A 72,089-nucleotide genomic window follows, 5' to 3' on the forward strand; every position below is an offset into this window, starting at 1 on the left:
AGTCACGAGAGTGTGACTCCCCATAGTATGTTGTACCTCGTTTCCCTCCTTCAGGGAACAGTAGTTATAGTCATAATGTTACATTCTCTTTCTCTCCCATGCACTCATCTCTCCTCATTTCTCTCCTCAAGGCTCTTTCAACCCACAGTTTTTCTTGCTAAGAATACACTGATCTCTGTGTGTGTGCGTGTCTGTGTGTGTGTGTGTGTACCGCGGGAAGTGTTAAGTGCTTAAAGAGAAAACAGCAACTCCTTTTCATCCTGCATCCGTCATCACCACTGAAAGACCACTTTGATACAGCATCCTCAGATCAACATAAAATACAGAAAAGAGTACAAATAAACAGCACAAAAGACCCATTAATTTCCTAGACTGCAGATGACTTGAGTAGGGTTTTCATGTGGAGCAACCATCAAGGTTGATTAATTTCTATTCTTCAAGATGGTTTTATTTTCAAGATCATTAATGCACATTGTGTGTGATAGTGGTGTCAGTCTTTTGCAGATTTCCCCACATATACAGTATGACTCACATTGTGTTTATTCACCTGGCACGATTGTGTTAATATTGTTTTGTATGCACACACACACACACACACACACACACACACACACACACACACACACACACACACACACACACTACATTCTGGAATCTTTACTCCTTCTGCCAGGCTGCCATTTTGGCACTGAAAGTGTCTGTGTCTGTATCCTTCCCAATCAATAATGGGTGGAAGGTTCGTGCTGAAAGACTTCAGCTCTCCAATGTGACCAACTCAGACCAGAGAGAGGCTGATTATTACAGAGCTGGCGGCAAGGAGGGAGAGGGAGAGGTAAAAGAAAGAAAGGGGTGGAAAAGTGGTGGAGAACGAAAAGTCATCTTTAAAATCAGTTCAACTTTCAGGCCACTACAAATTCACATTTCTGACATCTGGATAATTTGTGAAATTACCCATTTTACCCAGCTTCTACCATCATCATAAAAACATAAAAACACAACTTCTGTCCTCAATTTACCCTTCCAAATCTGTGTAGAAAATATAATGTTAATACCAATGCATTCAGAGAGTTTGAACACAATAAGCATGATGTGGTTTCAAACAGAAGCTTTGGAGAGCATTTGGGTCTATCGTGTAGTCCTATAATAATGTACCAACCAATCACGGTGAACTGGGCTCCGCAGCCTTAGGAATGAGCATAAGCATAATGGCTTGGGTGTGAGTGTGTGTGAGGTTGTGGCTTCTCATACTGTAGGCCTACTAATGTAATGTCATTGTAGTGCCATAAGAATAGGAAATGATAATTAGGCCTACCCTCTGACCACCCACCCCACACACACACACACACACACACACACAGGGCTGGCCATAGCCTTTTGGGGGCCCTGAGCAAGATTTGGTTGGGGGCCCTTGTGGGCAAAACATTTTGGTGGCCCGCCTCTTGACTGTGGAGAGAGAAATGTACGTTTTTAAGTTAATGTCCTGCAATTCTACACATTTTGCCATGGGGCAGAGAGAACATTTATCAATGTTATAACAAATGTCATCAGATTCTACTAATTTTGCCATGGGTAGGGAGAAATGTTTTTAAGGTCTACAGTAGCCTCAACAGCACTCTGTAGGGTAGCACCATGGAGTAGCCGGAGGGCAGATAGTTTCCATCCTCCTCTGGGTACATTGACTTCAATACAAAACCTATGAGGCTCGTGGTTCTCACCCACTTCCATAGACTTACACAGTAATTATGGCAACTTCCGGAGGACGTCCTCCAACCGATCAGAGCTCTTGCAGCATGAACATGTTGTCCACCCAATCAAAGGATCAGAGAATGAATCTAGGACTGAAAGCATAAGCTACAGCTAGCTAGCACTGCAGTGCATATAATGTGGTGAGTAGTTGACTCAAAGAGAAAGACAATAGTTGAACAGCTTTTAACAAATTAATTTCTTCAAAAATGAAGGAGAAGCGAGAGAGAGAGAGAGAGCTAGCTATATTTAGTATTTTTTCACATTCCCTTTCACTTACTTAGCTAGCGAATGCAGCTACATTGAGGGAAAAAAGAATTTGATCCCCTGCTGATTTTGTACGTTTGCCCACGGACAAAGAAATGATCAGTCTATAATTTTAATGGTAGGTTTATTTGAACAGTGAGAGACAGAATAACATAAAAAAAAATCCAGAAAAACGCATGTCAGAAATGTTATAAATTGATTTGCATTTTAATGAGGGAAATAAGTATTTGACCCCCTCTCAATCAGAAAGATTTCTGGCTCCCAGGTGTCTTTTATACAGGTAACGAGCTGAGATTAGGAGCACACTCTTAAAGGGAGTGCTCCTAATCTCAGTTTGTTACCTGTATAAAAGACACCTGTCCACAGAAGCAATCAATTAATCAGATTCCAAACTCTCCACCATGGCCAAGACCAAAGAGCTCTCCAAGGATGTCAGGGACAAGATTGTAGACCTGCACAAGGCTGGAATGGGCTACAAGACCATCGCCAAGCAGCTTGGTGAGAAGATGACAACAGTTGGTGTGATTATTCGCAAATGGAAGAAACACAAAATAACTGTCAATCTCCGTCGGCCTGGGGCTCCATGCAAGATCTCACCTCGTGGAGTTGCAATGATCATGTGAACGGTGAGGAATCAGCCCAGAACTACACGGGAGGATCTTGTCAATGATCTCAAGGCAGCTGGGACCATAGTCACCAAGAAAACAATTGGTAACACACTACGCCGTGAAGGACTAAAATCCTGCAGCGCCCGCAAGGTCCCCCTGCTCAAGAAAGTACATATACATGCCCATCTGAAGTTTGCCAATGAACATCTGAATGATTCAGAGGAGAACTGGGTGAAAGTATTGTGGTCAGATGAGACCAAAATGGAGCTCTTTGGCATCAACTCAACTCGCCGTGTTTGGAGGAGGAGGAATGCTGCCTATGACCCCAAGAACACCATCCCCACCATCAAACATGGAGGTGGAAACATTATGGTTTGGGGGTGTTTTTCTGCTAAGGGGACAGGACAACTTCACTGCATCAAAGGGACGATGGACGGGGCCATGTACCGTCAAATCTTGGGTGAGAACCTCCTTCCCTCAGCCAGGGCATTGAAAATGGGTCGTGGATGGGTATTCCAGCATGACAATGACCCAAAACACACGGCCAAGGCAACAAAGGAGTGGCTCAAGAAGAAGAACATTAAGGTCATGGAGTGGCCTAGCCAGTCTCCAGACCTTAATCCCATAGAAAATCTGTGGAGGGAGCTGAAGGTTCGAGTTGCCAAACATCAGCCTCGAAACCTTAATGACTTGGAGAATATCTGCAAAGAGGAGTGGGACAAAATCCCTCCTGAGATGTGTGAAAACTTGGTGGCCAACTACAAGAAACGTCTGACCTCTGTGATTGCCAACAAGGGTTTTGCCACCAAGTACTAAGTCATGTTTTGCAGAGGGGTCAAATACTTATTTCCCTCATTGAAATGCAAATCAATTCATAACATTTTTGACATGCGTTTGTCTGGATTTTTTGGTTGTTATTCTGTCTCTCACTGTTCAAATAAACCTACCATTAAAATTATAGACTGATCATTTCTTTGTCAGTGGGCAAATGTACAAAATCAGCAGGGGATCAAATACTTTTTTCCCTCACTGTAGCTAGTTTAGCCTACTCAAACACCCGGCTCAAACAGAGAGGGATGCTATGTTACCTAGCTGGCTTTGGCTATCCAACACTGGAACTCTTCCAAGTCACCGGGGCCCGCCGGTGTAACTGCTAAACTGCTTGCTAACTGTACATTGTACTGCATGATTGTAGCGGGCTTACTAACGTGTTCGTTCTAGTAGCTGTGTTGTTGACTTGACGTTAGCTAATATGGTAACAATTATGTAGGCTGTGTGAAGCTGTTAGCGGTTATGATATGAAGGTTTGGCTTGGAAAGGTTTTTTCGCCTGGTCACAGACAGCTTATGTGTTGTGCACTGAAGTCCACAAGCGAAGGGAAAAGGTGAGAGGAGGAGAGTGCATAGATGCGAGAAGGAATTATACAATGAACTAAACAGGGATAAACATACCTGCATTCCAATAGAAACTCTCGTTTGCAACTGTTGGACTAATGATTAAACCTTAGATCAGCTAGATCCAGGCAAGATTGTGCAAGGCGGTATTGAATGTGTCAATGTCTGTCACCTTGATTACGAAAATGTATCTCGACCTGTGTACCTGCTTTGTAAACTTTCATTCATAGGCTAGGTTGTAGCAACCTTATGATGGGTATAGGGAACATGTGAGTTCATGTAGTAAATAGCCTAAACCTATCCATGTTACATTAAGCTGAGTGAATGGAATATGAATGATAAATAAATATGCTGTAATAATATGCTGTAATAAATAAATAAATAAATCGTCCTCCCTCATTTTAAACGGCACCGACTACCACAGTATGCCATGTTAATATGATATCTGAGTGAGAGTGACTAACAAAAGCAATGGGGACCCCCTGGAGGTCAGGGCCCATGCATCGCATTTGCGTAGTGGCATGCAGTTGAGCAGAGGTGTTTTTAGGACTTCTACACATGGGGCCATGTTTTTAGCAGGGGGGGATTTTTCGTACTTTTACCCCTCGGGAGAGGGGAAGGTCGAGAGCCATGCGTCCTCCGAAAGACGACCCTGCCAAGCCGCACTGCTTGCTTAACCCGGAAGCCAGCCACACCAATGTGTCGGAGGAAACACCGTTCAGCTGGCAACCAAAGTCAGCTTGCAGGCACCCGGCCCGCCACAAGGAGTTGCTAGAGCACGATGGGACAAGGAAATCCCGGCCGGCCAAACCCTCCTCCAACCCAGATGTCGCTGGGCCAATTGTGCGCCGCCTCATTGGTCTCCCGGTCACGGCGGTGACACAGACTGTGATCAAACCCGGGTCTGTAGTGATGCCTCAAGCACTGCAATGCAGTGCCTTAGACCACTGCGCCACTCGGGAGGCCTAAAATGAGCCTTTTATAAATGCATTTATGCAATTCAATGTAATTTACATGATAGAAGATATTAACAGAATATGTATTTAATACCACACAAATGACCTAAATGAGTGGCTACTCTGACAGTGACAAACTGAGAGCAATACAAACAACCTGGTCTTGAATGCAAACAATAGCCCAGGCTATGAAGAGACATAGATTGTACAATATTAGGAGGAATATACACTGAGTGTACAAAACATTAAGAACACCTTCTCCCTTTTGCCCTCAGAACATCAATTTGTCGGGGCATGGACTCTACAAGGTGTTGAAAGCATTCCACAGGGATGCTGGCACATGTTGACTCCAATGCTTCCCACAGTTGTGTAAAGTTGTCTGGATGTCCTTTGGGTGGTGGACCATTCTTGATACACACGGGAAACTGTTGAGCGTGAAAAGCTCAGCAGCGTTGCAGTTCTTGACACAAACTGGTGTGCCTGGCACCTACTACCATACCCTGTTCAAAGGCACTTAAATATTTTGTCTTGCCCATTCACCTTCTGAATGGCACACATACACAATCAATGTCTCAATTGTCTCAAGGCTTAAACATCCTTCTTTAACCTGTCTCCTCCCCTTCATCTACACTGATTGAAGTGACATCAATAAGGGATCATATAGCTTTCACCTGGATTCACCTGGTCACTCTACGTCATGGAAAGAGCAGGTATTCCTAATGTTTTGTACACTCAGTGTGTATATATACTGAAATAAAATATAAATGCAACATGCAACAATTTCAACGATTTTACTGAAGTAGTTCACATAAGGAAATCAGTTAATTGAAATAAATAAATTAGGCCCTAATCTATGGATTTCACATGATTGGGCAGGGGCGCAGCCATGGGTAGGCCTGGGAGGGCATAGGCCCACCCATTTGGCAGCCATGCCCACCCACTGGGGAGCTAGGCCCAGCCAATCAGAATGAGTTTTTCCCTACAAAAGGCTTTGTTATAGACAGAAATACTCCTCAAATGTCTTCTGTCTGTAATAAAGCCCTTTTGTGTAGAAAAATGTATTCTGATTGGCTGGGCCAGGCTCCCCAGTAGGTGGGCCTATGCCCAGGCCCACATATGGCTGCACCCTTGCCCAGTCATGTGAAATCCATAGAGTAGGGCCTAACTCATTTATTTCAACTGACTGATTTCCTTATATGAATGGTAACTCAGTAAAATCTTAGAAATTGTTGCATGTTGCTTTTATGTTTTTGTTCAGTAATATTTAGGCTACAATTTGAGTGTGTGATATGGTGGTTGGAGACATGTTCATTTCGACATTACAAAGAAAAAAAGAAAAGAAATGGCAACACTGCCATGCTGCACTGAGCCTTGCTGTTGGAAAACCACATCAGTGTACGACTTTCGGCTGTCCCAGATGCACCTCCCCCAACTTCACTCCTCGACTTTCGTCTGCATTCGGTTGCTTCAGCCTTACCACTCAAACAAGCCCATTGATTGTGCTCGTTTGACTGTCACGGGTCGCCCGTAAAAAGTGGCATTAATCGCCCCCCGGTCCCCGCCCATTGCCCCAGTCGCAGCAACGCACTGACACGAGCCTCGGAACACCAGGGGCGGTGTCAAGCAAACTATGCCATGTGTTCTACAAGAACAGCGTGCTTATTGGTCTACAATACGGGGCTCTCGGCCCATCGCCAAGGGATACGCTTCGGATTGGCTGAATTACCTACCCCAGATTCACCCTTGCGCAATTCTCAGATTCTCTACAGTAGTTTATTGGCGTAACCCCGTCTCCACGCGCATCTGCCCATAGAACCAAGCCTCACCATTTACGCAAATAGCGTTACAAAGGTCCGTAGTGACAAAGACAGCGAGCCCGAATACGATGGGGAAGGAATAAAAAAGAATTCCAGAATCGTCGGGTCTGACGGGTCCTTTCCAGAGGAACGAAGTGCACAGGGTTGCCTCAAGACCCGATAGCCTACTGGAAGAACCGGATTTGGACGTCACGGTGTGTGGAGTTGGGACGAGTGTGCAGGGCCGTGGAAATCGTTAATGTAAAGATTGGGCAACTGGCAGATTGTTCCGTTTGAATCGTCCGTAGGGTAGAAGAGCGAGGGAGCCGGCATGGCGGACGGATCGTTGAGTCTCCATTGGAATATGAAGAGGATCTGCATGGTCTTGGATCTATAGGAATATACAGCAACCATTCCCCATTAACGCATTATCTGATTGTTTCACTTGTGTCATTTTGTGCTCAACTGTGACCAAATTAGGGAAATCAAACCAGCAGTGGGTTTATTCGGGGGCCACGGGGCCAGATTCATGACTATTTTAGTCGAAGACGCGTCCCCAAGACCTACCAACTGAAGGAAAAGGATGCTTTGAACGACTATTGGGGGAAGAGAAGTGGTAGATTGATAGGTCAAAATAACGACTGTGAAAGCTCGTGGAGAGGAGTTGATATTGTAAATAATCTAACATTCAGATTAAGGAACTGTCATTCATTGAATGCAAAGGTTTGGAAATAAATCTACCAAGCCACCAAACAAGTTACAGTAACGTAGCATACAGTATTTGATTCGGGGATTGGATCATGTCGGGGCGGCCCAGAACCACCTCCTTCGCGGAGAGCTGCAAACCAGTGCCGCAGCCATCGGCTTTTGGCTCTATGAAAGTCAGCAGTAAGTCTACCATTTTTAATAATCAAACTAATTTGCCTCAATTGCCTGCCTTGCGAATGAAACAAATTTAAACTAGTTGTGTCCTTGTTAAGCACCTTGACTCGACGCCAGGTCTGAAAGCACAGGCAGGCTTGCCATTCTGTGTCACTGGCTGAGATTCTCAGGCGTAGTGTCACCCAGGTTTCTGCGGGGAGGGACCGCTGTGACGTGCGACTCTAGGCTGGTCAGCGGCCAGAGGTAGAGGGCCGCGCCGAGGGGGAGAGAGGGTCAGGGCTGGCAGCCACCCAAACCAGCATCGTGGCAAGTGGCATGATCAGATTTGCCTTATCATTTGCAGATTCTTCTAGGTGTCCATTCCTTTAGATCACAACATTTATTTCAACCGATTACTGCTCTCTAGTCGAATGGAGCGCCTGGTTTAGGGTCATGACTAGGCATACACTGTTATATTATTATTACATGGGGATGTTTTGTATATATTACTTATTTATATGTAATTTTGCATGCTCTGCGAGCAGTTTTCTCAGAAAGTATAAATTTCTTACCAGCCAGATGCAGCAAGTGACAGTATCGGTCTATTACGCAATTATCAATGGGAAGGTGCGCCCATACAGAACGTGACTGGGAGGGCGTGGCCATGGGAATTTGATCTTTCAGAGTAAAGGGGTGCGTTTCAAGTTTGTGTTAGCTGAGTTGTCGTGGAATTTGGGGTGCGTTCAGTTCGCACGAACGTTTGCTACGTTATTGAACAGACTTTGAGATACGTTTGCTCCGTTGGGTGGGTGTGCCAGGGTGTGGCTTGAAGCAATGAGTGACTTATTTAAAGGGCAGCGGTGCATTTTCAACCTACAACCCTCCCCGTTTTTCAGCTGGTCGTTCAGTACAGCACCGTTTTCATTCAATTGAACGTTCCAGAATGTAAAAACGAGCTCCAGCACACAAGCCAGATAAATGTATTGACAGTGGAGTAGGCTATGTGCCACAATGTATCAGACTGAAGTTGCGACAATATTGCCATCCTGAAGGCACTCTGATGGGGCACATGGCTTCACTGCACTGGCCAGGATATATGCTCCTGACAACATTAAAGGTGTTTTAAAACTTTTGTGAAAATTAAAATAATAAAGCCTATGCCTCTGATGCCTCAGCCTATAGTATATAAATAGCATGTAATTGTATTTAGCCTATGCCCATTACACATACACAGGGGCGCAACTTTGGGTTTAGAAGTAGTGGGGGAACATACCTTTTTTTAAAAACATTTTTTAATCCAGCCGGATAAACACTCCAAACAGTCTACCCGACCGCTCTGAGGCGTCCTCATGATCCTAAAGCACACCGTTGCCTTGTTTTGTATCACATTCCAATGATAAAACTGGAGGGGACAGAAATGCAATTTCAGAATGTGGGGGGGACAAGTCCATCCCCAGTGAAAGTTGCACCCCTGCACATACACATGCATCAGACATTTACACACCTGCTCCTCAGTGTTCAGACGTTGCTTTACATACAGTACCATTAGGCCTATCATCTTCTGCATTTCTGTAAGTCTCTGTGTGTGGGCTACAGAGGGAGAGTTGTGGCAGTGGTAATGAATCTCAGATACTCTTTCACAATGCAATTGTCCCTTTCACTGACTGGACCTAAGCATACTGAAATAGACTCTAAACAGTGTATGGAGATTGTATAGTTGAGTGTGTATGTATGTACAGTACCAGTCAAAAGTTTGGACACACCTACTCATTCCAGGGTTTTTCAACATTGTAGAATAATAGTGAAGACATCAAAACTATGAAATAACACATATGGAATCATGTAGTAACCAAAAAAGTGTTAAACAAATCAAAATATATTTCATATTTTAGATTCTTCAAATAGCCACCCTGTGCCTTGATGACAGCTTTGCACACGCTTTGCATTCTCTCAACCAGTTTCACCTGGAATGCTTTTCCAACAGTCTTGAAGGAGTTCCCACATAAGCTGAGCACTTGTTGGCTGCTTTTCCTTCACTCTGCGGTCCAACTCATACCAAACCATCTCAATTGGGTTGAGGTCAGGGGATTGTGGAGGCCAGGTCATCTGATGCAGCATTCCATCACTCTCCTTCTTGGTAAAATAGCCCTTACACAGACTGGAGGTGTGTTGGGTCATTGTCCTGTTGAAAACAAATGATAGTTCCACTAAGCCCAAACCAGATGGGATGGCATATTGCTGCAGAATGTTGTTGTAGCCATGCCGGTTAAGTGTGCCTTGAATTTTTTAATAAATCACAGACAGTGTCACCAGCAAAGCACCCCAACACCATCACACCTCCTCCTCCAAGCTTTACGGTGGGAAATACACATGTGGAGATCATCTGTTCACCCACACTGCATCTCACAAAGACACAGCGGTTGGAACCAAAAATCTCCAATTTGGTCTCCAGACCAAAGGACAAGGTCCATTGCTCTTGTTTCTTGGCCCAAGGAAGTCTCTTCTTTTTATTGGTGTCCTTTAGTAGTGGTTTCTTTGCAGCAATTCAACAATGAAGGCCTGATTCACATAGTGTCCTCTGAACAGTTGATGTTGAGATGTGTCTGTTACTTGAACTCTGTGAAGCATTAATTTGGGCTGCAATTTCTGAGGCTGGTAACTCTAATGAACTTATCCTCTGCAGCAGAGGTCACTCTGGTTCTTCCATTTCTGTGCCGGTCCTCATGAGAGCCAGTTTCATCATAGCGCTTCATGGTTTTTGCGACTGCACTTGAAGAAACGTTAAATGTTTTTGAAATGTTCCGGATTGATTGACCTTCATGTCTTAAACTAATGATGGACTGTCGTTTCTCTTTGCTTATTTGAGCTGTTCTTGCCATAATATGGACTTGGTCTTTTACCAAATAGGGCTATCTTCTGTATACCCCCCTACCGTGTCACAACACAACTGATTGGCTCAAACACATTAAGATGGAAATAAATTCCACAAAATAACTTTTAACAAGGCACACCTGTTAATTGAAATACATTCCAGGTGACTACCTCATGAAGCTGGTTGAGAGAATGGCAAGAGTGTGCAAAGCTGTCATCAAGACAAAGGGTGGCTACTTTGAAGAATCTCAAATATACAATATTTTGATTTGTTTAACACTTTTTTGGGTTACTACATGATTCCGTATGTGTTATTTTGATGTCTTCACTATTATTCTAAAATGTAGAAAATAGTAGTAGGAATGACTAGGTCTGTCCAAACTTTTGACTGGTACTGTATACAGTTGAAGTCGGAAGTTTACACACACTTAGGTTGGAGTCATTAAAACATGTTTTTCAACCACTCCACAAATGTCTTGTTAACGAACTATAGTTTTGGCAAGTCGGTTAGGACATCTACTTTGTGTATGACACAAGTAATTTTTCCAACAATTGTTTACAGACAGATTATTTCACTTATAATTCACTGTATCACAATTCCAGTGGGTCAGAAGTTTACATACACTAAGTTGACTGTGCCTTTAAACAGCTTGGAAAATTCCAGAAAATTATGTCATGGCTTTAGAAGCTTCTGATAGGCTAATTGACATAATTTGAGTCAATTGGAGGTGTACCTGTAGATGTATTTCAAGGCCTACCTTCAAACTCAGTGCCTCTTTGCTTGACATCATGGGAAAATCAAAAGAAATCAGCCAAGACCTCAGAAAAAAAATTGTAGACCTCCACAAATCTGGTTCATCCTTGGGAGCAATTTCCAAATGCCTGAAGGTACCACGTTAATCTGTACAAACAATAGTACGCAAGTATAAATGCCATGGGACCATGCAGCCGTCATACCGCTCAGGAAGGAGACACGTTCTGTCTCCTAGAGATGAACGTACTTTGGTGCGAAAAGTGAAAATCAATCCCAGAACAACAGCAAAGGACCTTGTGAAGATGCTGGAGGAAACGGGTACAAAAGTATCTATATTCACAGTAAAACAAGTCCTATATCGACATAACCTGAAAGGCCGCTCAGCAAGGAAGAAGCCACTACTCCAAAACCGCCATTAAAAAGCCAGACAACGGTTTGCAACTGCACATGGGGACAAAGATCATACTTTTTGGAGAAATGTCCTCTGGTCTGATGAAACAAAAATAGAACTGTTTGGCCATAATAACCATCGTTACGTTAAATTCTATGGATTCTTCAATTACATTGAGCTGATTTCTGACGTGCTGTTACTTCTTTTTCCGTAGTGTACTTCTGTATTATTTTATTGATTCACCATAGTGAAGGCGTAGGCTCAGGTTTTCTGGGTCTCTATGTTTTTGGTTGGATAGGTTTCTCAATTTCTTGCTTAGGTTTTTGCATTCTTCATCAAACTATATGTCATTGTTGTTAATTTTCTTCGGTTTTCTGCTTGAAATGCTTTGATTTGATAGGGAAGCTGAGAGGTCAAATATACTGTTTAGGTTTTCTACTGCCAAGTTTACACCTCCACTCTTACAGTGAAAGGTTTTGTCCAGGAAGTTGTCTAAAAGAGATTGAATTTGTTGTTGCCTTTTTGGTAGATTTCCACACTACTTTCCTTCCATCTATAGCATTTCTTAAAATTATTCAGTTCCTTTGGCTTTGATGCCTCATGATTGAGCATAGCTCTGTTCAAGTAGAGTGTGATTTTGCTGTGATCTGATAGGGGTGTCAGTGGACTGACTGTGAATGCTCTGAGAGTTGGGTTGAGGTCAGTGATTAAAGTAGTCTACAGTACTACTGCCAAGAGATGAGCAATAGGTGTACCTAACGTAGGAGTCCCCTCTACGCTTACCATTGACTATGTACATACCCAGCGTGCGACAGAGCTGCAGAAGTTGTCACTCACTCACAGACACACAGACACACACACACGCAACAGTGTGTGTGACTAACTTGGCCAATGATCTGAAGTGGCTGTAGCCAAAGTGTAGGATCCTATAGTGAACACTGCCCCTCCCACACACACACACACACACACACACACACACGCTCCAGTTTTGTTTTGGGGAGAGGCAGCTGGCCAAGAACAATGAGTGTCTTGTTTAGCATTTCAAAGCTCCCGCTCTCTGTCTTTCTCTCTATTTCCCTCGCTCTCAATGGAGATGGGAACAAAATGAACATATTGAACATGATGTTAAATTTAAATTGCCGCTTTAAGAGTGAAAAAGGATAGAGCGAGCTAAACAAACTGAAGAACAAACAGAAAGAAACAGACAGAGAGAGAGACTGAGGGTCAGAGAAAAACCGAGAAGAAAGAGGGAGAGAGAGAGACGGAGAGAGAAAGAGAGATAGACAGAGAGAGAGACAGAGAGAGAGAGAGAGATGTCAGATATTGGGTCCATGTTATTACTCAGTAATGTGATAGTTATTACCTACACAATGACAACCCTTCTACTCCTCCCATTGATGCCTGTGGTACATTCTCAGAAATGTGTTCTTAAAGGGGTAAAAATGTTTGTCACTGTAGTGGTATCCTGTAAGGTACATCCTTTGTACCTTTTAGTTATGGGCAATTCCATGGTAACAGAGTGACACAGAGACTCTGATTTTTCACTTTAAAATGTATGTCAAACAAAAACCAATGATTGCAAAGTGACAGTACCCAACCCCCCCCCCCCCAAAGGTGCGGACTCCGACCGCGCAACATAAACATAACAGGGTAGGGGCCGGGTGGGCATTCCGCCTCGGAGGCGGATCCGGCTCCGGGCGTGACGACCACTTACTCTCCGCCTCCCTGTTGCGCCCCTGGTCTGGTCTGGACCTCGGCGTGCTGCTTCCCCTCTCCTTCCTCCCATGATACTCCAGGCCCTGTCTGGACCCTGGTGTGGGAGACCCCGAACCTGGAGAGGGGCTGACGTCATGGTCTGGACTGGAGCCGCTGACCGGAGCTGGACCGGGCACCGGTGGAGCGGATCGCTCAGGCTCCGGACCGGACTAGGACTGGTGCGAGGAGCAGGCACGGGCCGGACCGGACTAGGAACACGCACCACTGGCCTGGTGCGAGGAGCAGGAACGGGCCGGGCCGGACTGGAGACACGCACCTCTGGCTTGGTGCGAGGAGCAGGAACGGGCCGGGCCAGACCGGCGACGCGCACCACTGGCTTGGTGCGAGGAGCAGGAACGGGCGGGCCGGCAACGCGTACCACTGGCTTGGTGCGAGGAGCAGGAACGGGCCGGGCCGGCGACGCGCACCACTGGCTTGGTGCGAGGAGCAGGAACGGGCCGGACTGGGAACACGCACCACTAACTTGGTGCAGGGAGCAGGACTGGGTTCCTTTATTAACCCCCGCTCCTTCTGCTGCCTAACCAGCTCCTCTCGCCGTGCCTCTACTTTTTCCTTCTCCCTTTTAGCCTCCTGTAGCGCCTCCCTCTGACCGAATAACTCCTGCTCCCTCTGAGCCAACAGCCCGCGTAACATGGTGGCCTCCTAACCTGCAGATCCGCCCTTTCACGGCCTCCTGCTGCCTCGTCGTCCACACCGTGTGCCCCCCCCCAAATTTTTTTATTGGGGTTGCCTCTCGGGTCTCCGTTGTCGGCACTGTTGGTGCCGTCTCTCCTCTCCTACCCGGGCTTCCTCCTTCATCGCCTTCCGATAACGGACGGCCTCCTCCTCTGTAATTCTCCCCCAACCGAGGAGGACATCTACTAATGTTACCTCCTGTTGAGTCCCAGGCATTTCCTCCTTCTCGGCACGCTGCTTGGTCCTCGTTTGGTGGGATCTTCTGTCACGTTCGTTGAATGACGGGTCAGACCAAGGCGCAGCGTGATATGCGTACATGTTTATTTAACTTAAAACACACGACAAAACAACAAAGGAAATGAAACGTGAAGTCCTAAGGTAGACACACAACTAACCTTACCAGGAACAAGATCCCACAACTCAATAGTGCCAATAGGCTGCCTATGTATGATCCCCAATCAGAGACAACGAGCGACAGCTGCCTCTGATTGGGAACCACACCGGCCAACATAGAAATACCCATCCTAGATAAACCACATAGAAATATACACAAACAAAGAATATACACACCCTGACTCAACATATACGAGTCCCCTGAGTCAGGGCGTGACACTGACTGTGAAGGCTCCATGGATTGATGAGGAATTGAAAAACTGTATGGTTGAAAGAGATGGGGCAAAAGGAGTGGCGAATAAGTCTGGCTGCACATCTGACTGGTTGACTTACTGCAAATTGAGAAATGATGTGACTAAGCTCAACAAAAAGAAGAAGAAACTGTATTATGAAGATCAATGATATAAAGAATGATGGAAGTACTTTTAAGTACTGGCATGCATAGTATTTATATCAGCCCTCTGATTGCAATGAAGAGCAAAATGTGCCACTCTGTTTTGGGCCAGCTGCAGCTTAACTAGGTCTTTCCTTGCAGCACTGGACATGAGCAGCATGTCTTGCTCTTCATTTTAATCAGAGGGCTGATATAAATACTATGCATGCCAGTCTCTCAGCTAAGAGTTGAGGAGAGACTGACTGCATCAATTCTTCTTTTTATAAGAAACTTTAATGTGTTGAAAATCCCAAATTGTTTGCATAGTCAACTTACACACTACTGACACACACACTTACCCCACCAGACATGCCACCAGGGGTCTTTTCACAGTCCCCAAATCCAGAACAAATTCAAGAAAGCGTACAGTATTATATAGAGCCATTATTGCATGGAACTCTGTTCAATCTCATATTGCTCAAATAAACAGAACCTGGTTTCAAAAAACAGATAAAGCAACACCTCACGGCACAACGCCTCTCCCCTATTTGACCTAGATAGTTTGTGTGTATGTATTGATATGTAGGCTACGTGTGTGTATGTAGTTCTGTCCTTGAGCTGTTCTTGTCTATTAATGTTCTGTATTATGTCATGTTTTGTGTGGACTCCAGGAAGAGTAGCTGCTGCTTTTGCAATAGCTAATGGGGATCCTAATAAAATACCAAAATGCACAAGGAATACTTTTTAAAATGTCCACAGAAACTTTTACAAAAACACATTTACTTGAAGAACAGTGCATATGCAAAGTTTGGTAACAGAATGACGGCACAAACAGTACAAACCGTCATTCTGTTACCAAACTTTGCATCTGCACTGTTCTGCCAAGGCAGCAGCTACTCTTCCTGGGGTCCAACAAAATTAAGGCAGTCATATACAAAAAATAAATAAAAATACAATACATTTCACAACAGATTTCACAACACATTAAGTGTGTGCCCTCAGGCCACTACTCTACTACCACATACTGTATCTACAACACAAAATCCATGTGTACGTGTGTGTATAGTGCGTATAGTGCGTATGTTATCCTGTGTGTGTATGCGTGTGTCTGTGCCTGTGTGTGTGTGTCTCTTCACAGTCCCAACTATTCCACAAGGTGTATTTTTATCTGGTTTCTAAATCTGATTTTACTGCTTGCATGAGTTACTTGATGTGGAATAGAGTTTCATGTAGTCATGGCTCTATTTAGTACTGTGCGCCTCCCATAGTCTATTCTGGACTTGGGCACTGTGAAGAGACCTCTGGTGGCATGTCTTGTTGTGTATGCATGGGTGTCTGAGCTGTGTGCCAGTAGTTTAAACAGACAGCTCGGTGCATTCAACATTGATTGACATGCATATTATTAATGTTGGTGTGTAATGAGGAGCAACCAGACACTGCACTTGACGCATTTATGAAATTGCTTATTCCAGTTACTAATAAGCATGCACCCATTAAGGAAATGACTGTTAAAACTGTTAAAGGTGCTACACATTAGGGATTCATATTTTCCTGAAAATCTACCAAGTTTCAGTACCGGGAATAATTCATATTTATCCAGAGATACCATAAAAATGTAAAGCATTTAAAATCACTTTGTCACTATGCCAGGGTTCTCCCAAAATAAGATTGTCGCTGCACCACATTGCCGGCTTGGTTGCGCCACTATCTAGAGATTTCACAGCAAGTGAAACTGATATTTAGTAATGATAGAGTAACTTTGATTGCCAATTACATTGTTGTGAATTGCGAAACAGGCCGTTCATAAATTCTGAGCGTTATCATGTTCCTCAATTAATTCAGTGCATTTCAGCAGTAGGCCTTGGCTATCTCGACACAGAGCTGATGCACAGAGAGCACCCAGAGTAGGCCATAGCGTTGTCGAATCATACAAACTTTGTAACGGCATGTGAAACAAAAGTTAAATGACCAAAGTTGCTAAGTTTGCTAGATAACCTCCAACGAATGACAGAATATCTCCTATTTGACAAAATCTAGTTGATGATTATACAGATAACAGATCAGCTCATGAATAGTTGGAAGATGAAGATAAATTGTTTAAATATCAAGGTATCTCAACGGGGACCAACTCTGTTAATTTTTTTCCCATATTTACTCTCATACCATTTGTTGATCACGCATTCTCTACCGAAGCTCTCATATGGGCAGCAATATGAGACAGCGCAGAAACGGGGGAAATTATATAGCGGTATTTTGACGCATTGGCGAGACGTGCTTTGATAATGCAACCAATGGTTTTACAGTCAATTACCATGAGACCGGCAGTCTTTTGCATGACAATAACCTGCTGACAAAATTTCATGACCGCCACAGCCCTAGTTGAAATGACTAGCACACAGCTCAGACACCCATGCATACCCCACAAGACATGCCACCAGAGGTCTCTTCACAGTCCCTAGTCCAGAACAGCCTATGGGAAACGCATGGTACTGCATAGAGCCATGACTACATGGAACTCTATTCCACATCAAGTAACTCATGCAAGCAGTAAAATCTGATTTAAAAAAACATAAAACTACACCTTATGGACTATGAAGAGACACAGACAAGGGGGGGTTAGAAGGATAACTTTATCCTATCCCAGGTATTCCTTAAAGAGGTGGGGTTTCAAGTGTCTCCGGAAGGTGGTGAGTGACTCCGCTGTCCTGGCGTCGTGAGGGAGCTTGTTCCACCATTGGGGTGCCAGAGCAGCGAACAGTTTTGACTGGGCTGAGCGGGAACTGTGCTTCCGCAGAGGTAGGGGGGCCAGCAGGCCAGAGGTGGATGAACGCAATCGGCCTCCTTTCCAGACCAGTGTGATCACCGCTCTCCCTGTGCTGTGAGTCACGTGGGTCGCGTCAGCCAGGCGGACCAAAATGTACCATTATATTTCATTATCCGCACATGTACCCTAAAAGGTACCGAACAGTACCATGTGAGATTATATGTGTACCTTTGAAGGTACGTTATGTGTATTTTGATATTTTTGTACTCCCGGGAACAATACTGTACCCTAACCACGTTAAGTTAGCTGACTAGCCATTTCAAATAATGACCATATCATATAGCTGACAATGTCTTATCTTTAGCTAATTTGTATTCATTATTACAGGAAAATAAACTCATAACAAGATCATTATTTACAAGTTAATGGTGAGCTAATTACAGAAAATAGCTTGCGGTTGAGAGTGTGATGAAATAAAAGCAGGGAATTCTACCGGGGCCTAACGTTATATCCTAATTTGACTTTGGTGCAGGTAATGTTGTTCTTCACATTACCATCTCTGGTAAACACACTATATCAAATAAAATCTAAGTTTATTTGTCACATGCACAGGATACAGAAGGTGTAAACGGTACAGTGAAATGGTTACTTGCATAATGGAGTCTTTTGTTTAGACATGTAGCTAGCTAGCTAGCTAATCAACAATGAACCATAATCCCAACTCATAACGTTACTACCCTGCATGAATCTGTAGGTAGCTAAAGCTAACCAACTAACTTAGGTTCAATGTTAGCTAGCTAGCTAACATTAGTCTATAACTAGCAATGCAAACAACTTTCTGACAAAATTAGAAAACGTATAGTATCTGAAAATGTAACTCGCTAGACTCTTACCCGTATACATGGATGAATGAGTCTCCCTCTCTCTCATGGATGCCATGGTTGCCCTTAGTTAAAAATGTAATCCGGAGACAGGTGTTTTATAAAACAGCCTTCTTTCTGTGTGTTCTCTTTTCGACTTCCTCAGCATATTTGCAATCAAACACCAGCATTTTCTCCATCTCTTTAGCTATCATACTCTGCTTCCACCAGGCATTACACTGATTTCAAAACTCAGTCCTCCAGAAAGTGGAGAGCATTAGCAACACTTTTTCAGTTCTTTGTGATTTCTTTAAAAAAAAACTGTGTTAGAAAGGATTACCTACACATACTGAGCAGCTCATGTTATAGACAGAAGCGTGCAACATGTCAAACCAATCCGAACTCATCTCTCGGCATGTCCAGCCCATCCAAGGTTCCTGTCTTTTTCTGTGGCTAAACCAACTAGGCTCGTAATTTAATAATTGTATTCATATTTACAGATGGCATACAAGTTTGTTATTAAGGCACATGAAAGTTCACATGTTCCAGAAGGCATTTCTGCCAAAAGAAACTCATTTTGATACAAAATAAATGTTTACTTTCAAATGCCTCTCCTGTGAAGTAGTGATGTGCGACGTACGCCTAGTTTCCTGAAACAAGTCACATTTAGAGACTGGGTCAACAATGGAATAATGAAAGAAATACCCAAATACCATTTTTGGGTGGAGTTTTCCTTTACTGTATTACAAAAATAATATTGAATTGTGCTTGACAATGCAAACAAATATCAACATTTAAAGGAGATGATAGTTCTATCTGTGCCACCGGCTTAATCCCGTTCTTACATTTTTTTTTTGCTGTTGAGTTGGAGACGTGAATCCCAAAAATAATTTGTTAACTTTTCGACAAGTTAAAAGGCTGGCTTTAATTCCAGTTTGTCTACAAATTCTTAATTGATATGTTGGATTCACGTCTCCATCTCAACCAAAAATCGAAGTAATTTTTTTTTGACTAAATCAAATTAAACTTTAAATGCACTATAAATAAAGTTTGATTTGATTTAGTTCCATTGTTTAATTTAGATGTTTATTTGATATGGAGATGTGAATCCTACATCCATTTTTATTTAGTAGACAAACTAGAATTAAAGCCAGGCTAAGTCAGTGGCACAGATGGAACTATCCAAGCAGAAGATGCATCTCCTTCAAATGTTGATATTTGGTTGCATTGACAATTCAATACACTAAATAGCATTCAATTTGAAATCAACCAGAGCTTGAAACCCTAAGCCTATTGTATTGTGCCTATTTTTTGTTGAATTGAAACAATAGATGTTGATGACTTTGCAAACGCTATATACAGTGGGGAGAACAAGTATTTGATACACTGCCGATTTTGCAGGTTTTCCTACTTACAAAGCATGTAGAGATCTGTAATTTTTATCATAGGTACACTTCAACTGTGAGAGACGGAACATTGTATGATTTTTAAGTAATTAATTTGCATTTTATTGGATGACATAAGTATTTGATCACCTACCAACCAGTAAGAATTCCGGCTCTCACAGAACTGTTAGTTTTTCTTTAAGAAGCAATCCTGTTCTCCACTCATTACCTGTATTAACTGCACCTGTTTAAACTCGTTACCTGTATAAAAGACACCTGTCCACACACTCAATCAAACAGACTCCAACCTCTCCACAATGGCCAAGACCAGAGAGCTGTGTAAGGACATCAGGGATAAAATTGTAGACCTGCACAAGGCTGGGATGGGCTACAGGACAATAGGCAAGCAGCTTGGTGAGAAGGCAACAACTGTTGGCGCAATTATTAGAAAATGGAAGAAGTTCAAGATGACGGTCAATCACCCTCGGTTTGGGGCTCCATGCAAGATCTCACCTCGTGGGGCATCAATGATCATGAGGAAGGTGAGGGATCAGCCCAGAACTACACGGCAGGACCTGGTCAATGACCTGAAGAGAGCTGGGACCACAGTCTCAAAGAAAACCATTAGTAACACACTACGCCGTCATGGATTAAAATCCTGCAGCGCACGCAAGGTCCCCCTGCTCAAGCCAGCGCATGTCCAGGCCCGTCTGAAGTTTGCCAATGACCATCTGGATGATCCAGAGGAGGAATGGGAGAAGGTCATGTGGTCTGATGAGACAAAATAGAGCTTTTTGGTCTAAACTCCACTCGCCGTGTTTGGAGGAAGAAGAAGGATGAGTACAACCCCAAGAACACCATCCCAACCGTGAAGCATGGAGGTGGGAACATCATTCTTTGGGGATGCTTTTCTGCAAAGGGGACAGGACAACTGCACCGTATTGAGGGGAGGATGGATGGGGCCATGTATCGCGAGATCTTGGCCAACAACCTCCTTCCCTCAGTAAGAGCATTGAAGATGGGTCGTGGCTGGGTCTTCCAGCATGACAACATCCCGAAACACACAGCCAGGGCAACTAAGGAGTGGCTCCGTAAGAAGCATCTCAATGTCCTGGAGTGGCCTAGCCAGTCTCCCGACCTGAACCCAATAGAAAATCTTTGGAGGGAGCTGAAAGTTCGTATTGCCCAGCGACAGCCCCGAAACCTGAAGGATCTGGAGAAGGTCTGTATGGAGGAGTGGGCCAAAATCCCTGCTGCAGTGTGTGCAAACCTGGTCAAGACCTACAGGAAACGTATGATCTCTGTAATTGCAAACAAAGGTTTTTGTACCAAATATTAAGTTCTGCTTTTCTGATGTATCAAATACTTATGTCATGCAATAAAATGCAAATTAATTACTTAAATATCATACAATGTGATTTTCTGGATTTTTGATTCCGTCTCTCACAGTTGAAGTGTACCTATGATAAAAATTACAGACCTCTACATGCTTTGTAAGTAGGAAAACCTGCAAAATCGGCAGTGTATCAAATACTTGTTCTCCCCACTGTAGGCCTAAATAGTATAATTGATGATAAATGACTTACAGTTGAAGTCGGAAGTTTACATACACCTTAGCCAAATTCCTGACATTTAATCCTAGTAAAAATTCCCTGTTTTAGGTCAGTTAGGATCACCACTTTATTTTAAGAATGTGAAATGTCAGAATAATAGTAGAGAGAATTATTTATTTCAGCTTTTATTTCTTTCATCACATTCCCTGTGGGTCAGACGTTTACATACACTCAATTGGTATTTTGTAGCATTGCCTTTAAATTGTTTAACTTGGGTCAAACGTTTCGGGTAGCCTTCCACAAGCTTCCCACAATAAGTTGCGTAAATTTTGGCCCATTCCTCCTGACAAAGCTGGTGTAACTGAGTCAGGTTTGTAGGCCTCCTTGCTTGCGCACACTTTTTCAGTTCTTCCCACACATTTCTATAGGATTGAGGAAGTATGGTCACATTGCATCAGTTTTGGAAAAAGCACCCAATTACCTTAATAGATAATGTCAGACAGTAAGTCAGACAGTAAAATACTACTTGAGTAAAAGTCTAAAAGTATTTGGTTTTAAATATACTTAAGTATCAAAAGTAAATGTAATTGGAAAAATATACTTAAATATCAAAAGGAAAAGTATACATCATTTCACATTCCTTATATTAAGCAAACCGGACGGCACAATTTTCTTATTTTTTTACGGATAGCCAGGGGCACACTCCAACACTCAGACATAATTTACAAACTAAGCATTTGTGTTTAGGGAGTCCGCCAGATCAGAGGCAGTAGGGATGACCAGGGATGTTCTCTTGATAAGCGTGTGAATTGGACCATTTTCCTGTCCTGCTAAGCATTCGACATTTTTTGGGTGTCAGGGAAAATGTATGGAGTAAAAAGTACATTATTTTCATTAGGAATGTAGTGGAGTAAAAGTAAATGTAGTCAAAAATATAAATAGTAAAGTAAAGTACAGAGACCCCCAAAAAACCACTTAAGTAGTACTTTAAAGTATTTTTACTTAAGTAATTGACACCACTGCATTTAATTTGCTCTGTTAAGCCTACCCTTTGGAATGACTTCAATAGCAACAATGAATCTATTTAGTTTTTAAGTAGAGATCTCTCAACAATCATTCTCACGATAGCACATTGGTAATAGTCAGTGACAAATATCATAGCTAAGAAAAGGGTGGCTGTAGATAGATAATTTCTCCAGTAGGAGGTGCTGCCCAAACTTTCTTTTCTGATAGTGGATACAATGTTGAAGATCTGACATTATTTTAAAGGTACAAACTCAACGTATTTTATACAATGTTGTCTATGTTGAAATGTGGTTACCATGACAACATAATCCTGTGGTTGAAATTACACCCTCAAAACAACAGTTGATGACTTTTTTCAAATCCAATGTATATATTCCACGTAGATTCCACGTCACAATATGTTAACAAATTACATTGAAACAACGTTGATTCAACCAGTTTGTGCCCAGAGGGGTGTGTATGTCTTATTATCCTATTTCTGTCTGTCTCTCTTTCTCTCTCTGTCTGAATGAACAGTGTGAAAGCCTTCTCTCTTTAGTCTGTCATTTCCTGCCCTTGAATGGGACTCAGGTGTGTGTGTTTGCACGAGTGTGTTTGCACGCGTGTGTGCTGCACTGTGATGGTATTAGGTAAATCCATTTGAATCCAATCACTTTTTGACGTCACCCATTTTGATTTGAACGAAACCTTATATGTATTTGCCCATTGTAGAAGTGCCCATAGTGACTTTTTGGACCTGAATGCCAAAACATTCAAGAGATAAAGGTGCTCAAAGTTGACCCCTTTTGCATACCCCACCATACCATGAGACATCACTGGAAAAGATAAACGGTTTAAATTTATATAATTTTAAAGCTTACAAACAGGGTTGTGAAACTTTGATCTTTTCTGGATTATTTTTTTAAACCTTTAATGTCAATTATCTAAAAACACATGAACTCAGATTTGTTTCATATTGGCATATGCCTTAGTTTAGACCCTATTTGACATAATCTAAGGTTTTTGTGTTGTGCACGCCATAGGTTGAGACACAACATGCTTTTTAATTCATCACGTTATCACTCGGCAGAAATGCAGAAATAGGCAATGTGGAGGTAAGGGCTAAGGTTGTGTGTGTGTGTTTGTGTATTTGTGTGTGGGTGTTTGTGGATGATGTGGAAGTTTGTTACGGTTTCAGGAAGTGAAGAGGCATTCTTGAAATGATCCTGCTGGATTGTGTAGGCAGAGTTCTATACCCTTCTAACCTCTCTCTCTCTCTCTCCCTCCCTCCTCTCATTTCCTTATTTTCTCCTTTTCTTGTTGGTGAAAGTCTATTTTGGTCATTTTGTGTCACAGAACCCCACTTCATTTCTTGGACAGAATATTGGTGTGTAACACACACACATTCTGTGTGAAAATCAATACTCCCAGCTGGAAAATCTGCACCCCCAGTCAGGGAGAGATGCAATGTGTGTGTGCACGTGCGTGTGTTTCTGCAGGTTGCCCAGTCAGAACCAGAGCAGGTCTAATTGCTGAGTGTGTGAGTGTTCAAATCAAATCAAATCAAATTGTATTGGTCACATACACGTGTTTAGCAGACGTTATTGCGGGTGTAGCGAAATGCTTGTGTTCCTAGCTGCGACAGTGCAGTCATATCTAACAAGTAATATCTAACAATTTCACAACAAATACCCAATACATTCAACTCTAAGTAAAGCAATGGAATTAAGAATATATAAATAAATACACTACTCAAAAAAATAAAGGGAACACTTAAACAACACAATGTAACTCCAAGTCAATCACACTTCTGTGAAATCAAACTGTCCACTTAGGAAGCAACACTGATTGACAATACATTTCACATGCTGTTGTGCAAATGGAATAGACAACAGGTGGAAATTATAGGCAATTAGCAAGACACCCCCAATAAAGGACTGGTTTTGCAGGTGGTGACAGACCACTTCTCAGTTCCTATGCTTCCAGGCTGATGTTTTGGTCACTTTTGAATGCTGGCGGTGCTTTCACTCTAGTGGTAGCATGAGACGGAGTCTACAACCCACACAAGTGGCTCAGGTAGTGCAGCTCATCCAGGATGGCACATCAATGCGAGCTGTGGCAAGAAGGTTTGCTGTGTCTGTCAGCGTAGTGTCCAGAGCATGGAGGCGCTACCAGGAGACAGGCCAGTACATCAGGAGACGTGGAGGAGGCCGTAGGAGGGCAACAACCCAGCAGCAGGACTGCTACCTCCGCCTTTGTGCAAGGAGGAGCAGGAGGAGCACTGCCAGAGCCCTGCAAAATGACCTCCAGCAGGCCACAAATGTGCATGTGTCTGCTCAAACGGTCAGAAACAGACTCCATGAGGGTGGTATGAGGGCCCGACGTCCACAGGTGGGGGTTGTGCTTACAGCCCAACACCGTGCAGGACGTTTGGCATTTGCCAGAGAACACCAAGATTGGCAAATTCGCCACTGGCGCCCTGTGCTCTTCACAGATGAAAGCAGATTCACACTGAGCACATGTGACAGACGTGACAGAGTCTGGAGACGCCGTGGAGAACGTTCTGCTGCCTGCAACATCCTCCAGCATGACCGGTTTGGCGGTGGATCAGTCATGGTGTGGGGTGGCATTTCTCTGTACCTCCATGTGCTCACCAGAGGTAGCCTGACTGCCATTAGGTACCGAGATGAGAACCTCAGACCCCTTGTGAGACCATATGCTGGTGCGGTTGGCCCTGGGTTCCTCCTAATGCAAGACAATGCTAGACCTCATGTGGCTGGAGTGTGTCAGCAGTTCCTGCAAGAGGAAGGCATTGATGCTATGGACTGGCACGCCCGTTCCCCAGACCTGAATCCAATTGAGCACATCTGGGACATCATGTCTCGCTCCATCCACCAACGCCACGTTGCACCACAGACTGTCCAGGAGTTGGCGGATGCTTTAGTTCAGGTCTGGGAGGAGATCCCTCAGGAGACCATCCGCCACCTCATCAGGAGCATGCCCAGGCGATGTAGGGAGGTCATACAGGTACGTGGAGGCCACACACACTACAGAGCCTCATTTTGACTTGTTTTAAGGACATTACATCAAAGTTGAATCAGCCTGTAGTGTGGTTTTCCACTTTAATTTTGAGGGTGTGTTATTGTTATGTGTTATTTTAGTGTTCACTTCATTTTTTTGAGCAGTGTATATGGACGAGCAATGTCAGAGCGGCATAGACTAAGATACAGTAGAATAGTATAGAATACAGTATATACATATGAGATGAGTAATGCAAGATATGTAAACCCTATTAAAGTGACTAGTGTTCCATTTATTAAAGTGGCCAGTGATTTCTAATATATGTATATAGGCAGCAGCCTCTAATGTGCTAGTGAAGGCTATTTAACAGTCTGATGGCCTTGAGATAGAAGCTGTTTTTCAGTCTCTCGGTCCGAGCTTTGATGCACCTGTGCTGACCTCGCCTTTTGCATGATAGCGGTGTGAACAGGCAGTGGCACGGGTGGTTGTTGTCCTTGATGATCTTTTTGGCCTTCCTGTGACACCGGGTGCTGTAGGTGTCCTGGAGGGCGGGTAGTTTGCCCCCGGTGATGCGTTGGGCAGACCGCACCACCCTCTGGAGAGCCCTGCGGTTGCGGGCGGTGCAGTTGCCGTACCAAGCGGTGATACAGCCCGACAGGATGCTCTCAATTGTGCATCTGTAAAAGTTTGTGAGGGTTTTAGGTGCCAAGCCAAATTTCTTCAGCCTCCTGAGGTTGAAGAGGCGCTGTTGCGCCTTCTTCACCACATTGTCTGTGTGGGTGGACTATTTCAGTTTGTCAGTGATGTGTACGCTGATGAACTTGAAGCTTTCCACCTTCTCCACTTGGTCCCGGTCTCCTGAAGTCCACGATCATCTCCTTTGTTTTGTTGACGTTGAGTGTTGTCTCTGATTGGGGTTAAAGACTGCATCGCTGCAGGGCTTCTGGAATAATTACTGCTGTTTAACCTTTCCTCTGGCACACACAAACACACACACAAACACACACACACACACACCACATAACACACCACACCATCGACCAAGCGAGTGTTCTCCTTTTCCAGTACAGCATTCATCCACTGTCTCATTTGAACAGGTTCAGAAGTTGTCAGTAGGCGTTCAGTACTAATATGTCTGTCTTTTGGTGCTCAGTCGGTGTCAAGGCCTGGTTCACTGTCTCCTCTGCATCGTGGCCATAGAGATTAGACTGTGTCAGGTTAGTGTTGACTCAGCAGCATTAACACACCACAGACTCATCCAACTGATCTTCTCACTGCCCGCTGGCCTGTCTGTACTGCATCTACACTCACCACAGAAGCAGCTACTACTGTAGCCTCACTGCAGTGGGTGTGTGTCTGTCTGTGCTGACAGTGGTCCATGTCCTGCAGAAGAGTGAATTCTGCTGTAATAGAACATCTCTGTGTACTGCCTCAACACAAACAGGTTGGACGATATGGAATATGGAATGGAAGCGTTATATGGAAGCGTTATTTTAGCTAATGTGTAATCTACTTTCCCTGGGTCTTGTGTAAGGGATGGATAATGTAAATGTGACTTGGCTGTCTGTGAGAGAACTGTAGACAGAGGTTTAGTATTTTAGCTTGCTAGGGAGAGTCAAAGAGTTTCTAGATTTGAGTGGGAGGGAGATTCAGTGTGTATAGATGTCACTGTCAAGTGTGAGTGAGAGTCAGGCAATATGGCCGCCAGAGCTGTTCATTTATTACCTGGGCTTTGACATTCATGGTTGATTATAACATGAACAGATTTCACTCATAGCTAGATTTGCAGTTGTGGGTTGGGGTGGGTGCTGTGCAGTTTTGGGGGTGAGGTAGGGGTGGTAACAGGGGCGGGGGCCTTGGCCTGGGGATTGATAGTGGTGGTATGGCTACGGCATGCACCACGGCACGCGACACACACGGTACGCGACACACACGGTACGCGACACACACGGTACGCTAGGCAGTTCTGGTTATCCTTTAACAAGAAGATAACACAGACTTTAACCCTGACACAGAGAGGTTTCAACCACACACACACACACACACACACACACTCCAGTGCACTTCAGTTTAAACCCACTTAAACAGGAGTAGGCCTTCCAATAATCCCAAGGGAAAGGCATGCCGTGCAATTTACTGTAGAGGAAGGAAAGAGAGCAGAGGGGGAAAGGTAGAGGAGGAGGAGAAGAGAGCTTGTATGAGAAAATGATCATTTGTCTAGGTTGGCCTGGCTCTCAGATTTTCATTTGACATTTTAGTCATTTAGCAGACGCTCTTATCCAGAGCAATTTACTGGAGCAATTAGGGTTAAGTGCCTTGTTCATACTGCAGCATTATGGATCTTGACTGTACTACAATCATATGTGCGTTGAATAATCTAAACCACGCAAGTCGCTGGCTGAGATTCAAACCCAGTCCCATTGATGTTTAGTAATGGACGACTGTTATAATGTGTATGATTGCGTAATAACACGTGAGTGTGTCAGGCTTTGTAATATAACTCTAAACAGTGTGGTCATGTGAGTGTGTGTCTCATCTAGTCTCACTTGCTTATTTGTCATTTATAAACTGGGTGGTTCAAGCCTTGAATGCTGATTGGCTGCCAGCTGTAGTATATCAGACCGTATACTATGGGTATGACAAAACACTTATCTTTACTGCTCTAATTACGTTGGTAACCAGTTTATAATAGCAATAAGGCACCTCAGGGGTTTGTGGTATATTGGCCATATACCACACCCCCTCGGGCCTTATTGCTTAATTAGACACACTCTTCACTTAAGGTCACTGAAAACTATCTCACCCCTTCTCTACCCTCCTCCTCTCTTTTATCCTCCCTCCAGGGGACAAGGATGGCAGTAAGGTGACAACGGTGGTGGCCACCCCAGGCCAAGGGCCTGACAGGCCGCAAGAGGTCAGCTACACAGACACCAAAGTGATCGGGAACGGCTCCTTCGGAGTGGTCTACCAGGCCAAGCTGTGCGACTCTGGAGAGCTGCTGGCCATCAAGAAGGTTCTGCAGGACAAGAGGTTTAAGGTGAGAGAGACTGCAGGGTGCGCGCAGGCACATACAGTTGAAGTCGGAAGTTTACATACACCTTAGCCAAATACATTTAAACTCAGTTTTCACAATTCCTGACATTTAATCCTAGTAAAAATGCACTGTTTTAGGTCAGTTAGGATCACCACTTTATTTTAAGAATGTGAAATGTCAGAATAATAGTAGTTTTAAGCTTTTATTTCTTTCATCACATTCCCAGTGGGTCAGAAGTTTACATACACTCAATTAGTATTTGGTAGCATTGCCTTTAAAAGGTTTAACTTGGGTCAAACGTTTCAGGTAGCCTTCCACAAGCTTCCCACAATAAATTGGGTGAATTTTGGCCCATTTCTCCTGACAGAGCTGGTGTAACTGAGTCAGGTTTGTAGGCCTCCTTGCTCGCATACGCTTTTTCAGTTCTGCCCACAAATGTTCTATAGGATTGAGGTCAGGGCTTTGTGATGGCCACTCCAATACCTTGACTTTGTTGTCCTTAAGCCATTTTGCCACAACTTTGGAAGTATGCTTTGGGTCATTGTCCATTTGGAAGACCCATTTGCGACCAAGCTTTAACTTCCTGACTGATGTCTTGAGATGTTGCTTCAAAATATCCACATAATGGTGTTCTTCGGCTTGCAAGCGTCCACCTTTTTCCTCCAAACATAACGATGGTCATTATGGCCAAACAGTTCTATTTTTGTTTAATCAGACCAGAGGACATTTCTTCAAAAAGTACGATCTTTGTCCCCAAACCGTAGTCTGGCTTTTCTATGGCGGTTTTGGAGCAGTGGCTTCTTCCTTGCTGAGCGGCCTTTCAGGTTATGTCGATGTAGGACTTGTTTTACTGTGGATATAGATACTTTTGTACCTGTTTCCTCCAGCATCTTCACAAGGTCCTTTGCTGTTGTTCTGGGATTGATTTGCACTTTTCGCACGTTCATCTCTAGGAGACAGAACGCGTCTCCTTCCTGAGCGGTATGACGGCTGCATGGTCCCATGGTGTTTATACTTGCGTACTATTGTTTGTACAGATGAACGTGGTACCTTCAGGCGTTTGGGAATTGCTCCCAAGGATGAACCAGACTTGTGGAGGTCTACAATTCTTTTTCTGAGGTCTTGGCTGATTTCTTTTCATTTTCCCATGATGTCAAGCAAAAAAGGCACTGAGTTTGAAGGTAGGCCTTGAAATACATCCACAGGTACACCTCCAATTGACTCAAATTATGTAAATTAGCCTATCAGAAGCTTCTAAAGCCATGACATCATTTTCTGGAATTTTCCAAGCCATTTAAAGGCACAGTCAACTTAGTGTGTGTAAACTTCTGACCCACTGGAATTGTGATACAGTGAATTATAAGTGAAATAATCTGTCTGTAAACAATTGTTGGAAAAATGACTTGTGTCATGCACAAAGTAGATGTCCTAACCGACTTGCCAAAACTATAGTTTGTTAACAAGAAATTTGTGGAGTGGTTGAAAAACGAGTTTTAATAACTCCAACCTAAGTGTATGTAAACTTCCGACTTCAACTGTTACACACACACACGCACAAGGTTTCTCTGATCTTGTGTTCTCCGCTCTCATGAAACGATTACATCGTTCATGTCTTTTCAAAGATAACATCCTTCATTCATCTTTCAGTTGAAGTCTTTTTCTTCCATCCTTTCTTTGTAACGGATTATTTTCATTCAGAGTGTGTTCCTCTGGAAAGGATGACTCCATCCATTCACACTACTGTTCTCTTGTCTTTTGTGAATGGATTACAGGCTCCACACTCTGTTAGTAGAACAGAGAGCGAGACAAACACACACACTATACAGGTGTCACTCAGTTCCCTGCCACTCCCTAGTCTAGGCCCACTACTACAGAAACAAACTCCTACATCTAAATCTGCTCAGTGGTAGCAGTGAATGCACAGATGGCTGTGCTGCGTAGCATTGTGTTTTGCGTGTGTGTGTGTGTGTGTGTGCTAGCGTGTGTGTCAAGGTCCAGATTGTCGCCATATTAACCCAATTTCTCCTAGGCCTCACGATACCATCACTATCCCGATGTGGGGCTGTGAATTGGATTGACTGTTGTGTTGTTGTTGTCCCTTTTAAGAGGAGTGAAAATGTCCCAACTCTGTATTGTGTTGACAGCCAGGCCTGTTGGTGATGTCACCGTTGGACCGGTGGCCAGTGTCCTGCTGCTAGCTTGAGGACAAACACACAGACAGAAAGAGGGAGACTACTCAAAGCTGTTTACATTAGCATTAGTTACTAGCTTGGATTCTCATTAAAGTCATTGTCTTTGTTAGGTCACTAGCTTTGCCCTCAGAAGTCTTGGATTTATTATCCTAATTATTAGCTTTGGAGCAGCAGATGTACTAAAGCATTTAGTTTGACTACTTTCTGATGCAGAGTGCAGTGATGTGTGCTGAAACTATCGCCCATAATAAACTGTGTCCAGTGGCTTCAATACAGTGGTAGCTGCATTCATATAGATCAGGGGTGGCAAATTCATTCCATGGAGAACCTAGTGTCTGCAGGTTTTTGCGTTTTCCTTTCAATTAAGACCTAGACAACCAGGTGACCTTAATTCATCAATCAAGTACAGGGGAGGAGTGAAAATCCGCAGACACTCGGCCCTCTGTGGAATGAGTTTGACACGTGATATAGATAATATCCCCATAATCTAAGACCAGAATGAATGTTGACTGAATTATTTGTTTTCTGTTATTTAACAAAAGGCATGACCTTGTCCTATAAAATAAGCCCATTTTAATTCTTAAAGGTAGACTCAGCTAAATGACATTGTCACAAGCAGCACCACAGATATTGAGATGAGCGAGATGCAAGACTTCGCTCTCACATAGTCACACAGAGTATCTGCGTATGTGCACGGGTTCGCTTCACGCTGTTCACAGCGAGGTAGCCAGGGAAATTGAGCCTCGTGCTTCAACGCTTTTAATTGTTGTGGAAATTAACCGACTATGCTGTTTACTTTCTGCATCTACGTCATCGCTGAGTCTACCTTTAACTTCTTAACTAATTAATCAAAATGCTTTTTGAAGGAAAGCCTATCATCAATCCAGATGCCTATAAGCAGGAACACGATCAATGAGGGCACCATCCAATGCACGCATGAATAAATTATCAGATACATTCTTACCTGATTTGGAAAATAACATATACTTAATTTTACCGCATTAAGTAGCAATTTCAGTTCAACAAAGGCTTTCTGCAAGCCAATAAAGGCAGATTGAAGCTCCAAAATGTCCTGGTCAACCGTGGGGGCAATGGCATACACAACAGTGTCATCTGCATACAGGTGAAAGTATTTTTATTTGACAGATAAACCAATATTCTTAATGTAAATAGTAAAAAGAACTGGACCAAGAATCGATCCCTGTGGGACACCCTTTGTTATGTCCAGAAAAATGGATTTAACACCATCAGTAAATTGTTAAATCATTTTCAAACCAGTTACTTGCAGATGTGTTCTTAGACAGGCAGCCCAATTCTGATCTTTTTCCACTAATTGGTCTTTGGACCAATCACATCAGATCTTTTCACATCAGATCTTTTTCAGAATTGGGCTGCCTGTCTAAAAGCAGACTTAGTCAGACGTAGAGGTTTGGGTGTTCTGTTTTCCCTTCATAGCAGCCAACCCCCCTCTGTTTCTTTTCACTCTCTCCCTCACTCCCTATGTGCGGACTGTTAAGAAGAATGAACTCAATGAGCGTTGAGCGCTAAGTCTCCTCACATGACTGCTGCGCACACACACACACATACACACACAAACACATGCAAACAGTTCACATGTACATTTTACATTTTAGTCATTTAGCAGACGCTCTTATCCAGAGCCACTTACAGTTAGTGAGTGCATACATTTTTCACACACATCTTTGTCTCCTCCTCTTCTCTATATTTCTGTTTTTCTCTGTTTCTGCAGTGTGCCTCACACAAGGAGTGGGCCATAAGCAGGGAGCTTTGTAACCAGTCAGCACATGTGCATGCACGCACCCACACACACACGCACATACATACATACATACATACATACATACATACATACACTGCAGGCACGTGAGCAGGCTCTATACCATAATGCAGCTGGCTAAAGTAACTGTGTGTGTGTGTTCTAGTGTCAGGCGCTGGGTGGGCTCAGGCTTCTCCCAGTGCATCTTGGGATATGTCCCTCTGGACTTCTTTGAGGGATCATATTTCAGCCCAGTGGAAGAATGTTAAATACCCATAGTGTGTAAGTATAGTGTGCGTGTGCATGTGTGTGTAGGATGCTCTGGTGTGTGTGTACTCTGCATAGTCAGGGCTGTAAATAAAAAATAATATTGGTAGCACTGGTGCTCCCACCTTGAAAAAGTTAGGAGCACAACATAACATTTAGGAACACCAGAAAAAAAAATAGATTGAGATATAGCCTATATGAATTCTAGCTACTTCTGAAGCACATGTTGTGCCCTAGAAACTAATATGTAACCCTGTAAATACATTTGTTTATCTGTCATTGAACTTAAAAAGTCATTTGTGGAATATTAGGTTTCTACTTTATGTAAAAGCACAATTTTCCTATTGAGATGCATTACATTGAAAATTGTACCCCGTCTCTTTAAGAGCAAGTTTGTGATGAGGAAATGCAAGATACAGTTGAAGTCGGAAGTTTACATACACTTAGGTTGGTGTCATTAAAACTCGTCTTTCAACCACTCCACACATTTCTTGTTAACAAACTATAGTTTTGGCAAGTCGGTTAGGACATCTACTTCGTGCATGACACAAGTACTTTTTCCAACAATTGTTTACAGACATATTATTTCACTAATAATTCACTGTATCACAATTCCAGTGGGTCAGAAGTTTACATACACTAAGTTGACTGTGCCTTTAAACAGCTTGGAAAATTCCAGAAAATGATGTCATGGCTTTAGAAGCTTCTGATAGGCTAATTGACATCATTTGAGTCAATTGGAGGTGTATCTGTGGATGTATTTCAAGGCCTACCTTCAAAATCAGTGCCTCTTTGCTTGACATCATGGGAAAATCAAAAGAAATCAGCCAAGACCTCAGAAAAAAATGGTAGACCTTCACAAGTCTGGTTCATCCTTGGGAGCAATTTCCAAACGCCTGAAGGTACCACGTTCATCTGTACAAACAATAGTACGCAAGTATAAACACCATGGGACCACGCAGCCGACATATCGCTCAGGAAGTAGACGCGTTCTGTCTCCTAGAGATGAACGTACTTTGGTGCGAAAAGTGCAAATCAATCCCAGAACAACAGCAAAGGACCTTGTGAAGATGCTGGAGGAAACAGGTACAATGTATCTATATCCACAGTAAAACAAGTCCTATATCGACATAACCTGAAAGGCCGCTCAGCAAGGAAGAAGCCACTGCTCCAAAACCGCCATAAAAAAGCCAGACTACGGTTTGCAACTGCACATGGGGACAAAGATCGTACTTTTTGGAGAAAAGTCCTCTGGTCTGATGAAACAAAAATAGAACTGTTTGGCCATAATGACCATCGTTATGTTTGGAGGAAAAAGGGGATAGCTTGCAAGCCGAAGAACACCATCCCAACCGTGACGCACGGGGGTGGCAGCATCATGCTGTGGGGGTGCTTTGCTGCAGGAGGGACTGGTGCACTTCACAAAATAGATGGCATCATGAGGAAGGAAAATGATGTGGATATATTGAAGCAACATCTCAAGACATCAGTCAGGATGTTGAAGCTTGGTCACAAATGGGTCTTCCAAATGGACAAAGACCCCAAGCATACTTCCAAAGTTGTGGCAAAATGGCTTAAGGACAACAAAGTCAGGGTATTGGAGTGGCCATCACAAAGCCCTGACCTCAATCCTTTAGAACATTTGTGGGCAGAACTGAAAAGGTGTGTGCGAGCAAGGAGGCCTAGAAACCTGACTCAGTTACACCAGCTCTGTCAGGAGGAATGGGCCAAAATTCACCCAACTTATTGTGGGAAGCTTGTGGAAGGCTACCCGAAACGTTTGACCCAAGTTAAACAATTTAAAGGCAATGCTACCAAATACTAATTGAGTGTATACTTCTGACCCACTGGGAATGTGATGAAAGAAATATAAGCTGAAATGAATCATTCTCTCTACTGCAACGCCAGGGTTGTGGGTTTGATTCCCACAGGGGGTATGAAAAAAAAAAATATATTGTATGCACTAACTGTAAGTCGCTCTGGATAAGAGCGTCTGCTAAATGACTAAAATGTAAATGTATTATTCTGTCATTTCACATTCTTAAAATAAAGTGGTGATCCTAACTGACCTAAAACAGGGAATTTTTACTAGGATTAAATGTCAGGAATTGTGAAAAACTGAGTTTAAATGTATTTGTCTAAGGTGTATGTAAACTTCCGACTTCAACTGTATCTGTTATTCATTTATTGCTATGACCAGTGATCTCCTGAAGAAGCTATCCCTTTTTCTTTCTTTCTGTACCCCCAAATGTTTGGATATACTGGTAAATCTACCAGGTTGTTAGCTAGCTAGCTAATGAGGTAACAAACATGACTGAACAAAGTGTAAAAAACAAATGCGGCCCGCAAGTAGTTTTAGAATGGCCCGTGACATGGTTTATGAATGTTTAAAAAAAAGTAACTAAAATAAACTTGTTTATTATCTTCTGAATCAATTTGTTTCTCCTGTCTTGAATGTAGAAGTTGTATTTTGCGATCTCCCAAAATAAATGTGATCTCTGAGGAGAAGTTCAATCAGTGAATCAGGTCATCTCCGTGGTAACCAGAGACTCTTTCTGCCATACATGCCTTCAAACTACCATAAAACCCCTTAAGTATTCCCTTGCCTAAGTAAAACATTTGAAGGGCTCTATGCAACAACTTTAAACAATTCCCTTAGGTAAGGGGAAATTGTTCCTTAAGGTAAATCCTTAAGGGAAACACTTTGGCAACTCCAAACATCAGCCTCGAAACCTTAATGACTTGGAGAAGATCTGCAAAGAGGAGTGGGACAAAATCCCTCCTGAGATGTGTGCAAACCTGGTGGCCAACTACAAGAAACGTCTGACCTCTGTGATTGCCAACAAGGGTTTTGCCACCAAGTAATAAGTCATGTTTTGCAGAGGGGTCAAATACTTATTTCCCTCATTAAAATGCAAATCAATTTATAACATTTTTGGCATGCGTTTTTCTGGATTTTGTTGTTGTTATTCTGTCTCTCACTGTTCAAATAAACCTACCATTAAAATGATAGACTGATCATTTCTTTGTCAGTGGGCAAATGTACAAAATCAGCAGGGTATCAAATAATTTTTTCCCTCACTGTAGATGACCTGGTCAGTATATGACAGGTCAGCAGTAATCACTGCGGTGCCTTCTGCTGCTCTGCTCTGCTCCATATGGCACTACCGTCCTCTTCTCTCCCTGGTGGTGGGAAAGAGGGCGTTGCCTTACTGCCATGCATGCTGGTCTGCCGGCCTGTCTGTCTCTATGTCTTGGAGACACAGGAAACCACATTGGAGGATGGTGATGTCACTGGCAAGTTGAGGGGGTGGCTCAATGGTAGACGAGATTGAAGTAGTAGGCTAATATTGCTCATTTGTGTCCATACATACAGTAACCTATTCATTTCTTTTGTTTGTAAGAGTATAAGATGGTTTGTCTCTGTCAGTGTACTGACAGCTCAGCGGTCCTGTTCCTCCTTAGTGACAGGGTTAAATTCAAGTCATTCCCAACCTCCACTCCCATGTCACTCTGAAATGGCTGTGTATCCTAGAGACATTCCTGGAGTTCTATTTTCAACACTCCTGGGTTTCCGCTTTCTCCCTCTCTCTCTCTCTCTCTCTCCCTCTCTCCCTCTCCATCTCCCTCTCTCTCTCTCTCTCTCGCTCTCTCTCGCTGCATTCCAGTGTAGATCAGAGCTGGGAGGGTGGGAAGGAAGTGTGTTTCCATGGAGATTCAATGACTAGGCTGGACTCCGGTTTAAAAGATTGGTAGGCCTTCAGGATATTATAAACTCCATATCCCAGAGGGCTCTCTGTCTTGTCTGGACTCCCTCTTCACCCTCTGTATCCTCTGTCTCTCACACTACTCTTCATCCCAGGAGCTGCTCTTCTTCTCTCTGTTTTCTAACCTTTATACAACCGTTCTGCATGGAACACATATGTTCTAACCATTATAAAACCATTATATGGTTGTGGTGCATATGTTGTAATCACTACAAAACTCTCCATGTTCTAGTTTAACTGTTACACAACCACTCTGTATGGAGCGTAGAGTGGATATGGAATGTTGATGTTCTTAAAAGAAAGCGTGAGAAAGAGAGGGCGGAGAGAGAGAGAGCTGGCTAAGACAGTATAATATAGTTGTTAAAGGTTTATATAACACTTTAATTCCTGCCCCCTGCAGTAACGTAAGTAAACACACACACACTCTCTCACAATCACACACACAGACAGTTGTACAGCTAACCTTGTGGGGAAACACAATTCAGTCCCATTCAAAATCCTATTTTCCCTAAACCCTAACCCTAACCCGTACTCTTACCCTAACCCTAACCTTAACCCTAACCTTAACCCAAAAACCTAACCCTATCCCTAAACCTAACCCTAGCTCCTAACCCTAAAACTAACGCTATCTCCTAACCCTAACCCTTTACATAATTCTAATACTAATTCTAACCTTAACCCTAAACCCACTAGAAATAGGATTTGACCTCGTGGGGACTAACAAAATGTCCCCAGTTGGCCAAATGTTTGTTAGTATACTATTCTTGTGGGGACTTCTGGTCCCCACAAGCATAGTTAAATACGTACACACACACACACACACACACACACACACACACACACACACACACACACACACACACACACACACAGAGCTAGAAATGTGATTGCCTCACTCATATGCTGCAGCCTTTTAAAATATACAGATAACACAGGCACATGCTGGGGAGATTCTCTGCACAAAATTGCTCAGTGAATACAGGAAGCTCCTGTCTTTTCAGTGGATAGACATTGTGATGAGTACATAATGCGTGAAACAGTTGTCACTCCATGTATGAAATCCATGGTTTCCATAAGAACGAGGGGAGATTCTGTCCTCCATTGTTGAAACATGAGTAGATATCTTGCCTGTGGCTACTCTTTCTCTGTGGGTGGCTACTCTTCCTCTGTGGGTGGCTACTCTTCCTCTGTGGGTGGCTACTCTTCCTCTGTGGGTGGCTACTCTTCCTCTGTGGTGGCTACTCTTCCTCTGTGGTGGCTACTCTTCCTCTGTGGGTGTCTACTTTTCCTTTGCGGGTAGCTACTCTTCCTCTGTGGGTGGCTACTCTTCCTTTGTGGGTGGCTACGCTTATTCCTCTGTGGGTGGCTACTTTTCCTGCTCTGTGGGTGGTTACTCTTTCTCTGTGGGTGGCTACTCTTACTCTGCCGCTACGCTTTCCTCTGTGGGTGGCTACTGTTCCTCTGTGGGTGGCTACTTTTCCTGCTCTGTGGGTGGCTACTCTTTCTCTGTGGGTGGCTACTCTAACTCTGCCACTACGCTTCCTCTGTGGGTGGCTACTCATCCTCTGTGGGTGGCTACTCTTCCTCTGTGGGTGGCTACTTTTCCTTTGTGGGTGGCTACTCTTCCTCTGTGGGTGGCTATTCTTCCTTTGTGGGTAGCTACTCTTCCTCTGTGGGTGGCTACTCTTCCTCTGTGGGTGGCTACTCTTCCTCTGTGGTAGCTACTCTTCCTTTGTGGGTGGCTAATCTTCTTCCTCTGTGGGTGGCTACTCTTCCTCTGTGGTAGCTACTCTTCCTTTGTGGGTGGCTAATCTTCTTCCTCTGTGGGTGGCTACTCTTATTCCTCTGTGGGTGGCTACTTTTCCTGCTCTGTGGGTGGTTACTCTTACTCTGCCGCTACGCTTTCTCTGTGGGTGGCTACTCTTACTCTGTGGGTGGCTACTCTTACTCTGTGGGTGGCTACTTGTCCTCCTCTGTGGGTGGCTACATTTTACATTTGACATTTTAGTCATTTAGCAGACGCTCTTATCCAGAGCGACTTACAGTTAGTGAGTGCATACATTTTTTCATACTACTCTTCCTCTGTGGGTGGCTTCTCTTCCTCTTGGTCTGTTTGGCTGGAGTCTTCTGTGGGCTTGGAGTTCTCCAGACTGAGGGCTAATAATTATCTTACGTTATGTATAATTCTTGATATGAGTCAAATCTGTGCTGTGTCTGTCTGTAGTTCACCTGTATCTAACCTGGCTTTCTCTCTCTGCTGCTGTTTGCTGTTGACCCACCTATGTGTTGTAGTTCTCTCATGCTGTATCCTGTTGTAACAGTAAGTAGTATTGACTGATGTCTGTCTGTCTCTCTCCCTGTCAGAACCGCGAGCTGCAGATCATGAGGAAGCTGGACCACTGCAACATCGTACGCCTGCGCTACTTCTTCTACTCCAGCGGAGACAAGGTATGTCTGTCTCTGTCCGTCCGTCCGTCTGTTTGTCTCTCTCTATCTGTCTCTCTCTCTCTCTCTCTCTCTCTCTCTCTCTCTCTCTCTCTCTCTCTCTGTCCGTCTGAATGTCTGTCTCTCTGTCCATCTGTCTGTCTCTCTGTCGGTCTGTCTCTCTCTGTGTCTGTCTGTCTGTCTCTCTCGCTCTCTCTCTCTGTCGGTCTGTGTCTCTCTGTGTCTGTCTGTCTCTCTCTCTCTCTCTCTCTCTCTCTCTCTCTCTGTCTGTCCATCTGTCTGTCTCTCTGTACGTCTGTCTGTCTGTCTCTCTCTCTGTCTCTCTGTCTGTCCATCTGTCTGTCTCTCTGTACCTCTGTCCCTGTCTCTCTTTCTGTGTGTTTTGTAGTGTGCCTTTGGAAAGTATTCAGACCCCTTGACTTTTTCCACATTTTGTTAGGTTACAGCCATATTCTAAAATTGATTACATCGTTTTTTCCCCCCTCATCAATCTACACACAATAACGTATAATGACAAAGCAAAAACAGGTTTTTAGAAATGTTTGCTAATTTATTAAAAATAAAAAACGGAAATATCATATTTACATAAGTATTCAGACCCTTTACTCAGTACTTTGTTAAAGCACCTTTGGCAGCGATTACAGCCTCGAGTCTTCTTGGGTATAACGTCATTATAGATTGATGAGGATTTTTTTTTTTTAATCCATTTTAGAATAAGGCAATAACATAACAAAATGTAAAAAAAGTCAAGGGGTCTGAATAGTTTCCGAAGGCACTGTATGAGAGAGAGCGAGAGAGCGAGAGCTTGTCAACTAATATTTAACCTGTAACCTGATAACAATGAGAGGACGAGAGAAAGGAGAGAAGGAGGGAGGAAGAGAGGAAGAGAGGGGGGAAGTTGCTGGTTGAGAAAAAAGGGGGGGCTTTTGTCTTGTGTCTGAATACTTTCCGAAGGCACTTTATGTCTGTCTTTCCGTATCGCTGTCTGTCTTTCCGTATCGCTGTCTTTATGACTGTCTCTCTATCTGTCTCTCTGTCTTGTCTGTATCGCTGTCTGTCCGTCTGTCTGTCTGTATCGCTGTCTGTCTTTCCGTATCGCTGTCTTTATGACTGTCTCTCTCTCTGAGTATTCTGAGTAGTCATAACCCATGAATGGTTCAGTTCGTAGAATCTGTCATTCACATGCTGGCAGGAGGAACACTGACAAATATAGACCACACTCATGTGCCCAATATGTCAGAGTGCATGTATGCAGCATGCACAGCGCCAGGTCCATGACACTGCAGTAATGGATTCTCCCACTCAGGAAACCTAGTCTGGACTGGGTTTGGGACACCCATGGGTGTGGGTGAGGGAGAGAGGCTGTGGGAGAGGGGAGTGGGCACTGAGTAAAGGGGTTGCCTGACCAAAGGCCACTTGCTAATTTTAGGAACCACCACGTGCAAGAAGGCCTCTCGTGAGCCTCATTCTTCTCCTCTTTCTCTCCTCTCTGACCTCTCTTTTCCTCCTACCCCCTTCTCTCTCTGTTCTAATTGTGGATAGCTGGCATAGTGTGATTGGTATGGGGATTATAGCTCTGCAGACACGTAGGAGGGAAAAAGACAGGCAGAGAGGGAGAGAGAGTGTATGCATGATAGCGTTCAGGTCTGAAGATGGGTCCTGGTCAGATGGCTCATGTCTAGTGTAAAGTGTAGTGCCAGTTGTAGCAGACTAACAGTAGTGTTAGCTGTTAGTAGTACATTTACATTTACATCATTTAGCAGACGCTCTTATCTGTGTTAGCTGTTAACAGTTGTGTTAGCTGTTAGTAGCCTAGTAGCTGTGTTAGCTGTTAACAGTAGTGTTAGATTTGAACAGCAGTGATGGCTGTAAGCAGGAGCATACCGCTAGCTGTAGTAATAGTGTTTGTAGCAGCAATAGTGTTAGCTGTTAGCAGTAGTGTTAGTAGTAGCAATAGTGTTAGCAGTAGCAACAGTGTTAGGGTTATGTGGAGTTATATAAGGTCTGGAGTCTGGACTGATTAAACACTGTTCTGGTTCACTCTTTAGCCACTTACACAACACACGTCAAACACAGTGCTAGTTTTAGAGCTCTAGCACACAGTGGCACTGTGAGTTCACGGCATGCCGCTAGGTTTGGCTAAGCCATGTCTCGTGTACAGTTGGCAGAACTGAGAGGTGTGTGTGATCAGTCCTCAGGTACAGAGAAAGGGGGAGGAGAGATGGGTACCAGTCTGCAGCAGCTGGCAGTGCCAATATCTTTACATGTCTTTGACAGTATGCCAGGCTTATGAATTTTAACAGTGCTCTAGTCTTCCTAGATGATTATTTACCCAGTGTTCAGACGTACAGTCTTAGTGTGAATAAAAGTATTCTGAAATGAGTGGTAGTTCTCTCTCTCTCTCCCTCTCCTCTCTCTCGCTCTCTCTCTCACTCTCTCGCTCCTCTCTCTCACTCTCTCTCACTCATATCCAGGATTGGTCCCTTAAATACTTTAGCGATCCTCGCTATATGAGCCACGTTACAATTCCCACCAAGTGAGTTAACCCTATTGGTGCGATGCGTAGTGTGTTTGCCTTTCAGTCCAGCAACCCGGGTTTGCTTCCCTGCCCGCTACGTTTGTGTCAGAAGTGGGATGGCAGCCGTGGAGACATCGGAACGCACGGCCCGGAACGTGCGAGTGGGCTGAGTAGTCAAAACACTGGGACGTGCCTTCTCTTTTGGAGGGCAGTGTAGTGATCCTCGCTATATGAGCCACGTTACAATTCCCACCAAGTGGGTTATCCCTATTGCCGTGATACGTAGGGTGTTTGCCTTTCATGCCAGGGACCCGGGTTCGCTTCCCTTCCCTGCCCTGGCGTTTCTACAATACTGGCAATGTTGGAAAACTTTAGAACAGGCCCTACGATGCTCCAGGAACCAAGATAGTTAAATAAGTCTGTATTAGTTGGTTAAGGTGCAAGGGTTAGCTGTGTTATTGAGAGGAAGTGCCTTTGTAGTGAGGAAGGAAGTGAGTCATCACTGCTGCTAGGCTAAATATAGCCTGCTGGGCGCTACGCTAACAGCAGGAGGACCCCAGAGTCTCTCTCTGTAAATCCTACTGTTATCAATAAAGCATGTGGAAGAGGTGTGAACACCATCACCTTTAACCTGTAGAAACCATTTGTTGTCAGTCTGGATGACATGTCTTTGGTGTGTGTGTGCGTTTGCGTGTGTGGCTGTGTGTGTGTGTTTATAGACTATTTTGTGAGAAAGAGAAAAGGGGCCAGTCCAGACAGGTCTATTTTAGTGGACAGAACTGTGTCAGACTGCCAGTCTGTTCAGACTCCATGATAACACTAGCTCACATGAAAAGCCAGCTAGCTTCTCACGCTACACTCTGTCTCCTTGGGTTAGTTTGCAGACTGGCTCTGCTAACAGATGGAACAGAGAGGGGGAGAGGGGTGTATTAGGTGAGAGGTAGCAGAGGGAAGTAGGAGAGGAAGTAGAAAGAAAAGGTTGAGTTGGGTTAGATGGTACACTCATAGACCTGCCGTTTCACTCCGCCCTTCTTTGGGCATCTCCAGGGGCATTATGGGTAAAGTCTGAGCTCAGAGATGAGGAACGGATGGCATGTGACGTCACGGCAGGCCGTCAAACTCCACCAATCAGATCAGAGGAAGAGGAACAGAGTGGTAGGGGTGGGGTGCAGTAGGGGCAACAATTACATCCTTTAGGGGTTACTGAGGCCCAGACGAGAACTTCCTGTCCCTGCCCAGCCCCTTGGTGCCCTCGGCAGGAAATTACATCCCTGTCTGCGGCGGTGCGTCACGTAAAGAGGGTGGTGACGCAGGCGTGTTTTCCTGCCCTCAGGGGAAACACTACACAATGGAGCACAGTACAGACACAGTGACATCATCACACAAACAGGCTGTTTACTTGCTGTCACCACAGCAACCAGAGAGAGAGAGAGAGAGAGAGAGAGAGAGAGAGAGAGAGAGAGAGAGAGAGAGAGAGAGAGAGAGAGAGAGAGAGAGAGAGAGAGAGAGAGAGAGAGAGAGAGAGAGAGAGAGAGAGAGAGAGAGAGAGAGAGAGAGAGAGAGAGAGAGAGAGAGAGAGAGAGAGAGAGAGAGAGAGAGAGAGAGAGAGAGAGAGAGAGAGAGAGAGAGAGAGAGAGAGAGAGAGAGAGAGAGAGAGAGAGAGAGAGAGAGAGAGAGAGAGAGAGAGAGAGAGAGAGAGAGAGAGAGAGAGAGAGAGAGAGAGAGAGAGAGAGAATAAATGGCAGATAGTCTATGCGATGGACAGTGGCATGCCAGAGTGAAGTGTCACTGATCGTCAAACAATAGTTACATTGTGTGTTGCCTAACCTCTCTCTCTCTCTGTAACAGAAGGATGAGGTGTATCTGAACCTGGTTCTGGACTATGTTCCTGAGACAGTCTACAGAGTGGCCAGACACTACAGCCGAGCCAAACAGACCCTGCCCATGGTCTATGTCAAGGTGTGTGAGTGCACAATGTGTTGCCATCGTGTGTATCCTCTGCTTTCCCTTTCTAATGTGTGTGTGTGTTCGTGCGTGCGTGCTGTGCTGTAGTTGTATATGTACCAGTTGTTCAGAAGTCTGGCCTACATCCACTCATTTGGGATCTGCCATCGGGACATCAAGCCCCAGAACCTGCTGCTGGACCCCGAGACGGCCGTGCTCAAACTCTGTGACTTCGGCAGGTCAGTTTGAACTACAGTGGGGAAAAAAAGTATTTAGTCAGCCACCAATTGTGCAAGTTTTATGAATTTATTTGCAAATTATAGTGGAAAATAAGTATTTGGTCAATAACAAACGTTTCTCAATACTTTGTTATATACCCTTTGTTGGCAATGACACAGGTCAAACGTTTTCTGTAAGTCTTCACAAGGTTTTCACACACTGTTGCTGGTATTTTGGTCCATTCCTCCATGCAGATCTCCTCTAGAGCAGTGATGTTTTGGGGCTGTCGCTGGGCAACACAGACTTTCAACTCCCCTCCAAAGATTTTCTATGGGGTTGAGATCTGGAGACTGGCTAGGCCACTCCAGGACCTTGAAATGCTTCTTACGAAGCCACTCCTTCGTTGCCCGGGCGGTGTGTTTGGGATCATTGTCATGCTGAAAGACCCAGCCACGTTTCATCTTCAATGCCCTTGCTGATGGAAGGAGGTTTTCACTCAAAATCTCACGATACATGGCCCCATTCATTCTTTCCTTTACACGGATCAGTCGTCCTGGTCCCTTTGCAGAAGAACAGCCCCAAAGCATGATGTTTCCACCCCCATGCTTCACAGTAGGTATGGTGTTCTTTGGATGCAACTCAGCATTCTTTGTCCTCCAAACACGACGAGTTGAGTTTTTACCAAAAAAGTTATATTTTGGTTTCATCTGACCATATAACATTCTCCCCAATCCTCTTCTGGATCATCCAAATGCACTCTAGCAAACTTCAGACGGGCCTGGACATGTACTGGCTTAAGCAGGGGGACACGTCTTGCACTGCAGGATTTGAGTCCCTGGCGGCGTAGTGTGTTACTGATGGTAGGCTTTGTTACTTTGGTCCCAGCTCTCCCGGGGTTCTGGGATTTTGCTCACCGTTCTTGTGATCATTTTGACCCCACAGGGTGAGATCTTGCGTGGAGCCCCAGATCGAGGGAGATTATCAGTGGTCTTGTATGTCTTCCATTTCCTAATAATTGCTCCCACAGTTGATTTCTTCAAACCAAGCTGCTTACCTATTGCAGATTCAGTCTTCCCAGCCTGGTGCAGGTCTACAATTTTGTTTCTGGTGTCCTTTGACAGCTCTTTGGTCTTGGCCATAGTGGAGTTTGGAGTGTGACTGTTTGAGGTTGTGGACAGGTGTCTTTTATACTGATAACAAGTTCAAACAGGTGCCATTAATACAGGTAACGAGTGGAGGACAGAGGAGCCTCTTAAAGAAGAAGTTACAGGTCTGTGAGAGCCAGAATTCTTGCTTGTTTGTAGTTGACCAAATACTTATTTTCCACCATAATTTGCAAATAAATTCATTAAAAATCCTACAATGTGATTTTCTGGATTTTTTTTTCTCAATTTGTCTGTCATAGTTGACGTGTACCTATGATGGAAATTACAGGCCTCTCTCATCTTTTTAAGTGGGAGAACATGCACAATTGGTGGCTGACTAAATACTTTTTTCCCCCACTGTATGTGAAAGAATATGCAGTTCTCATTAGCTTTGATTGGCTAGGATGATGATGATTATGATTATGACAATGTTTTTATTAATAATGAAGATGACTATGATGATGATTGATGAGGAGTGTGGGTGACTGACAGTGTGCTGTGCTGATGTTGTGTCTCCAGTGCTAAGCAGCTGGTACGTGGAGAGCCCAACGTGTCCTACATCTGCTCTCGCTACTACAGAGCCCCCGAGCTCATCTTTGGTGCCACCGACTACACCTCCAGCATAGGTAATATAATAATAATAATAATAATAATATGCCATTTAGCAGACGCTTTTATCCTAAGCAACTTACAGTCATGCGTGCATAAATTTTTTGTGTATGGGTGGTCCTGGGGATCGAACCCACTACCTTGGCGTTACAAGCGCCGTGCTCTACCAGCTAACTGCTTACAGCTAAACCCCATTGAAATTCATATACACTAATATAGGCTAAATGCTAACCTCGTTTAAAGTCAAACTACACCTCTAGAGCAGGTATGCTAATCACGACATATTCCTGTTTATACTCCGCCCCCTGTACAGATGTGTGGTCAGCTGGTTGTGTGCTAGCAGAGCTGTTGCTAGGGCAACCAATCTTCCCTGGAGACAGTGGAGTTGATCAGCTGGTGGAGATCATCAAGGTACTGATACCAGCCAGTCAGTTAGGATGTCTATCAACCAATTCTCTCTATTTCATCAGATGAAAGTTGGCACACTCTCACCCGTCTCTCTCTCTCTCTCTCTTTCTCTCTCAATTGTCCCTGTCTTCATGGCTCACGCTCTCTCCTCTGTCATATTCTTCCCCTCATTTGTCGCTTCCTCCCCTCTCTTCCCCCTCTCCCTCCCTCCCCTTTCTTCCCTCTCTCTCTCTCTCTCTGTCTCTCCCTCCCCCTCTCTTCTCCTCTCCTGTCTCTGTTCTGTAGGTTCTGGGGACCCCTACACGGGAGCAGATCCGAGAGATGAACCCCAACTACACTGAGTTCAAGTTCCCCCAGATTAAGGCACACCCATGGACTAAGGTGAGTCAACAGGTACAGGAACTATTTTACTACTCTACAATCCACCCCCTCCCCTAGCATCATCCCTCTGTGCTCGCCTCGCCAGCCTGCCAGGCATTCATCTCTGCCCTCCCATTTTCATCTGTATCCCCTAATATCCAAAATCAACCCTTCACCAAGACACTTCATGATGGGCCCCACCTAGATCTGTAAGGATTGGATAGGTGTAAGCTGTATGGTAACAGTTGCGTCTGGTAAGCTAGCTGGGGTTTATACCATATTGCTTACAACCATCATATTGCTTACAACCATCAGATTCTTTGTAATCTGCAAGGGTACATGTAGAAGTCCTCAGGTCAGGTCAGTGAAAACCTAAAGAAAGGGAGTTAGGAAAGATGAAATTGTCACAGTATTTGAACAGGGCCCAAGTCTCAGGGGGACCCAGCCCTGCCCACTGCTACAGCAATGGATAACCCCCTTAGCCAATGAGCAGGCAGCGTTGTAGAGCAGGTCCTCGTGGTGGCTCCCTAGACTCCACCTTGTGGTTGTTCTCTAGTACTGCATCCCCTAGCCACCAGGGATGAGCAACTCCAGTCCTCGGGTCCTGATTAGTGTCATACTTTTGCCCGAGCCCCAGCTAACACACCTGACTCCCAATAATCAACTAATTCTGATCTTCAGTTTAAAATGCAACTAGTTCAATCAGCTGTGTTTGCTAGGGATGGGGGAAAAGTGTGATTCCACTCCAGCCCCCATGGACTAGAGTTTCCATTCCTGGTCTAGAGTCTCCTGCCTTGCTGCTGTAGGGCTGGGCTCTTAACACTTGAACTGGACAAATACAGAGGGCAATCTATGGACAATGAGCCCTCCTAGTGGTCTTAACAGATGCACAAATTACTGTAATGTCATTTATCCAAGCATACGAACCCCAATATTCAAGTTTATAATATATTTTTCTATGTATATCACCCTCACCTTTGTGACGACCCTCGTCAGTTAAGTTAGGTAATATCTGTAACATACAGTAGTTAATAATAATTACATTCTCTCTCCATTTCATATCCATAAGCAGAAACTGAGAAATCCATAACTGAAATCCACCTCTCTCACACCTGCTATCATGACCGCATACATCATTGTGTGCATGATACTAGTTTGAAATTGATTGGTTTACTGATTCCAGTCTCGTCTTTGTGATTGGCTCCTTGACTCATCCTTGCGTGTGATTGGTTGCTAGGTGTTCCGGCCGCGTACGCCCCCAGAGGCCATTGCCCTGTGCTCTCGGCTGCTGGAGTACACGCCCACCTCGCGCCTCACCCCCCTGGAGGCGTGTGCACACTCCTTCTTCGACGAGCTGAGGGACCCCAACGTCAAGCTTCCCAATGGGCGAGAAAAACCCTCCCTCTTCAACTTTACCACCCAGGGTACAGCATCTTGTCAATACACTGTCTGCCTGTCTGTCTTATCTGTGGTACAGAGAGACAGAGTTGCTTCTCTTTCATGTATAATGATGTGGTCTCTCTCTGTCAGTCTCTGTACTAACGCTACCTTCAGATTCAGATCAACTTTATTATCCCACCATAGTGAAATTCATTTGGTCATGTGCTTAAAAAGACAGTATATAAAACATGAAAACACAGAAACTACACAAAATAATGAATTCAAAGTGCTAGCTATAGCTACACATCTAAAGTGAAAGTACAATATGCTGTATACTGGAGGGACCAACAGACTATGTATTATACAGCCTGGTGGCTGTTGGAATAAAAGAGTCCCCATATCTATCTGTTTCAATTTTCTTTTGAAAAAGTATCTTTCCCCTTGTCCGGCTGCTGCTGTGACTGAATTTTGAGTGAAGGGGATGAGTACTGTCCTGTAAAATGCTTTCAAGTATTAGGAGGATGAATTGTGTGTACAGGTTTGTGGCTGATTCTTGATCTATACCAATTATCCTTTCCGCCGTCTCAATCAAGCGCTGAAGCTTGACTTGGTCTTGCACTCGCATGTTTCCGAACACGCATATCAGACCAAAGGACAGCACACTCTGCAGGACAGATTTATAGAACATTTGTAATATATGGCGGTCGACATTAAAATGGTTCAGTTTGCGTCAAAAAAACATTCTCTGTTGCAATTTCTTTATCTTTGCAAAGGCACAGTCATTGAATTTCAGTTTATTGTCTACCTGCTATAATCTGTCTGTCTGTCTGTGTGTGTGTGTGTGTGTGTGTGTGTGTGACCTTTGTGTGAGGTGTGTTTTGATGTGTTTATCTGTGGTGGGTGTAATCTGCTGTAATCTGGTGTACTGTGTCTCTCTCACAGAGCTGTCCAGTAATCCCTCGCTGGCCAACATCCTAATCCCCGCCCACGCCCGCACTCAGGCCGCCTCCTCCACCCCAACCAACGCCACCGTCGCCACAGGTTTACACACACCTCTTCATCCCTCCATCCCTCTCCAACTCTCTGTCTATGTTCTCTCTCTCTTTTCTCTCTCTGTCCCAGGAAAATGTCTTATTAAAAACACCTGTTTACTCATTGTGTAAATGAGTGGATAATCTTCCTCTTCCTCCTTTCCTGTCCTCCTTTCTAGATGGTAACAGCACAGATCACGGCCCCAGCACCACTATCGCCTCAGCCTCTGCTTCCAACTCCACCTCCTGAATCCTCCCTCTCAGGGTTTAAATCAGATGACAACAACAACTAACTGAGCCCTCCACGTCACCCATCTAAGTGTTTGATTTCTGGAACCTACTCCAGTGAGGACATCTCTATGGTCTGTTAGAGGGATGGAGTGGTGGGGGCAGGGGGAGGCTGATGAAATATAAGAGTATTCATATATAAACGTACCATATATACACAATACTAGCCTGCTAATGTTTCCATGAGGACAATCTATATATCAAAGTAATTAGCTGACCCCACACCCTCCTCCTCTTCTCTGTCCACAATGAAAGCCCCCCCACTCCCCACTCCCTATCCCACCCCACACCCTACCCCACCCACATTAGGGATCAGTCCCTCCCTCTCCTCATCACTTCCCCTCTGACCCCTCACCTCTGACCCCCTGGTTGGGATGGCCACCCTGGCTCCTCCTCCTGTAGTGCATGGCCTGAGTATAGGTAGGAGCACCCAGAATGACCTTTCACCCCTACATTGACGTCCACACTTCAGCTAATTAGGCATGAGGCACACATACACACACACATTCTTACCAACACACACCGATGCATGAAGGTCCTGATATATGTGGACAGTCCAATCAGAAGGGAGGTTTTGGATGATGTCAGAGGTATGCTCGGGGTTGTTTTTAAACGGTTAGCGAACAGTTTTATTCTGTTTTTATTTTATATTCCCTGGGCTCGGGGTGGGCGGGATCATTTAGATTGACATGTGAGATGTCTCTGGTTCTGTGTGCTTGTATTACGTTTACACTGATAGTACAAAACATTAGGAGATATATGTATATTCAACTTCAATGGTTCAGAATCCATAACGGTTAGTTGCTGGCTCACAGAGCAGTGGCAATATTTGCTGCTGCCTAAAGACATGAAGAGGCAAGGTTGTACGATCTCTTTTGCTGGAAAAGCCTTTTTTTCAGCAGTCACTTTCCTATTTTCATGTATGTAATTATTTGTATGTTAATGTTGTAGACAGGACTAGAAAACGGTCTGTTCCTTAACTCTCTCCCTTTTATTTATCTCTATTAGATTAATGTTTCTGTGTTATAATGCAGTCAGTTTGGAGGGGATGTCTCCCCCACACCTGCTCTCTGTCTCTTTCTTTAGATGAAAACATTTTCTTAAACTCGTGATAAATTCCAAACCAACCCCTAGCTTCTACCCCATAAGCACTTGATTTGGAATTCAGCCATGGAGAGAGGTCTTTGTAGTTTCTGGCTCTAATTGTGACCACTGACTCAGTGTTAGTCCAACGTTAATTGAACGTTAGTCTAGCATTCTTCTCTTTTCTCTCGCTCTCCACCTGGACCACACAAGCACCTCTCTGGTACAGTCTCTCAGAGTAGAGTGTCTTACTTACCCAAACATATTCACACAGGTACAATACGACAACACAACTACACTGTGTATATCCAGTACCAGTCAAAAGTTTGGACACACCTACTCATTCAAGGGTTTTTATTTATGTTTACTATTTTCTACATTGTAGAATAATAGTGAAGACATCAACATTATGAAATAACACTTATGGAATCATGTAGTAACCAAAAAAGTGTTAACAAATCAATAATATTTTAGATTCTTCAAAGTAGCCACCCTTTGCCTTGATGACAGCTTTGCACACTCTTGGCATTCTCTCAACCAGCTTCACCTGGAATGCTTTTCCAAATGTCTTGAAGGAGTTCCCACATATGCTGAGCACTTGTTGGCTGCTTTTCCTTCACTCTGCGGTCCAACTCATCCCAAACCATCTCTATTGGGTTGAGGTCGGGTGATTGTGGAGGCCAGGTCATCTGATGCAGCACTCCATCACTCTCCTTCTTGGTCAAATAGCCCTTACACAGCCTGGAGGTGTGTTGGGTCATTGTCCTGTTGAAAAACAAATGATAGTCCCACTAAGCGCAAACCAGATGGGATGGCGTATCGCTGCAGAATGATGTGGTAGCCATGCTGGTTAAGTGTGCCTTGAATTCTAAATAAATCACAGACAGTGTCACCAGCAAAGCACCATCACACCTCCTCCATGCTTCATGGTGGGAACCACACATGCGGAGATCATCCGGTCACCTACTCTGCGTCTCATAAAGATACGGCGGTTGGAACCAAAAATCTCAAATTTGGACTCATCAGACCAAAGGACAGATTTCCACCGGTCTAATGTCCACTGCTCGTGTTTCTTGGCCCAAGCAAGTCTCTTCTTCTTATTAGTGTCCTTTAGTAGTGGTTTCTTTGCAGCAAATCGACCATGAAGGCCTGATTCACACAGTCTCCTCTGAACAGTTGATGTTGAGATGTGTTTGTTACTTGAACTCTGTGAAGCATTTATTTGGGCTGCCATTTCTGAGACTGGTAACTCTAATGTACGTATCCTCTGCCGCAGAGGTAACTCTGGGTCTTCCTTTCCTGTGGCGGTCCTCATGAGAGCCAGTTTCATCATAACGCTTGATGGTTTTTGTGACTGCACTTGAAGAAACTTTCAAAGTTCTTAATGTTCCGCAGGTAGCTTAGTGGGTAAGAGCGTTGTGACAGTAACCGAAAGGTCGCTGGTTCTAATCCCCGAGCCGACTAGGTGAAAAATCTGTCGATGTGCCCTTAAGCAAGGCACTTAACCCTAATTGCTCCTGTAAGTCGCTCTGGATAAGAGCGTCTGCTAAATGACTACAATGTAAAATGTGACTGACATTTATGTCTTAAAGTAATGATGGACTGTCATTTCTCTTAGCTTATTTGAGCTGTTCTTGCCATAATATGGACTTGGTTTTTTACCAAATAGGGCTATCTTCTGTATACCAACCCTGCCTTGTCACAACACAACTGATTGGCTCAAATGCATTAAGAAGGAAATAAATTCCACAAATTAACTTTTAAGAAGGCAAACCTGTTAATTGAAATGCATTCCAGGTGACTACCTCATGAAGCTGTTTGAGAGAATGCCAAGAGTGTGCAAAGCTGTCATCAAGTCAAAGGGTGCCTACTTTGAAAAATCTCAAATATAAAATATATTTTGATTTGTTTAACACTTTTTTGGTTACTACATGATTCCATATGTGTTCTTTCGTAGTATTTTTAATTTTTTTAGTTTTGATGTCTTCTATGATTCTACAATGTAGAAAATAGTTTTTAAAAAATAAAGAAAAACCCTTGAATGAGTAGGTGTGTCCAAACTTTTGACTGGTACTGTATATATACAGTTCATATGCTCCTCAACAAATCCTGACCTATTTTTGTTTTTTTAATGTTTGTTAGTTTCTTCTGTTTTTATCATGGTATGTATATACAGTGAGGGAAAAAAGTATTTGAATCCCCTGCTGATTTTGTACGTTTGTCCACTGACAAAGACATGATCAGTCTATAATTTTATTGGTAGGTTTATTTGTACAGTGAGAGACAGAATAATAAAAAAATCCAGAAAAACTCATGTCAAAAATGTTATGAATTGATTTGCATTTTAATGAGGGAAATAAGTATTTGACCCCTCTGCAAAACATGACTTAGTACTTGGTGGCAAAACCCTTGTTGGCAATCATAGAGGTCAGACGTTTCTTGTAGTTGGCCACCAGGTTTGCACACATCTCAGGAGGGATTTTGTTCCACTCCTCTTTGCAGATCTTCTCCAAGTCATTAAGGTTTCGAGGCTGACGTTTGGCAACTCGAACCTTCAGCTCCCTCCACAGATTTTCTATGGGATTAAGGTCTGGAGACTGGCTAGGCTACTCCAGGACCTTAATGTGCTTCTTCTTGAGCCACTCGTTTGTTGCCTTGGCCGTGTGTTTTGGGTCATTGTCATGCTGGAATACCCATCCACAACCCATTTTCAATGCCCTGGCTGAGGGAAGGAGGTTCTCACCCAAGATTTGACGGTACATGGCCCCGTCCATCATCCCTTTGATGCGGTGAAGTTGTCCTGTCTCCTTAGCAGAAAAACACCCCCAAAGCATAATGTTTCCACCTCCATGTTTGACGGTGGGGATGGTGTTCTTGGGGTCATAGTCAGCATTCCTCCTCCTCCAAACACGGCGAGTTGAGTTGATGCCAAAGAGCTCAATTTTGGTCTCATCTGACCACAACACTTTTCACCCAGTTCTCCTCTGAATCATTCAGATGTTCATTGGCAAACTTCAGACGGCCTTGTATATGTGCTTTCTTGACCAGGGGGACCTTGCGGGCGCTGCAAGATTTCAGTCCTTCACGGCGTAGTGTGTTACCAATAGTTTTCTTGGTGACTGTGGTCCCAGCTGCCTTGAGATCATTGACAAGATTCTCCCGTGTAGTTCTGGGCTGATTCCTCAAAGTTCTCATGATTATTGCAACTCCACGAGGTGAGATCTTGCATGGAGCCCCAGGCCGAGGGAGATTGACAGTTATTTTGTGTTTCTTCCATTTGCGAATAATTGCACCAACTGTTGTCACCTTCTCACCTTCTCACCAAGCTGCTTGGCGATGGTCTTGTAGCCCATTCCAGCCTTGTGTAGGTCTACAATCTTGTCCCTGACATCCTTGGAGAGCTCTTTGGTCTTGGCCATGGTGGAGAGTTTGGAATCTGATTAATTGATTGCTTCTGTGGACAGGTGTCTTTTATACAGGTAACAAACTGAGATTAGGAGCACTCCCTTTAAGAGTGTGCTCCTAATCTCAGCTCGTTACCTGTATAAAAGACACCTGGGAGCCAGAAATCTTTCTGATTGAGAGGGGGTCAAATACTTATTTCCCTCATTATTATAACATTTTTGACATGCGTTTCTTTATTTTTGTTATTTTTTTGTTATTCTGTCTCTCACTGTTCAAATAAACCTACCATTAAAATTATAGACTGATAATTTCTTTGTCAGTGGGAAAACGTACAAAATCAAATACTTTTTTCCCTCACTGTATGCAGACCCATGTACTGTTTATGATCAAAAACAACAATATGGGGGGAGAAAATAAAAAAGAAATAAACAGAGTTGTTTGTTGAATATTGTAGATGATGATGATGATGAGGCTTTATCCAGCCATATAGTTAAATCTTTACCTGTACATTACAGTAGATGACAGCTCTATTATTGGAACAATAACTAGTCATGTATAGTGTATCTATAGTTTGGAGTGCCTTCGCCTTGCCACCCTCATCTCCCACCCCTCCCATCACATAACCTTGCCACCCTCATCTCCCACCCCTCCCATCACATAACCTTGCACATCCTCCTTAGGTGCTGTTGAGTGACTTGCTGCCCCCCCCCCCCGCCCCTCAGATCTCAGTTTCAGTCAAGAGTTGTGCCAATGTTAGTTCAACGTTAGAATTTCTCTCTTTCTCTGTATGTACAAGTCATCTTCAACCTCCTTTTCCCCATGTTAAAGGTTTTTATTACAAATCTATGTTTTTAAAAATATATATATATATATATATATATATATATATATATATATATACAGTGGTGTGAAAAAGTGTTTGCCTCCTTCCTGATTTCTTATTTGTTTGCATGTTTGTCACACTTAAATGTTTCAGATCATCAAATACATTTAAATATTAGTCAAAGATAACACAAGTAAACCCAAAATGCAGTTTTGAAATGAAGGTTGTTATTAAGGGAAAACATGGCCCTGTGTGAAAAAGTGATTGCCCCCCTACAACCTAATAACTGGTTGGGCCACCCTTAGCGGCAACAACTGCAATCAAGCGTTTGCGATAACTTGCAATGAGTCTTTTACAACGCTGTGGAGGAATTTTGGCCCACTCATCTTTGCAGAATTGTTGTAATTCAGCAACATTGGAGGGTTTTCGAGCATGAACTGCCTTTTTAAGGTCATGCCACAGCATCTCAATAGGATTCAGGTCAGGACTTTGACTAGGCCACTCCAAAGTCTTCATTTTGTTTTTCTTCAGCCATTCAGAGGTGGACTTGCTGGTGTGTTTTGGATCATTGTCCTGCTGCAGAACCCAAGTTCGCTTCAGCTTGAGGTCACGAACAGATGGCCGGACATTCTCCTTCAGGATTTTTTGGTAGACAGCAGAATTCATGGTTCCATTTATCACAGCAAGTCTTCCAGGTCATGAAGCAGCAAAACAGGCCCAGACCATCACACTACCACCACCATATTTTACTGTTGGTATGATGTTCTTTTTCTGAAATGGAGTGTTACTTTTACGCCAGATGTAATGGGACACACACCTTCCAAAAAGATCAACTTTTGTGTCGTCAGTCCACAGAGTATTTTCTCAAAGGTCTTGGGGATCATCAAGATGTTTTCTGGGAAAAATGAGACGAGCCTTAATGTTCTTTTTGCTCAGCAGTGGTTTTCGTCTTGGAACTCTGCCATGCAGGCCATTTTTGCCCAGTCTCTTTCTTATGGTGGAGTCATGAACACTGACCTTAACTGAGGCAAGTGAGGCCTGCAGCTCTTTGGATGTTGTTGTGGGGTCTTTTGTGACCTCTTGGATGAGTCGTCGCTGCGCTCTTGGGGTAATTTTGGTCGGCCGGCCACTCCTGGGAAGGTTCACCACTATTCCATGTTTTCGCCATTTGTGGATAATGGCTCTCACTGTGGTTCGCTGGAGTCCCAAAGCTTTAGAAATGGCTTTATAACCTTTTCCAGACTGATGGATCTCAATTACTTTCTTTCTCATTTGTTAATGAATTTCTTTGGATCTCGGCATGATGTCTAGCTTTTGAGGATCTTTTGGTCTACTTCACTTTGTCAGGCAGGTCCTATTGAAGTGATTCCTTGATTGAGAACAGGTGTGGCAGTAATCAGGCCTGGGTGTGGCTAGAGGAATTGAACTCAGGTGTGATAAACCACAGTTGAGTTGTGTTATAACAGGGGGGGCAAACACTTTTTCACACAGGGCCATGTAGGTTTGGATTTTGTTTTCCCTTAATAATAACAACCTTAATTTCAAAACTGCATTTTGTGTTGACTTGTGTTATCTTTGACTAATATTTAAATGTGTTTGATGATCTGAAACATTTAAGTGTGGCAAACAAATAACAAATCAGGAAGGGGCAAAGACTTTTTCACACCACTGTGTGTGTGTGTGTGTATGTATGTGTATATATATATATATATATATATATATATATATATATATATATATATACACACAGTTGAAGTCGGAAGTTTACATACACTTAGGTTGGAGACATTAAAACTCGTTTTTCAACCACTCAAATGTCTTGTTAACAAACTATAGTTTTGGCAAGTCGGTTAGGACATCTACTTTGTGCATGACACAAGTCATTTTTCCAACAATTGTTTACAGACAGATTATTTAACTTATAATTCACTGTATCACAATTCCAGTGGGTCAGAAGTACATACACTACGTTGACTGTGCCTTTAAACAGCTTGTAAAATTCCAGAAAATGATGTCATGGCTTTAGAAGCTTCTAATAGGCTAATTGACATCATTTGAGTCAATTGGAGGTGTACCTGTGGATGTATTTGAAGGCCTACCTTCAAACTCAGTGCCTCTTTGCTTGACATCATGGGAAAATCAAAAGAAATCATAACCTGAAAGGCCCCTCAGCAAGGAAGAAGCCACTGTTCCAAAACCGCCATAAAAAAGGCAGACTACGGTTTGCAACTGCACATGGGGACAAAGATCTTACTTTTTGGAGAAATGTCCTCTGGTCTGATGAAACAACAATAGAACTGTTTGGCCATAATGACCATCGTTATGTTTGGAGGAAAAAGGGGGATGCTTGCAAGCCGAAGAACACCATCCCAACCGTGAAACACGGGGGTGGCAGCATCATGCTGTGGGGGTGCTTTGCTGCAGGAGGGACTGGTGCACTTCACAAAATAGATGGCATCATGAGGAAGGAAAATTATGTGGATATATTGAAGCAACATCTCAAGACATCAGTCAGGAAGTTAAAGCTTGGTCGCAAATGGGTCTTCCAAATGGACAATGACCCCAAGCATACTTCCAAAGTTGTGGCAAAAAGGCTTAAGGACAAGAAGTCAAGGTATTGGAGTGGCCATCACAAAGCCCTGACCTCAATCCTATAGACAATTTGTGGGCAGAACTGAAAAAGTGTGTGCGAGCAAGGAGGCCTACAAACCTGACTCAGTTACACCAGCTCTGTCAGGAGGAATGGGCCAAAATTCACCCAACTTATTGTGGGAAGCTTGTGGAACGCTACCCAAAATGTTTGACCCAAGTTAAACAATTTAAAGGCAATGCTACCAAATACTAATTGAGTGTATGTAAACTTCTGACCCACTGGGAATGTGATGAAAGAACATTCTCTCTACTATTATTCTGACATTTCACATTCTTAAAATAAAGTGGTGATCCTAACTGACCTAAAACAGGGAATTATTACTAGGATTAAATGTCAGGAATTGTGAAAAACGGAGTTTAAATGTATTTGGCTAAGGTGTATGTAAACCTCTGACTTCAACTGTATAAAATATATATATATATATATATATATATATATATATATATATATATATATATATATATATATATATATATATATATACACAGTTCAAGATTATTGTCCCGGTTCGAAGAAAAGTCTGTGCTTGATTTTAATCAATGGTTTTTATGGATTCACTAGATGCAGAAATATCTTACACACACACACACACACACACTAGGGTAGGGGTTTGGGGATAGCCTTTTGGGACAACAGTGTCAACATAGCATAGACATACATTAGAGTACAGTATGTATTCAGTCAAAATGATGCTTCTGGTATCAAAGCCATTAAGCCAATTGATGATATTGATGTTGTGACAAGCCATCCTCAGAGGTAATGCAGTACCTTGTATCTCTCTTATTCTCTACACCCCTCTTCTCTTTTCCACCCTCCATCCCTCTGTGGTCTGAGGGGTTTATCATGTCCCCCCCCGCCCCACCATGTCAATCCACACCACAACCGTTTCAAACAGTTGCCAACAAAAAAAACAAGAAAGGATAGTGGACTATAATATACCGACTATGGCATCGCACACACTCGTGGCAGAAGAATATGCTAACTGGTTTTAAAGAACAAATAAGAGAAGACGACGAAAAGCTAACTGTATAACTATACCACTACTACTTGAATGCCTCCGTTTGTGACATTTTATTTCATTTTTAAATGTTTGTTTTTTGTTCTGTGAAGGTATCCTAAATGTTCGCCCCTGTAAATACTTCCCCCTGCGTGCCCTGAGGAATAGTTCCCTGGTTTCCTGGTACTGTCATTTGCATTAAATAAAGACTAAGATAGCGTGGAAATGAACAAGCCTTGACCTCTGCCTGTGTGTCTGTGTGTGTTCTTGCCCTGTTGTGACATCTGGTGTAGAGCTAAGTATGTACAGTAGAACAGCAGGCTATGACTAACAACACACTACAGTACATGACTGGCCACATGAGGCCACTGCCCATCCACTTCATCCAGCCACACAATCTACATCAGGGTTTGGCAATAAGGGATTTCAAAATTCAGGGGAGGATTGCTTTCGGATGGATTTGTTCGTCAAAAGCAATTTGCGGGCAAGCAGAAGGGCAGTTATTTGAAGACGTATAGGTCCATTATAATTTTAACATACTTTCTATCTAGTTTTAGGTGTTCAAGAGTGGCCTGAAGTGTTTTTTAACCCATAATAATAATATTCTCAAATGACTCAAACCTCCCGCGGGACATACTGAATGGGCTCCGGCCCGCATGTTGCCCACCCCTGTTCTACATGCTTCTGTTATAGTCAAACTTAGATTCCTCTTTATTTGAGGGTTTGATACAAGAGAGCACTTCAGGCTAATATAACAATTTAAATGTATAACTTTTATTTTAACATACAAAGAGCTTCCTGATAGCTTGTTTCCAACAAAAGAGCTTAAAATAACTGTCCAGTGTTTCCAGATTTCTATGAAATATGACCTATAATTAATTACAAAATTTTTCTGTGTTGGAATGGTGTGGGTGTATACCGGTCATTAAAAAAATGCATGCGAGTAGACTGCTGATAATATAACGTACGCTATTTAGCAGACACTTTTATCCAAAGCGACTTACAGTCATGCGTGCATACATTTTACATATAGGTGGCCCCAGCGGGAATCAAACCCAAAACCCTTGTAAGCGCCATACTCTACTGATGTTTGCCTGCCCCCGTTTTCGTAATAAACTTTTGTTACTTCGAAACTGTCTGCATCTGGGTCTTCTCCTGAGCCGTGACATTTATGGCAGAAAACACCAACGACAACCATGACCCAACGCTCACACAGCCAAACACACATGTGCATGTCTGTACATGTCTAGAAAAAAACACAACCTAACATTCACGTCACATGGCAAAAACACAAATACACTAAAACCCAGAATACAGGTACCTGCATCATATGTAACGTTAACAATACATATAAGATGATGTATATCACATTTAGATTCTGATTGTACTGTGTTCTTTTCACCTGTGACATTTCTGCGATGAGGATAAATTGATATGTACTAGATTGATTTTGTCTCATACTTAAGGAGGCACTTTACCAGATTTAAGGAAAGAGATTACAACAGCCATAGAGTGTTTTTCACAGAAAACAAAACCACTCCTTAAACCTCTGTAGAACCATAGGGGACAGGTGAATCCCTTTGAACGCACATCATGTAATGATTTTGCATTAGTGTTTTAAAAACAAGTGTCTGAGTCTCTGACAATCATTTTGCATTGGCAATATGCATAATTGAATGATGAAAGAAATATATACCAGCAAGCACACAATACAAAAACAATGTACAGTGGGGGAAAAAAAGTATTTAGTCAGCCACCAATTGTGCAAGTTCTCCTACTTAAAAAGATGAGAGAGGCCTGTAATTTTCTTCATAGGTACACGTCAACTATGACAGACAAATTGAGAAGAAAAAAATCCAGAAAATCACATTGTAGGATTTTTTATGAATGTATTTGCAAATTATGGTGGAAAATATGTATTTTGTCACCTACAAACAAGCAAGATTTCTGGCTCTCACAGACCTGTAACTTCTTCTTTAAGAGGCTCATCTGTCCTCCACTCGTTACCTGTATTAATGGCACCTGTTTGAACTTGTTATCAGTATAAAAGACACCTGTCCACAACCTCAAATAGTCACACTCCAAACTCCACTATGGCCAAGACCAAAGAGCTGTCAAAGGACACCAGAAACAAAATTGTAGACCTGCACCAGGCTGGGAAGACTGAATCTGCAATAGGTAAGCAGCTTGGTTTGAAGAAATCAACTGTGGGAGCAATTATTAGGAAATGGAAGACATACAAGACCACTGATAATCTCCCTCGATCTGGGGCTCCACGCAAGATCTCACCCCGTGGGGTCAAAATGATCACAAGAACGGTGAGCAAAAATCCCAGAACCACACGGGGGGACCTAGTGAATGACCTGCAGAGAGCTGGGACCAAAGTAACAAAGCCTACCATCAGTAACACACTACGCCGCCAGGGACTCAAATCCTGCAGTGCCAGACGTGTCCCCCTGCTTAAGCCAGTACGTGTCCAGGCCCGTCTGAAGTTTGCTAGAGTGCATTTGGATGATCCAGAAGAGGATTGGGAGAATGTCATATGGTCAGATGAAACCAAAATAGAACTTTTTGGTAAAAACTCAACTCGTCGTGTTTGGAGGACAAAGAATGCTGAGTTGCATCCAAAGAACACCATACCTACTGTGAAGCATGGGGGTGGAAACATCATGCTTTGGGGCTGTTTTTCTGCAAAGGGACCAGGACGACTGATCCGTGTAAAGGAAAGAATGAATGGGGCCATGTATCGTTAGATTTTGAGTGAAAACCTCCTTCCATCAGCAAGGGCATTGAAGATGAAACATGGCTGGGTCTTTCAGCATGACAATGATCCCAAACACACCGCCCGGGCAACGAAGGAGTGGCTTTGTAAGAAGCATTTCAAGGTCCTGGAGTGGCCTAGCCAGTCTCCAGATCTCAACCCCATAGAAAATCTTTGGAGGGAGTTGAAAGTCTGTGTTGCCCAGCGACGGCCCCAAATCATCACTGCTCTAGAGGAGATCTGCATGGAGGAATGGACCAAAATACCAGCAACAGTGTGTGAAAGCCTTGTGAAGACTTACAGAAAACGTTTGACCTGTGTCATTGCCAACAAAGGGTATATAACAAAGTATTGAGAAACTTTTGTTATTGACCAAATACTTATTTTCCACTATAATTTGCAAATAAATTCATAAAAAATCCTACAATGTGATTTTCTGGTTTTTTTCCCCTCATTTTGTCTGTCATAGTTGACGTGTACCTATGATGAAAATGACAGGCCTCTCTCATCTTTTTAAGTGGGAGAACTGGCACAATTGGTGGCTGACTAAATACTTTTTCCCCCCACTGTATAGCTCTTTTTGGGGTCATTTTCACAGACGTAGTGATATATTTTGAATACAATAAAAGCTAAATTCTTGAGAGGGAAAATGTCCTATTCCCTCATCATGCATGATTCAGTCACCACATAGGCAGTTTTACAGGGCTTTGAAACCTTTGTTTAGATGTCTCTGTTGATGCCTGTCACAATTATTTAGGCATCCATCCTGTATATCTGGCTGAGGATGGTGGATTAAGCTGTCTGAAAGTGATTTAGGGCCTTTTCTCAATTGCATACTCCTTGCGTCCTCTCTCCTCGCCTCCTTCTCAAAACCCATTGGAAGAGAAGGTCAGAGGGGAGGGACCTCTGGCTTTCTCATCCAATGGGTTTTGAGAAGGAGGTGAGGAGAGAAGATGCGAGGAGTATGTAATTGAGATTCTCCCTAGGTGTCCTTGTTGAAACCTGTCGGAAAGTGATTTAGGCGTCCCTGCTGGGGGTCCTTGCTCGGGAGTCCTTGCTGACCACCTCCAGGATGAGTGGGTCAAATGAGTTGCCTGGCTGGATGTCCTGAATCTGCAGTACCTGTTTGGTATACTCCTCATTCATAGTCCTCATCTCTGTCAGACACGCCAGAATCTTAGGGTACAGCAGGCTGGAGGGACAGGGAGGACAGGGACAGGGGGACAGGAGGTCACTATGAAGACAGAGCATTACTAGGCACATTATCCAACGTCATGCCTTACGACACGTCTCATGTCTCAATGAAATCCAATATTTAGACCGACTCACTGTTTCTCAGGCTTGGCCCTCTTGGAGTCGATGTGGACCTTCAGTGCGATAGCCACCTTCTCCTGCAGACCATCAATCACACCATGATGGATCACACCCGGACGATCTGCCAATCAGGACACAACATTTTCAACCACATAAGCATTTGGGGAGCCAACTACCACTGTCTCACAAAGTAATTTATAATTTAAACTCTAATTTCAACAGTCTTTCTTCACAAGTGTAAATGTACTTAAAGGTCTAATGTAGCCGTTTTTATCTCAATATCAAATAATTTCTGGGTAACAATTAAGGACCTTACTGTTTTCGTTTCAGTCGCCTCCATCTCCTCTAACTGAAGCTAATTGTAGGGATTTGTTTTCTATTGATAATGTAAAATTAACAGCCATACAGAAAGACTCATATGAAGGTGAAATTACAGAGGAGGAACTTCTGGATGTAATTAAAGACTTTAAGTCCGGGAAAACTCCAGGGTTGGATGGCATACCAGTCGAGGTATACCAAACCTTTTTTGATATACTCAGAGGACCGTTATTAGCATGTTTTAACCACTCCTATGTAAATGGTCGATTATCAGACACTCAAGAAGAAGGTCTGATTTAATTATTACTGAAACAGGATACACGTGAGAAATATAAAGATCCAGTCCATTAAAAAAATTGGAGGCCACTTACACTTCAGTGTTGTGATGCAAAAATTATAGCAAAATGTATTGCGCATAGAATTAAAAAGGTAATGTCGGACATTATTAATTCTAATCAGACAGGTTTTTTACATGGACGATACATTGGAGATAATATAAGGCAAGTACTGGAAACAATAGAACACTATGAAAAATCTGGGAAACCAGGCCTGCTATTCATAGCAGACTATGAAAAGGCATTTGATAAAGTACGACTGGAGTTTATATATAAATGCCTGGAGCATTTCAATTTAGGAGAATCCCTTATAAAATGGGTTACAATCATGTATAGTAACCCTAGGTGTAAAATAGTAAATAATGGCTATTTCTCCAAAAGTTTTAAACTGTCAAGAGGAGTAAAACAAGGTTGTCCACTATAGGCATATCTATTTATTATGGCCAGCGAAATGTTAGCTATTAAAATGAGATCCAACAATAATATCAAGGGATTAGAAATCCAGGGCTTAAAAACAAAAGTGTCATTGTATGCTGATGATTCATGTTTTCTTTTAAATCCACAACTTGAATCCCTCCACAGCCTCATAGAGGATCTAGATACATTTTCTAACCTCTCTGAAATACAACAAAATGATGATAAATGTACTATATTACGTATTGGATCACAAAAAAATTACATTTTTACATTACCATGTAGATTACCCATAAAATTGTCTGATGGTGATGTGGATATACTCGGAATACATATCCCACATGAAATAAATGATCTCACTCCAATACATTTTAATAGAAAGTTACCAAAAATAGATAAGATCTTGCTACCATGGAAAGGTAAATACCTGTCTATTTGTGGAAAAATCACCCTGATTAACTCTTTAGTATTATCCCAGTTTACCTATTTGCTTATGGTCTTGCTTACGACTAGCAAACACTTTTTAAAATTATATGAGAAAATAATATTCAATTTTATTTAGAATGGCAAGCCAGACAAAATTAAACGGGCCTATTTATATAATGAATATGAATTCGGAGGACAGAAATTATTAAATATTAAAGCATTAGACCTATCACTAAAAGCTTCAATCATACAAAAGTTATACTTAAATCCAAACTGGTTCTCTAGCAAATTAGTAAGATTGTCTCACCCCATGTTCAAGAATGGCCTTTTTCCCTTTCAACCTCTCACTTTCAGTTATTTGAAAAGGAAATAATCTCCCAAATATCAGTATTTCTAAAACAAGCCATAGAAAGTTGGTTGCAATTTCAATTTAATCCTCCAGAAACGACAGAACAAATAATGCAACAAATATTGTGGTTAAACTGAATATATATATTTTTTAAATAAAGGTATAATCTTTGTAAATGATGTCATAGGTAGGACTGGTGGAGTTATGTCGCACATGCAGCTAACAAAAACAAAAGGAAATGTCTGCCCTACCCAAAATTACAACCAAATAATTGCGGCATTACCGCAAAAATGGAAGAGGAAAGTGGAAGGGGGAAAAAGTAAGGAACTTGTCTGTCGGCCCTGCATTAAAGGACATAATTGGTTAAAGAAAATTGTGATAAATAAAAAAGTATATGAGTTTCATTTAAGGACCAAAGGATTGACAGATCGTACTTCTTGGAGAAATGTCCTCTGGTCTGATGAAACAAAAATAGAACTGTTTGGCCATAATGACCATCGTTATGTTTGGAGGAAAAAGGGGGACCTTGCAAGCCGAAGAACACTATCCCAACCGTGAAGCACGGGGGTGGCAGCATCATGCTGTGCGGGTGCTTTGCTGCAGGAGGGACTGGTGCACTTCACAAAGGAAGGAGGAAAATTATGTCTTTGCAACTCTACCTAGAAGGTCAGCATCCCGGAGTCGCCTCTTCACTGTTGACGTTGAGACTGGTGTTTTGCGGGTACTATTTAATGACGCTGCCAGTTGAGGAGTCTGTTTCTCAAACTAGACACTCTAATGTACACTCTAATGTATTTGTCCTCTTGCTCAGTTGTGCACTGGAGCCTCCCACTCCTTTTTCTATTCTGGTTAGAGCCATTTTGCGCTGTTCTGTGAAGGGAGTAGTACACAGCGTTGTACGAGATCTTCAGTTTCTTGGCAATTTTTCGCATGGAATAGCCTTCATTTCTCAGAACAAGAACAGACTGATGAGTTTCAGAAGAAAGTTATTTGTTTCTGGCCATTTTGAGCCTGTTATTGAACCCACAATTGCTGATGCTCTAGATACTCAACTAGTCTCAAGAAGGCCAGTTTTATTGCTTCTTTAATCAGCACAACAGTTTTCAGCTGTGCTAACATAATTGCAAAAGGGTTTTCTAATGATCAATTAGCCTTTTAAAATGATAAACTTCGATTAGCAAACACAACGTGCCATTGGAACACAGGACTGATGGTTGCTGATAATGGGCCTCTGTACGCCTATGTAGATATTCCACTAAAAATCTGCCGTTTCCAGCTACAATAGCCATTTACAACATTAACAATGTCTACACTGTATTTCTGATCAATTTGATGTTATTTTGATGGACCAAAAATGGCTTTTCTTTCAAAAACAAGGACATTTCTAAGTGATCCCAAACTTTTGAACGGTAGTGTATATATATTTGCGAGGAAGAAAAACATATGGGGGATTGGAAGTGATGCAGACAATTACATTCATGGAAGTTACAATCTATCTGCAATATTAAAGCTGATCTACCCCCATAAAAAATAAATAATAATAATAATACAATAAAAAACATTAAGGACCATACTGTAATTGTTTTAAAAGAAATGGTCAAAAATAAACAAAATAGCTTCTTAGCAAAGAGACATTTCTCAAGCGATAATTTAGCTAGGACTGTCTGGGAGTGTTCTGAGTAGGGAGGGGAAAACTGAAAACTAGCTGTTATATAATATAATAATAATATGCCATTTAGCAGACGCTTTTATCCAAAGCGACTTACAGTCATGCGTGCATACATTTTTTTGTGTACGGGTGGTCCCGGGGATCGAACCCACTACCTTGGCGTTACAAGCGCCGTGCTCTACCAGCTGAGCTACAGAGGAACTATCTTTCTTATTGGTCTATTAACCAATTTATTGCCTGGTGATGTCACCAGGCAGGCCAAAACTCCATCCCACCAAAACAAGCTGAACATTTCAGGCAGTCTTTTCAAACAGCTCTTACACTAAAAGGGCATTATCATAATTTTCACAATTTCACAGTATTATTCCAATCTCATAGTGTGGAAATATATATAAAACCAGGAAAATCCAGTGTTTGACAGCACTGGAATGTATTGAAAGCAGGAAGGACGCAGCAAAGTCAGAGCGTGGTAATGAATCTGTGTGTGTGTGTGTGGCATAATGTTACTGATGAAGATTTTTTCAGTAAACTATTAGATAAACAAAGTTAATCACAGACATGACGAACATGGGTACTCTCTGTTGCTGGGCAATAACTTAATTGGTTCCTTTGACTGGGTTTGTGTCTGTGTGAAATGGGGATTTGACCTCGGGTCGAATTCCTCGCTCTTACCTAATCCATGGCTGTCCTACCTTATCAGAGACTGAAACCAGACTGTTGCCTTTTGCCTCTCTCCTCAAACAAAGTCTTGGGAGCGCAGCCAGAGTTGAACTGAGTTCAGACTAATCATGAGTAATTACAGCATGACAGGAGGGGAGAGAGGAGTTGGGTTTGGGTATGTTTGAGAGATTGAGTGTGGACCTGTCATGTCCAACAATCAATCTTCAGGTCAAGCCAGGGTGAGCCGGGGTTGAACAGAGTTTAAACTGAACATGATTATTTTTGCACGACAAGGGCTTGATTGATTTTACTACTATTGATTCTAAACTGAATAAAATTCTAATTTAGCCGCTATCATAGACTAAGGAAGTGGGCGGAGCGGTAGAGAGGGGGAAACTGAGGATGGTGGTGGGGGAACCCAAGAAAGGGGGGGCTTTAAGCGGAGATGTATGTGAAAATTACTATATAAACTGAGAGCTGGGAGGTGAAAAGGGAGGATGCTTTGCAAATCACCCCAGCTTTGTATTTGTAATAAAGTCTATCTTAATTCTACAAAAACTCTGAAATACTTTGATTCTTTGATTAGTATAAGGACGAAATTTTCCACATCATTACCTGGAGAGAAGAGGGAGATGGCCTGCATGAGAACATACTCCACCTCCTGCAGCTGTAGGTTCCTCAGGGTGTAGTGGAACCGCATCAGAGGGTCCAGCAGGTGGCGCTGAAACCCAGCTACAACAGAGATAGGGGAATTAGGGAAGGGAGTAAGAGAGAGAGGGAGGGAGAGAAGGGGAGAAGAAAGAAAGAGGGAGATATGGAAAGGAGTGGGGATGAGGAGGGTGTGAAAGGAGATGGGGGATAGGGAGGAGATAGAGGAGAGAGGGAGGAGACAGAGGAGAGAGGGGGAGAGGGAGGAGATGGGGGAGAGGGAGGAGATGGGGAGAGGGGAGGAGATGGGGGAGAGGGAGGAGATGGGGGAGAGGGAGGAGATAGGGGGAGAGGGAAGAGAGAGGGAGGAGACAGAGGAGAGAGGGGGAGAGGGAAAAGATAGGGGGAGAGGGAGGAGAGAGGGGGAGACAGAGAAGAGAGGGGGAGAGAGTGGAGATGGGGGAGAGGGAGGAGATAGGGGGAGGGGGATGAGATAGAGGGATAGGGAGGAGAGAGGGGGAGAGGGAGGGGAGACGGAGGAGATAGAGGGAGAGAGGAGAAGGAGATAGGGGAGAGGGAGGAGATAGGGGAGAGGGAGGAGATAGGAGGAGAGAGGGGGAGAGGGAGGAGAGAGGGGGAGACGGAGGAGATGGGGGAGACGGAGGAGAGACGGGGAGAGGGAGGAGAGAGGGGGAGAAGGAGGGGAGAGGGGGAGAGAGGGGGAGGGGGAGAGAGGGGGGAGGAGATAGAGGGAGAGAGGGGGGAAAGGGAGGAGATAGGGGAGAGGGAGGAGATGGGGGAGAGGGAGGAGAGAGGAGAGAGGGGGAGAGGGAGGAGAGGGAGGAGAGAGGGGGAGATGGAGGAGAGAGGGGGAGAGGGAGGAGAGAGGGGGAGAGGGAGGAGAGAGGGGGAGGGGAGAGGAAGGAGAGAGGGGGAGACGGAGGAGAGAGGTAGAGTAGGAGGAGAGAGGGAAGGAGGAAAGAGAGGGGAGAGGGAGGAGAGAGGGAGGAGAGAGATGCAGTACAGAGAATTGAGAAGGTGTAGTGTGTAAGCAGATAGAGAATTATTGACAAAAAATAGAAAGTGTGGGGGATGGGGTAAAAGGGAGAGATCGAGATTGACAGGGTGATGATGATCTTCTACAGTCATGTGATTTGATAAAGGAACTAAATAAATCTAGTAACCCTCACCTACAGACAAAAGGGAACACTGTTTTATACCAACACATCCATTAACACCTAGGTCAAGGACAAGGCTACATGGAACCCCAGAAACATCCAGTAATAACAGGACAACAGGCTCAAATTAAAGTTGACCATGGTGTAACCTCACCAGGCTGTTCATCTACCTTGATTATATTTAACTTGACTCTACTTATTTGTTTACATGAGAAACCTTCATCACATTATCCTGATACTCTGACAGTTACAAGGGGTCACTGATTGGCCAATTATTTCCTTTCAAGTGGACACCACTTTTCCAGATTGGAAAACATCAGATATCCTATAGCTGCTTCTCCTGCCGGTACCCAATGGCAACGGTAACAAGGAGGCTGCTGCCCTCATCACAGCATTCTATCTATAATGTAATGATGGGGCTTTTGACCAATCAGATCAGTTATTTTGCCAATAATTGGGCAATATATCAGAATTTGTCTGCCTGTGTAAACACAGCCATGGAGACGTAAACAAACAGATGGGCTGGACCTGGGTCTAGACCTGTTGAAATGGGAGGGGCTCATTAAAGTCCCCCAGGGCTTAGTGAAAATAAAACATAAGGCTCGTATGATATTCTTATTACCAGCTTTTAATAGCGACGGCAATAAATTAGCAGCAGCAATGAGGCTGCTAGTCAGGTGAGTAAAGATCTGGCTCCATGTATCTTCGCCAGTTGTAGAGCTCAGAGACTTGTCTCTATGGAACAATGACTACCAGTGCTGGTAAACTGTGGCTAGGTTGGCCAGTCAGCCTAATGATATACAACTGTAGACAGACAAACATTTGATTCAAGCACCAGACGTTGGGATTGAATCCACTTCAAAGGAAAGCAGACTCAGCAGAAGCCTGAGTCCAATTTGAGCTTCCTCTATTTACAATACTGGTTGGTAATAAGAACGGGTTTGGGCACATTCTGACACAAACATCAGCATCCATAGAAATGATGTCAACTCTGTCACGCAACTGTCTCTGTCTGTCTCTCTGACCCCATTAGTATTACACCTGGTATTAACATACAGTACATCCTGGGATCCACATGAACACATTCTGGATTTAGTGCACGATACGGCTTTAGCCAACAGCAGTTCACTGTATAGGCAAAAGTGCTATTTGATTTTCTTTCTACAGTTATTATATCTTCACTATAATAATAATATGCCATTTAGCAGTCGCTTTTATCCAAAGCAACTTATAGTCACGTGTGCATAAATTTTTACGTATGGGTGGTCCCAGGGATCGAACCCACTACCCTTGCGTTACAAGTGCCATGCTCTACCAATTGAGCTACAGAGGACCACTATGTAGATTACAATGGAAAAAGTCTACAGCGTGTGTGTGTGTGTATATACATATTCAGTATACATATATTCAGTATACAGTATACATATATATACACACTACAAGACCAAAAGTATGTGGACACCTGCTTGTCGAACATCTAATTTCAAAATAATGGGCATTAATATGGAGTTGGTCCCCCCTTTGCTGCTATAACAGCCTCCACTCTTCTGGAAAGGCTTTCCACTAGATGTTGGAACATTGCTGCGGGGACTTGCTTCCATTCAGCCACAAAAGCATTAGTGAGGTTGGGCACTGATGTTGGGCGATTAGGCCTGGCTTGCAGTCAGCGTTCCAATTCATCCCAAAGGTGTTTGATGGGGTTGAGGTCAGGGCTCTGTGCAGGCCAGTCATGTTCTTCCACACCGATCTCGACAAATCATTTCTGTATGGACCTCGCTTTGTGCACGGGGGCATTGTCATGCTGAAACAGGAACAGGCCTTCTCCAAACTGTTGCCACAAAGTTGGAAGCATAGAATCATCTAGAATGTCATTGGACGCTGTAGCGTTAAAACAGCCCCAGACCATTATTCCTCATCCAAAAAACGTTTAAGTTGGCACTATGCATTCGGGCAGGTAGCGTTCTCCTGGCATCTGCCAAACCCAGATTTATCAGTTCGGACTGCCAGATGGTGAAGCGTGATTCATCTCTCCAGAGAACGCGTTTCCACTGCTCCAGAGTCCAACGGTGGCGAGCTTTACACCACTCCAGCCAACGCTTGGCACTGCGCATGGTGATCTTAGGCTTGTGTGCGGCTGCTTGGCCATGGAAACCCATTTCATGAAGCTCCCGACGAACAGATATTGTGCTGAAGTTGCTTCCTGAGGCAGTTTGGAAATCGGTAGTGAGTGTCAGAGTTCCTCTGTGGAGATGGGAGAACCTTCCAAAAGGACAACCATCTTTGCAGCACTACACCAATCAGGCCTTTATGGTAGAGTGGCCAGACGGAAGCCATTCCTCAGTAAAAGGCACATAACAGCCCGCTTGGAGTTTGCCAAAAGGCACCTAAAGACTCTCAGACCATGAGAAACAAGATTATCTGGTCTGATGAAACCTAGATTGAACTCTTTGGCCTGAATGCTAAGCGTCACGTCTGGAGGAAACCTGGCACCATCCCTACGGTGAAGCATGGTGGTGGCAGCATCATGCTGTGGGGATGTTTTTCAGTGGCGAAGACTAGTCAGGATCGAGGGAAAGATGAACGGAGCAAAGTACAGAAAGATCCTTGATGAAAACCTGCTCCGGAGCGCTCAGGACCTCAGACTGAGGCAAAGGTTCACTTTCCAACAGGACAACGACCCTAAGCACACAGCCAATACAACGCAGGACTGGCTTCGGGAAAAGTCTCTGAATGTCCTTGAGTGGCCTATCCAGAGCCCGGACTTTAACCCGATTTAACATCTCTGGAGAGACCTGAAAATAGCTGTGTAGCGACGCTCCATATCCAACCTGACAGAGCTTGAGAGGATCTGCAGAGAAGAATGGGAGAAACTCCCCAAATACAGGTGTGCCAAGCTTGTAGCGTCATACCCAAGAAGACTTGAGGCTGTAATCGCTGCCAAAGGCGCATCAACAAAGTACTGAGTAAAGGGTCTGAATACTTATGTAAAAGCTTTTTATTTTTAATACATACAAACAATACAAAACTGTTTTTTGCTTTGTCATTATGTGGTATTGTGTGTAGATTGACGAGGGAAAAAAACGATTTAATCCATTTTAGAATAAGGCTGTAACGTACCAAAATGTGGAAAAGGTCAAGGGGTCTGAATAACTTCCAAATGCACTGTGATATATATATATATATATATATATATATATATATATATATATATATATATATATATACACACACACACAAAATAGTGTTTATATAAAACATGATGACTATGATCGCTATAACTTTCATAAACAAAATAGATTTGTTGAGGACTGAAAAAAGGCAAAGGTCGTGTCCAGGGCCGGACTAAGATAAAATAGGCCCCGGAGATCTCACCTATTTAATCACTGTAGCAGTTAGCTCTCATCTCACCTGGGCACTGCATCAGCCAGATGAAGCAACTGCACATCTAGCTTATCTTCTTCCCCATCCCTTCTTGTCTTGATTCTACAGGAAGCTAGCCTGTTCTTCTCAAAACATTATTAGCAAGCTAGCTAACGTTAGCCAACTTGAGCAGAGAGCTCAGCTTGCTAACTAGGAAAGCCAACCAACTACACACCAAATATACATAGAGCAAACTATTTTCTAAACTAATCTTAGTCTCAAATGACAAGTACATAGCTAGACCTATTGCTCTGTTACACAATGTAAGAACCACTAGATACAGGCAAGCCAGACTGGAACCCTGTGAAATGTGAAAGCACATTCAACAAGGATAACACCTCAACTGATTGGTCAGAAGAAAAATCCCAGTCCACCAGAGCTCGTGTTTTTCTCTGCTGCTTGCTTGCAGAATAGTTTTTTACAACTACAAACTTTTGGCAGAGGTTAGTTGCTAAATTAGTGACAAACCTCTGAGCGCACAGATTTGACATCGGCAAATGTAGTTTTGATTCACCTAAAAATATTCACCAGTTGCAAGTTTAGTAAATGAGTTGCATTCATTCTCAAATGTTGTTGCATGCTTGCAAATCTAATTGAATTTATTCACACATCAAGTTATGCGCTTGCAAGTGTTGTTGCCGTTATTCTCAAAAGAAGTTACATGCTTGCAAATATTTTTAGCAATTACAAAACTCATTATTCAGGTGAAACTCATATTTGACATGTGCAAATCATACTTTTCATGCTTGTACACTTAAGTCACTGTTTTACCTCCATAGTAGAATACATTGTATGGCTGGTGTTGT

General features: G+C 43.3%; 2 protein-coding genes across 4 annotated transcripts in view; one reads left to right on the plus strand and one right to left on the minus strand.

Annotated features, from left to right (window-relative positions):
• The first annotated feature begins 6,836 nt into the window (after positions 1–6,836).
• On the plus strand, positions 6,837–50,276 carry LOC121537086 (glycogen synthase kinase-3 beta). 2 transcript variants are annotated; one of them, XM_041844849.2, is made up of 11 exons: positions 6,837–7,652; positions 28,290–28,483; positions 38,848–38,931; positions 43,295–43,405; positions 43,499–43,629; positions 45,274–45,380; positions 45,677–45,774; positions 46,057–46,164; positions 47,369–47,555; positions 48,454–48,552; positions 48,722–50,276. In XM_041844849.2, the coding sequence occupies exons 1-11, from the start codon at positions 7,565–7,567 to the stop codon at positions 48,790–48,792; spliced, it is 1,278 nt and encodes a 425-aa protein (XP_041700783.1). In that variant the 5' UTR covers positions 6,837–7,564; the 3' UTR covers positions 48,793–50,276. The 2 variants fall into 2 exon arrangements, with proteins under 2 accessions (XP_041700783.1, XP_041700784.1); XM_041844850.2 differs by having other exon boundaries at positions 46,057–46,152.
• An 11,224-nt stretch (positions 50,277–61,500) lies between these two features.
• nr1i2 (nuclear receptor subfamily 1, group I, member 2) overlaps positions 61,501–72,089 on the minus strand; it is an 18,995-nt gene continuing 8,406 nt past the window's right edge. For both annotated transcript variants that reach the window (XM_041844852.1, XM_041844851.1), the window contains exons 7-9: positions 66,653–66,769; positions 61,882–61,987; positions 61,501–61,744 (exon numbers count right to left, since the gene is read on the minus strand). In XM_041844852.1, the coding sequence (XP_041700786.1) occupies positions 61,570–61,744; positions 61,882–61,987; positions 66,653–66,769 (398 nt within the window). In that variant the 3' untranslated portion in view covers positions 61,501–61,569. The remainder of the gene's footprint in view (positions 61,745–61,881; positions 61,988–66,652; positions 66,770–72,089) is intronic.

Source organism: Coregonus clupeaformis, chromosome 23 (genome assembly GCF_020615455.1).
Source record: "Coregonus clupeaformis isolate EN_2021a chromosome 23, ASM2061545v1, whole genome shotgun sequence".
Classification (NCBI taxonomy): Eukaryota; Metazoa; Chordata; class Actinopteri; order Salmoniformes; family Salmonidae; genus Coregonus; species Coregonus clupeaformis.

Excerpts from the sequence above, each read along its gene's own strand:
- LOC121537086 (XM_041844849.2), top strand. The coding sequence starts at position 7,565 with ATGTCGGGGCGGCCCAGAACCACCTCCTTCGCGGAGAGCTGCAAACCA. Across the intron at positions 38,932-43,294 it reads TCTACTCCAGCGGAGACAAG|AAGGATGAGGTGTATCTGAA; the intron begins GTATGTCTGTCT and ends TCTCTGTAACAG. Across the intron at positions 43,630-45,273 it reads AAACTCTGTGACTTCGGCAG|TGCTAAGCAGCTGGTACGTG; the intron begins GTCAGTTTGAAC and ends TTGTGTCTCCAG.